This window comes from Grampus griseus (genome assembly GCF_964374135.1).
Source record: "Grampus griseus genome assembly, chromosome: 1".
Classification (NCBI taxonomy): domain Eukaryota; kingdom Metazoa; phylum Chordata; class Mammalia; order Artiodactyla; family Delphinidae; genus Grampus; species Grampus griseus.
Genome location: NC_139017.1, coordinates 144,680,811 through 144,745,097, shown reverse-complemented (window position 1 = coordinate 144,745,097; position 64,287 = coordinate 144,680,811). Strand labels below are relative to the sequence as shown.

The 64,287-nt window shown below is 49.9% G+C and overlaps 2 protein-coding genes across 3 annotated transcripts in view; one reads left to right on the top strand and one right to left on the bottom strand.

Moving 5' to 3' along the window:
- Positions 1 to 6,106: 6,106 nt before the first annotated feature.
- LOC309831367 (uncharacterized protein) lies at positions 6,107 to 32,051 on the top strand (the record flags this gene model as incomplete). The annotated part of the gene is given in 26 exon segments (XM_082668498.1): positions 6,107 to 6,319; positions 9,144 to 9,227; positions 9,229 to 9,286; positions 9,925 to 9,969; positions 10,445 to 10,572; positions 11,554 to 11,678; positions 12,019 to 12,052; positions 12,054 to 12,174; positions 12,611 to 12,717; positions 12,800 to 12,990; positions 13,085 to 13,218; positions 14,118 to 14,182; positions 14,325 to 14,398; positions 16,792 to 16,956; positions 20,856 to 21,141; positions 24,236 to 24,377; positions 25,016 to 25,060; positions 25,533 to 25,660; positions 26,630 to 26,754; positions 27,128 to 27,282; positions 27,720 to 27,826; positions 27,909 to 28,099; positions 28,185 to 28,318; positions 29,216 to 29,280; positions 29,416 to 29,492; positions 31,883 to 32,051. Coding segments are annotated over 26 exon segments (3,150 nt in total). The 5' UTR covers positions 6,107 to 6,124.
- Positions 32,052 to 59,515: 27,464 nt separating this feature from the next.
- PDZK1IP1 (PDZK1 interacting protein 1) overlaps positions 59,516 to 64,287 on the bottom strand; it is a 14,479-nt gene continuing 9,707 nt past the window's right edge. For both annotated transcript variants that reach the window (XM_082667211.1, XM_082667210.1), the window contains exons 3-5: positions 62,299 to 62,407; positions 60,478 to 60,573; positions 59,516 to 59,851 (exon numbers count right to left, since the gene is read on the bottom strand). In XM_082667211.1, the coding sequence (XP_082523337.1) occupies positions 59,779 to 59,851; positions 60,478 to 60,573; positions 62,299 to 62,407 (278 nt within the window). In that variant the 3' untranslated portion in view covers positions 59,516 to 59,778. The remainder of the gene's footprint in view (positions 59,852 to 60,477; positions 60,574 to 62,298; positions 62,408 to 64,287) is intronic.

Here is a 64,287-nt window from a genome sequence, read left to right as displayed (position 1 = left end):
GGTAGGAGTTAGCCAGGGGGAAAACATCAACTCCATTTGGCTAGACTTTGAGCTCTTCTTGCTGTTAGTGAAGCCCAGGTTATAGATTTGCCCCTCAGACATGATGTTTGCAAGGAAAACAGAGGTCCCTAATACAAGCAACGCTCTTCACCCTAGATAAATATTTCACATATCATTATTTTGCTGGTCAAAGAAGGATAGAAATGCTAACAACAACCCAGCCCAGTGACTAGGGGGAAAACACTATATTTCAAATGCAAAAGTCAGCTCGGTTAGAACATTTATAAAGGAAAATTTGAATTTATATAGGTATAGTAGATATCTCACTTTTTGTAATGAAATACTAGTCATTTCCTACCATAAATTAAAGGTCTAAACTGTATACCACAAGATGCAGTGTTGACTACTAAGTTTTTATTTATTCGTTGACTTAGAAACAAACACTGTATATTATCTCACAACATTAGATATTTTAACCTTGATTAGGGTAGATATATATACAACTCAAATATTGACCTTCTTATTCTTGTTTGATGTATGTGAAATGTGAAAATTATAAAGAAATCTTTGCAAGATGAGAAAACAAAGTCCAGAGGACCTATTAACTACCATTTATTTTAATGAGAGAAAAGTCAATAATATTATAGAGAATAAAATATGGCCTTATAATTACACTTTTTATATTTATCATTGTAATTTTTTTTTCATTGGAGTATAGTTGCTTTACAGCGTTGTGTTAGTTTCTGCTGTACAACGAGTGAATCAGCTGTATGTATACATGTATCCCCTCCCTCTTGGGGCTCTCTCCCACTCCCCCTGCATCCCATCCATCTAGATCATCAAAGAGCACTGAGCTGAGTTCCCTGTGCTATACAGCAGGTTCCCACTAGCTATCTATTTTACACATGGTAGTGTGTATATGTCAATCTTAATGTTCCAATTCATCCCAGCCCCCCTTCCCCTACCATGTCCACACGTCCGTCTTCTATGTCTGCGTCTCTATTCCTGCCTTGCAAATAGGTTCATCTGTACCAATTTTCTAGATTCCACATATATGCGTTAATATACGATATTTGTTTTTTTTCTTTCCGACTTACTTCATTCTGTATGACAGACTCTAACTCCATCCACGTCTCTACAAATGAACCAATTTCATTCCTTTTTAGAGGTGAATAATATTCCATTGTATATATGTGCCACATCTTCTTTATCCATTCATCTGTCTATGGACACTTAGGTTGCTTCCATGTCCTGACTATTGTAAATAGTGCTGCAATGAACATTGGGGTACATGTCTCTTTTTGAATTATGGTTTTCTCAGGGTATATGCCCAGTAGTAGGATTGCTGGGTCGTATGGTAGTTCTATTTTTAGTTTTTTAAGGAACTCCATATTGTTCTCCATAGTGACTGTATCAATTTACATTCCCACCAACAGTGCAAGAGAGTTCCCTTTTCTCCACATCCTCTTCAGCATTTGTTGTTCACAGATTTTTTTGATGACGGCCATTCTGACCGGTGTGAAGTGATACCTCATTGAAGTTTTGATCTGCATTTCTCTGTTAATTAGTGATGTTCAGCATCTTTTCATGTGCCTCTTGGCCATGTGTATACCTTCTTTGGAGAAATGTCTATTTAAGTCTTCTGCCCATTTTTGGATTAGGTTGGTTTTTTTATGATATTGAGCTTCATGAGTTATTTTGGAGATTAATCCTTTGTCAGTTGCTTCATTTGCAAATATTTTCTCCCATTCTGAGGGTTGTCTTTTCGTCTTGTTTATGGTTTCCTTTGCTATGTAAAAGCCTGTAAGTTTCATCAGGTCCCATTTGTTTATATTTCCATTTCTCTAGGAGTTGGGTCAAAAAAGATCTTGCTGTGATTTATGTCATAGAGTGTTCTACCTGTTTTCCTCTAAGAGTTTGATAGTGTCTGGCCTTACATTTAGCTCTTTAATCCATTTTGAGTTTATTTCTGTGTATGGTGTTAGGGAGTGTTCTAATTTCATTCTTTTACATGTAGCTGTCCAGTTTTCCCAGCACCATTTATTGAAGAGGCTGTCTTTTCTCCAGTGTATATTCTTGCCTCCTTTGACAAAGATAAGGTGACCATACGTGCGTGGGTTTATCTCTGGGGTTTCTATCCTGCTCCATTGATCTATATTCCTGTTTTTGTGCCAGTACCATACTGTGTTGATTACTGTAGCTTTGTAGTATAGTCTGAAGTCAGGGAGCCTGATTCCTCCAGCTCCATTTTTCTTTCTCAAGATTGCTTTGGCTATTTGGGGTCTTTTGTGTTTCCATACGAATTGTAAAATTTTTTTGTTCTAATTCTGTGAAAACTGCCATTGGTACTTTGATAGGGATTGCATTGAAACTGCAGATTGCTTTGGGTAGTATAGTCATTTTCACAATGTTGATTCTTCCAATCCAAGAACATGGTATATCTCTCCATCTGTTTATGTCATCTTTGATTTCTTTCATCAGTGTTTTATTGTTTTCTGAGTACAGGTCTTTCCTCCTTAGGTAGGTTTATTCCTAGATATTTTATTCTTTTTGTTGCAATGGTAAATGGGATTGTTTCCTTAATTTCTCTTTCTGATCTTTCATTGTTAGAGTATAGGAATGCAAGAGACTTCTGTGCATTACTTTTGTATCCTGCAACTTTACCATATTCATTGATGAGTTCTAGGAGTTTTCTGGTGGCATTTTTAGGATTCTCTTTGTTTAGTATCATGTCATCTGCAAACAGGGACAGTTTTACTTCTTTTCCACTTTGGATTCCTTTTATTTCTTTTTCTTCTCTGATTGCCGTGCCTAGGACTTCCAAAACTATGTTGAATAATAGTGGCAATAGTGGACATCATTGTCTTGTTCCTTGTCTTAAAGGAAATGCTTTCAGTTTTTCACCATTGAGAATGTTGTTTGCTGTGGGTTTGTCATATATGGCCTTTATTATGTTGAGGTAGGTTCCCTTTATGTCCACTTTCTGGAGAGTTTTTGCAATAAATAGGTGTTGAATTTTGTCAAAAGCTTTTTCTGTATCTATTGAGATGACCATATGTTTTTTATTCTTTAATTTGTTAATATGGTGTATCACATTGCTTGATTTGAGTGTATTGAAGAATTCTTGCATCCCTGCGATAAATCCCACTTGATCACGGCGTATGATCCTTTTAATGTGTTGCTGGATTCTGTTTGCTAGTATTTTGTTGAGGATTTTTGCATCTATAGTCATCAGTGATATTGGTCTGTAATTTTCTTTTTTTGTAGTATCTTTGTCTGGTTTTGGTATCAGGGTAACGGTGGCCTCATAGAATGAGTTTGAGAGTGTTCCTCCCTCTGCAATTTCTTGGAAGAGTTTGAGAAGGATAGGTGTGTTAGCTCTGTTCTAGCTGTTTGACAGAATTGGCCTGTGAAGCCATCTGGTCCTGGGCTTTTGTTTGTTGGAAGATTTTAATTATAGTTTCAATTTCATTACTTGTGATTGGTCTGTTTATATTTTCTATTTCTTCCTTGTTCAGTTTTGGAAGGTTGTACCTTTCTAAGAATTTTCTATTTCTTCCTTGTTCAGTTTTGGAAGGTTGTACCTTTCTAAGAATTTGTCCATTTCTTCCAAGTTGTCCATTTTATTGGCAGATAGTTGCTTGTAGTAGTCTCTTATGATTCTTTGTGTTTCTGCAGTGTCAGTTGTAATTTCTCCTTTTTCATTTCTAACTTTATTGATTTGAATCCTCTCTCTTTTTTCTTGATGAATTTGGCTAAAGGTTTATCAATTTTGTTTATCTTCTCAAAACAACCAAATTTTAGTTTTATTGATCTTTGCTATTGTCTTCTTCATTCCTATTTCATTTATTTATGCTCTGATCTTTATGATTTCTTTCCTTCTACTAACTTTGGGCTTTTTTGTTCTTCTTTCTCTAGTTGATTTAGGTGTAAGGTTAGATTGTTTATTTGAGATTTCTCTTGTTTCTTGAGGTAAGCTTGTATAGCTATAAACTTCCCGCTTAGAACTGCTTTTGCTGCATCCCATAGGTTTTGGATTGTCGTGTTTTCATTGTCATTTGTCTCTAGGTATTTTCTGATTTCCTCTTTGATTTCTTCAGTGATCTCTTGGTTATTTAGTAACGTATTGTTTAGCCTCCATGTGTTTGTATTTTTTACGTTTTTTTCCCTGTAATTGATTTCTAGTCTCATAGCATTGTGGTCAGAAAAGATGCTTGATATGATTTCATTTTTCTTAAATTTACTGCAGCTTGATTTGTGACCCAAGGTGTGATGTATCCTGGAGAATGTTCTGTGTGCACTTGAGACGAAAGTGTGATCCGCTGTTTATGGATGGAATGTCCTATAAATATCAATTAAATCTATCTAGTATATTGTGTTATTTAAAGCTTGTGTTTCCTTATTAATTTTCTGTTTGGGTAATCTGTCCATTGGTGTAAGTGAGGTGTTAAAGTCCCCCACTATTATTGTGTAACTGTCAATTTCCTCTTTTATAGCTGTTAGCAGTTGCCTTATGTATTGAGGTGCTCCTATGTTGGGTGCATATATATTTACAATTGTTATATCTTCTTCTTGGATTGATCCCTTGATCATTATGTAGTGTCCTTCCTTGTTTCTTGTAACATTCCTTATTTCCTTACTTTAAAATCTACTTTATCTGATATGAGGATTGCTACTCCAGCTTTCTTTTGATTTCCATTTTCATGGAATATCTTTTTCCTTACCTGCAATTTTAGTCTGTATGTTTCCCTAGGTCTGAAGTGGGTCTCCAGTAGAAAGCATATACGTGGGTCTTGTTTTCGTATCCATTCAACGAGCCTATATCTTTTGGTTGGAGTATTTAATCCATTCACATTTAAGGTAATTATCGATATGTATGTTCCTATTACCATTTTCTTAATTGTTTTGGGTTTGTTTTTTGTTTTCGCTGAGTGGTGCCTACTGCTGAGCCCTCTCTTTCTAGGCAGGTACAGTTATGTTGGAATATGCACTTGCTCCAAGAAAGATTTTAGTCATTGTTAACAGACGCACTGACACCAAATCTAAGTGCCTCTCCATGATGACCAAGTGGCAATCATGTTTCTCTTACACTGTCACTGCTGATTAAGATTGCCTTTCATGAAAATTTAATTTGTCCTCTTTTCTTCAGCATTTTTTTAATTTCTGAAAAAACACTGTATTCAGGAAAGACTTCATATACAGCAAAAGAAGCTGCACCTATAATATAGCTAACAGTATAAAGATTACAAGATTCTCAGCTACCTATTTTATCTAATTCAACAGAAAAATACAAATTAATTCAGTGACTAATAAACAGTAGAGTGAAAACAATGACTCTGAAAGGAATCTTGCTTTAAGTGTCTATCAGCCTCAAAAGGTGACTAAAGCAAGACATCTGAATAAAGATTTCTTTAAATATTAAGTACATTATCCCAAATCTTTTTCAAAAAATATCATATTTCAGTAGTAGCCATCTTTCACTACATTTCAAATTTGTATTCTCTCATTTCTTAAGAAGGAAGACAGGGGTATTCACACAGACATATCACTGCAAACTTAAGAAAATATTTAAGCATCCATACACTCTGTGTGCATTAACCTGCTGGTTAGTTGAAAAAAAGGGTGGGATGGAGTTTTCAGTTGCATTGGACAAATGAAAATGATTCGTGTGGTCATGCACGGTAGTCCACGGCTAGATGATACGACAGACTTAAATTCTGGTCTGTACAATATCACAGTGATAAACAAGATATCACAGAGATACATTATTCAAGGAAGTTTGAAAAAACATTTATTTCCCTGTTTTATTTCAATTTGGTTAAAGTGTTTAAAAATGTAAGCATGTGATAGTTTGCAGGATCCTGGTACAACACAAACTCCCACTTCTATTTATAAATATTATCTTCTCTTTATATTACTTACATTTTGTAACAAAAAAGAGATTGGTTTAAATTTTAAAAACAAAACAAAACATAAAAACCCAACCCTGGAGGCCCAGGTCTGAGCTCTGCCCTCACCTTCACCCTCCCCTAGGTGGGCGGGGCAAGCCTCCCTGACCAGGCTGGGTGCTCAGGGGAGGTCAGCCACCTTCAGGGACAGTCAGCAATCCAGAAGCCGCTGCACCATGAGTGTCTCTGTGCTGAGCACCCCCAGAGCCCTGGGCGGTGTCTCTGGGCTCCTGCAGGTGGCCTCCCTGCTCGGCCTGGTTCTGCTTCTGCTCAAGGCAGCACAGCTCTACCTGCGCAGACAGTGGCTGCTCAAAGCGCTCCAGCAGTTCCCGTCTCCTCCTTCCCACTGGCTCTATGGGCACATGCAGGAGGTAGGATGGAGTGGGACGGGGAAGTGGGAGGGCAGGGAGGGCCGGGGCTCTCAGACCATGGTCCTGGTGAGCAAGCCCATGGGACGAGGCCTTGTTGTGGGATGAGCACGTGGCCTCACAAAAGGACCCAGCTTACCTCTCAGGTCTTGGCTCCTCATCCCAGTCTGGGGAGCTCCCTCCCTCCCAGGATCCCGTGCTGGTGTCCTTGGGTCTGTCAGACACTCCTTCCTTAGGGAGATCTGCAGGCTGTCCTGGCAGCCCTGCACTTTGAGGACAGTGGCTCTTCCTTCCTGAGTCTCCCCCGTCTCCAGGCTGAGCAGCTTCAGCTGTTCTCATAGAACAGGCTTCTAGATGCTTCCCTGCCCCATCCCTCAATCGCATCCTCTCTGCCTGGCCCTGAGCTTGCCTGGGAGCACAGACATCAGTCTGCTGGATGCTGGCCTGTGGGCTCACTGTCCGTGGAGATGACAGACAGGAATCTAAGAAGGTGTCAGGTCACAGGAAAAGAGGCCCACCTGCTGGGTGGGGGTTTATGTCAACTGTAGGGACAAACTGGCTCGGTTTAAGACTGAGGAATTTTCCAGTCTCCTGATTTCGGTGCTTAAACCCTGACAAGTTGCTGGCACACATGAGCGAGGTTCCCAGGATGATGCCAGGTAAGGAGAACTGACATTTGAGTTGCACCATCCACAGGGTGAGGTCACCCGCCTGGTCTCCTCCCTCAGTGGACTATGTGCTCTCGGAACCGAGCGTGAAATCCCTCTCACCCCCAGCACCCTGCACGGAGCCTGCGCAGAGGGCTGCCCATCCAGCGTGTGGAGGGACAGGAAGGAGGGAAGGAGCGGCTTATAGGCTGGGGAGGGGCAGCGCCTACCCACACAGCACTGGCAGCACTAGCCTGGGCGGCGGGGGGCTCAGAGCCACGTCAGGGGCCACCTGGAGAGGGGCTCATCAAGGGTTTGTGGACTGAACAAATGCTTTCTCTGCAGCGTGATTAAAGTAGAGTGGAGCCAAAGACGGGAACCGGAAACAGCCCGAGCCCCATGTGGGCTGGCCCAGTACCTCTCTCCCCTCTCCTTCCTAATCTCCTGCACCCCAGCTTACTCAGCGTCCTCCCCGCCTGCCTGGGCATTCTGGCCTCTGGGACTCTGCTCCCATGTGCCCTCTACCTGGAATGATCTTGTCCCTCATATGTCTGTCTACAAAGGCCCAACTCCAAGCCACCTCCTCCAAGATGTCTTTCTGGATCTCCCAGGAGTGGAGGAGACAACCCTTTTTCCCTTGCCTGTCCTTCTCTTAAGGCAGTGCTAACCGGATTCAGCTAGTTTTGTCTGCAGTGTCATAGCTGTGAGCTCCTTCTGGGAGACCCTGCCTCTGGTTCATCTTTGTAACCTGAGAGCATCTAGGTAAATGATGACTGAACGAATAAATACATGCATGAAAAAGAGCTTTCTAACGTCCAGGTCCGAGTTAGGGCCCCTTCCCCAGAGCTTCCCCAGAGGCCTGGTCTTCCCTCCATCACACATTCATGAGCCCCTACGGTTGTCATGTCCTCAATCTCGCTGTCTCCTCCTGGAGGCTCCAAACAGACAAGCATCTACAGCCGCATCCTCATTCAGTGCCTTAAACCAGTGCCTGGCACATAGTAGATGCTCAGTAAATACGTGATCAGTGAAGGAACCCATCCCACAGTAGGCAAGTTGCCTCAGAGCTGGTGAGTCCTGATGGTAGAAGGATGCAGGCAGAGATTAGATACCAAAGTGGCAGGGGGATGCTTTGAGTTACACAGAAGCCATTGAATTAAAGACGAGGTGACTGCATGGAACATGCCTAGGACCAAATGTTGATGAGAAATCCAGAGGTGATAAAATGAAGCTGAATCTGCAAGGTTAAGGAGAGGCAGTTGCTCTGTGACTAAGAGGAGGGGCACACCAGGTAGAGGAAAGAACCTGGGCAGAGGCCTAGAAGTGTGAGCAGGTGGGGCCAGTGCAAGGCGCACTGACAGCAGCATCTTTGGGGGCAGAGCAATGGGTCCTGTGGACTCGCCAGCCCAGCAGGAGGCAAGAATAGAGAGGGTAAAGCCAGAAAGCAAGGGCCTTTGTGGTCCACACTGAGGAATTTCAAGAGATTCCTTTAGGTGGTGGAAAGTGTACACAAGTTTCTGGACACTGGTAAATGAAAATGGGATAAAACAATCCGCATATCAAAACCTTAGTTCAATACCATTTCCATATATACATCCAGAATCTGTACACACGCAATATGTAAAATATATGATACAAACACAATTTAGTATATAATTTTTCTCACTTATCCATATACATCCGACACTCTTTCAAATTAACAAACATTTATATGTATGCTGGGGTACTACTGAAAATATATAACAACCAGTATGGCAAAATGAAATTAATATATAAATTTAATTTTTATAATATATTTTATTCTCTAAATAAACAAAATTATATGACAAAACTACTTACCAAGTGATACGAATTATCATAAATTGCTCATGCAAATGTTGTACGAATCACTTCCCAAAGTTTTCTACGGCTGGGAGTGAATCCCTGATGTAAGTTTCTGTAGGCAGTTCGTACTGGTGGCCCAGGGCTCTACCCAGCAAGGGGACAGAATGTGGTCTTAGGACAAAGGTGGACAGCCAGCAGGTCTGGGGCAGAGCCCAGGTCAGAAGAAATAGTTCCAAACTCCTAGTTCTGCTGATCGATCCAGAACGATCTCCCTGTACACATCCTGCCCTTCACCCCCACTCCAGCACTGGAACTCAGAGAAGGGTTTTATTGATTTATCTTTCCCTTGGGGACAGTTCCAAGACGAGACCGAGCTGCGACCCCTACTGAAGAGGGTGGAGAAGTACCCAAGTGCCTGTGCTCGCTGGCTGTGGGGGACTGAAAGCCCTGGTGTTGATCTATGACCCTGACTACATGAAGGCGGTCCTGGGGAGATCAGGTGAGAGGGAAACCCACATCCCAGCAGGAGAAAATCTTCCCTCTCGGGTACATGGCCCTGGATCTGTGAAATTCCAGAAGAAACTGGCACTACAGCCATCAGTACCTGGCTCCCTACCAGCCGTCCTTGCAGCCCACAAGTCAGACTAAGGCCAGCATCACTCACGCACAGTGAGTGCTTCAACACCCGGGTGGGGCTGGCTTCTCTTTCCTGTCTTACTTTCTTTCTTGTTTTAACCCAACTGAGATGATCCCAGGTCTGGAAGACAATTCTCTGTCCACACTGATGTAGGTTTGGCACCTCTCACTGTTGCCTGTCCTGGGTCATGAAATGGCCAAACCACCACAAACTGGAGGAAAACCACAGGCTCCTTTTTACTCTGTGGTGCTGAGCAGAGCCTATCTTTCTTGCCGATTCACCGTCTTAGTCCTGTGGGTGTTCTGCTGCTGGGACACTGAGTCTGCCTTCCTGGGCCCACAGTGACCATCAGGACAGAGAGAGTCAGGGATGGGAGGCAAGAGGGAGGTGGCTAGAGACAGACTGCCAGCTGACCAGCATCAGGAATGGAAGGTGCCACAGCTGCTCTGGGGGCTGCCTGCCTTGTTCGGTGCCCTCCACTTCCCTTCCTTCCCTTTCAGACCCAAAGTCTCACGATGCCTACAGAATGCTGATCCCCTGGATTGGTAAGTACATTTAAATACAACTGCAGTCCACCCACCAGTTAGGTTTACCAAGAGCTGCCTCTTTGCTTAATGGAGAACAACGGGTACGAGGCATCCTGTCACCACTTCATCTCTCAGTCAAGCCTCATTTCTCTCCTTCCAGTGAAACTCTCACCCTTTGTAATGGTGCTGAGAGACCGCCTGAAGCTCAGCCTCTTCTTCATCACTTCTCAGTCCTCTGTGATATTCTCAGCCTGACTATTAATTCTTCTATCACCTGCCCCCCTACTCTTCTTCAACCTCTGTCTCACAGCTGTCATAATCACATCCTATGGACCAGCCATTCTGGAAATTCACATTCCTGAACTGTACTGGCCTTTCCTACCTTTGCCCATGATGTGCCTTCTCCTGACACCCTTGGTTCCTCCCAAGTTGTCCCTAGTCGTCCCTCTGATCCAGGCTCCCCGACCCACACACACACCCATCTGTGGCCCAGGGAATGGTTTGCTCGTGTTGGAGGGGCAGACGTGGTTCCAGCACCGGCGGATGCTGACCCCAGCCTTCCACTACGACATCCTGAAGCCCTACGTGGGTCTGATGGCCGACTCTGTCCGAGTAATGCTGGTGAGTCTATCCCTCGTCACCTGGACCCACTCTCATCCAACACAGCTGACAAAGTCCACTCTCAGACCCTTGTGTCCCTCAGGTGTCCATCAGACCCAGACCCCAGAATGATGCATTCAGAACGTACTCTGAGACAGAGCTCACCAAAACTGGATGGGACAGAGGGGTGCCCAGGCAGCAGCTTGGATCCACAATTTGCTCTGAGATAAGGGAAATCAGGGCCATGGTGTATTCAGGGTCCACTCTCCTCTCATCTCCACATCTTCAACACTGAAGATTAGAGCAAGAGTCATTCACCTGGACAGCGGTGCAAGCCGCCCCCGGATGCCCTGGACAATGGCAGCTTCAGTGGCAGAGTAGACATCCCAGGATGTCACTCAGGTAGGCTCTGGCCTGGGGCCCAGGGCTTCTGCATGGATTGAGCCACTCACGGGAGGAAATGAGGCCAGGTCTACATGCACAGAGCTGGGTCTTGACAAGCATCACCTCTGATCCAGACTGGGCACCACCTGGTCTCAGCTAACACTGGATGGATGAAAGGAATTGAAGCATATCATGTCCCCTCCTAAGAGCCCCAATAGAGCCCCTTACGCTTTTACTTTACTTGAAATATTTGCTTACTAGTGTTGAACATGGTCTGTCCAGTTCAGATCTCAGAACCCCTAAGTTTCCCCCTCTGTCCCATAAAAAAGTATGGTTTCTGGTCTGCCACAAGGTGGTCATCATCATACTCTATTCTTAAAATTCAAAACTAATTCAGAATATTATGAGAGAACATGATTAATTATATAATAAAAGATTCTGAGAAAATAGGCATCACATTACACATGTGTGATACAGCCTTAAATGGCTAAAACAAATCTGCTTAGAAACAGAGGAAATCTCATCCAAATATTTAGCGAGACAGAGAGAGAGCCTGGCCTTGTCAGCACAGGCCTTCTGGGGGAGCAGAGCAGGGTCAATGTCCCCCTCCCACTACAGGACAAGTGGGAGGAGCTCGTCAGCCTGGACTCGCATCTGGAGGTCCTTGGACACGTCTCCTTGATGACCCTGGACACCATCATGAAGTGCACCTTCAGCCACCAGGGCAGCATCCAGACAGACAGGTCAGTGACAACCTTTCAACGGCAGGGTCCTTGTTCTCACTAGCTGGGGAGGACTTACCTAAGAGGCAGTTAGGGCAGCGTGGACGCTTATGAGCTCTAAAAGCAATATTCTGCAGAGAGACATGGACCATGGTCAAATCCCTGATCCTGGGAAACGGAGAAGCCTGGCCACTCAGGCCACTTGTAAAGGACAGAGGGTCTCCTGGGCTGTAAGGCAGAAATGACAAAGCCTCAGTGCTGCCTGTCCCTGCTGACTGAGGAATCCCCACCCGGAGCCCCACTCCGTCTCCAGGTCAGAGGCTCCCTCCACTCCAGTCTCCTCTGCATCCTCTCCCTTCAGGAAAATCCAATCCAACATCCAGGCCATCAGGGAATCTCAACAATCTGATTTTTTCCCAAGTGAGGAATCTCTTCCACCAGAACGACATCATCTACAGGCTGAGTCCTGAAGGCCGCTGGAGCCACTGGGCCTGCCAATTGGCCCATCAACACACAGGTTCTGCTCCTCCTTCTGGGCGGCTCCTCCCCTGGCCTTGACCCCTCAGGCAGGGCCCAGACTCCTGCTTCCTCTTCAGGGGCTGGCACACACCCACACTGGGTACTTCCTGGTGCAGGGGTTGGGACCCGAGACGTCAGGGTGTCAGGTGAGGTGCAGGGAGACACATGTGTCACCACGTTGCTGACGGTGGAATGAGACCCCCTCCCAGCATCATCCAGGCAGAGCCTCCGTGGGCTGTGCTATTGAGGGGATTCCCCACCTGGATCAGACGATGCTGGAGCTCTCTGCCCTGACATGTGCGCCCATTCCCACCCTCGTCCTCATCCACCTGGTACCCAGATTGGGCCTGAGGGGCAGATAGGGCTACGGTGGGTGCTGCATCTGGGCCCCCAGGAGCCCTCAGCTCTGCCTGGGAACCACTGTTGTGGGACAGATGGAGTGATCAAGATGAGGAAGGCTCACCTGCAGAAGGAGGGAGAGCTGGAGAAGGTGAGGAGCAAGAGGCACCTGGATTTCCTGGACATCCTCCTCTTCGCCAGAGTGAGTGTGGGCAGGAGAGGCCTGAGGCTTTGCCCAGAAGCACAGAGGCAGGGCAGACCCTGCACTCTCCCTGCCTCCGCAGATGGAGAATGGGAGCAGCTTGTCTGACAGGGAGCTCCATGCCGAAGTGGATACGTTCATGTTTGAGGGTCACGACATCACAGCCAGTGGCATCTCCTGGACCCTCTATGCTCTGGTCTCCCACCCTGAGCATCAGCAGAGGTGCCGGGAAGAGATCCAGAGCCTCCTGGGGGATGATGCATCCATCACCTGGTGAGTGCCCAACAGGTGGGAGGACCTTGCCCCTCCGCGAGTGGAGGACCCCTGGTTGTCTGGCTCTGCCACTCTCAAATGGGCTGCCTTTCAGGGACCACCTGGACAAGATGCCCTACACCACCATGTGCATCAAGGAGGCACTGCGACTCTATCCACCAGTGCCATTCATTGGCAGATATCTGAGCAAGCCCATCACCTTCCCTGTTGGACCCTCCTTACCTGCAGGTATGAACTTCACCCACACCCACTAAACTAAGCACTCTGCAAAACCACACAGAAGATCAGAAATCCACATGGGCTTGCCAAGTTCCAGGATGACATGACTATTATCTCCGCCTCAAGATAATTAATATTTACTCTGTGGTTTGGACGACTTTTGAAAAATGCTTGACACAGAACTTGAACCAACAAAAGCTCAATAAGCAAATGTCAGTTCCTGAATGTGGTTATAATGGAGGGCTAAAATTCTAATTCCTGAGACGTGAAGGCTTAAGAGAGAAGCAGACAGAAACAGGTGGACATGTGGTTCTTTCCATGTGGGGTCTATGTAAACAAGGGAGCTCAGGGAATGCACTGTCATGGGTCAGTTGGTCCAGTCTCTGAGGAGCCCTCAGGTGGATGGCCGAGAGCAGCTGATGATCAGGTCTGAGAGCCCTGCCGTGGTTGGAAGCTACCCAATGGCTCACCTCCCAGTGGGTCTGAATCCCAACCCAGCCACCTCTTCTCTGTGGGATCACAGACACATCCCTCAACCTCTTGGAGGCTCAGGTGCCTCATCTGCACATGCGGATAGGAGTGCCTTCCTTGAGGGCTGCTGTGAGGATTAGATGAGTTAATGCACAACCCCGAGGGCTCATGATGACACCTGATAACTGTGAGTTTTCATGTGAGGCGATCCTGATACTAAGCCTCCAATTCTTTTCCTTCTCAGTCCTGGCCATGGTTACCTGCTCCTAATCTGTGCTCATGTGCTTGGTCACCTCCAGCCCACCTGTCTTGCAAGAGCACCACTTCATTCAGAGGGATGGAGGGTAGCTCTCATGGTGGCTCCTGGGCCTTTTGTGCACATTGCCCCTGTTGCCATGGGTACCATCGGTCTTCTCTCTCTCCCACCTGCCCCACAGGAGTCCCGCTCTCCCTCTCCTTTTATGGGCTTCACCACAACCTGAAGGTGTGGCCGAAACCAGAGGTATGATGGCCATGGGAGGAGGGAATGGGATGCTCCCTCCAGACCAGCACCACCCCTGCTCCCCTCGGGGATTCTTGTCCCCTGGTGGATTGGTGCAAGGAATTTGATCCCACCTGTCCTGGCCCCAGTGCTCTCTCTGCAGGTGTTTGACCCATCCCGGTTTGCACCGGGTTCTGTTCGACACAGGGCTTTCCTGCTCTTCTCAGGAGGATCCAGGTGAGGCCTTCTGTACCTGGGGCAGCCAGGTGTCACTGGGTGCTACCTGATGTGTGTGACTGTCTACATTCATATGTGGTATATGCAGTTATGTCCCTGTGTGTTGGTGTGTTGAGAAGGCAGCATGTGTCCCCATGTACAAGAAGGCCTTCAGAACAGGCCACGGAGACCTTGACCTCCTGACTTCCGCAACGACCAGCCACATTGCCATGGCCGTGGCCGCTCCAAAGTATTCCAGGGTTTTCCTCACTTTAGGTGTGTGACTTTCAGCTTTAGAATTTTCCATGAAACTTAAACTTCAGATGTTTGCTTTTCCCGATTATCAGTCATCTTAGAAGGTGGTTTTCTCTCTCGGCACATTTCTAGTCCAGCTCACTGCATTTTTTACTTAATTCACCAATCCACCTCTCACTGTATCAGCCGTCGTGTTTGCATGGGTTTCGATTTCCAGCTGCCTTCCTTGTCCTGAGGTTTCAAGCCATGTATGTGATCACTTACAGTTTCTGTTGTTTGAAGAAAGTTACACAGCCGTGTGTATTCTCTATCTCTGCAGTTGAAGCCAACAAAATCATGACTGCTTATTAATATAAACAAGACACCTTTTCTAGTTGCCGTAATTCTTTATATGTAGCGGGTATTATACACCATAGTCCAAGAATCTACAGAGTCTAACATTGGCAGAAAGGCATAAAATTAAAGGCAATCAAGTGCTTTTGAAAGAAAACTCACTATTTTGTAATTGACACCTGCATTTGAGAAGTTTGTGGCATATAAAATATAAAGAACACTTGAAATAGCTGTTAAGCTGGACGATTCACTCCAAAATGACTCCTGTGAAAATCTTCAACAGTATAGGTCCCCTGCCGAAATAGTAACTTCCAAAACTTAGTAACGACTTAGTAAAACAAGTTTTTATGAATCTAAAATTCTGTGAAATTTTCAGTTGGTGAATCAACCTTCACAGAACGGGCTTGAAGCAAACATGCTTGCAGAATTGGCTCTGGGATTTGGTTTCTGCCAGGGTCCTTCTCCGCTGTAGACACAGGCTGCACATCATGTCGCTGCCACTAGAGGACAGCAGGTACCTGGCAACTCAATTCCTAGGTCAGAATAAACATTTAATTTTATTCCAATTTTTTTTTTCAATTCAATTAACTTTGTTCAAATAGAAAGCTATTTATTAAGCTTGCCTCTGTGTGCCAAGTCATGTATTAGGAGATGGGAACCCAGAAACATAAGGCACTTTCCCTGCTTCCAAGAGTTCACAGTCAAGAAACCACTACCGCTATTCAAGACAGACATGCGACGTTTCCATAGTGTAGTGGTCAGTACGTTGGCCTTACAAGACAGACATCATGCATTCATCCACTCTTTCACTCATTCATTCATTCACTGAGCAGATTGTGGAATGTTCCATGTTTCTGGCACTGTCTGGTCACGGGATGGTGATGTGTCCTTGAGTTAACAGTAAAGCTGCTTGGGGATGTGGGAGAAAGAGGTGCAGGCGGCAGAGGCGGGAGGCCAGACGGTCACTAGACTGAGTCTTGAGCATGTGGCCGGCAGAGGCGGGGGGAGGGGACCTCAACAGCAGCGGAATGAGGAAGAGGGTCTGCACAGGTGCGAGGTGAGTGAGGAGCAGGCCAGAGAGCGCTGTGACGCCAGCTGAGGCCCCGCGACGTGTCCTCCCTGTGATGGAGGGCGCAGCAGGCCCCGAGCCACCGTGGCTGCAGTAGAGGGACGGGAGGCAAGGAGACTGGAAAGGCCAGTGAGGAGCCCACGGGATGGGAGGAGGGGCCTTGCTGGAGTAGAATGGGAAGGCTCCAGGGGCGGGTTGACTGAGGGGCTACGGGGAGACAGGAGGCCGGAGCATTAACTGGGAGGCAAGTGGTCCAGCAGGTCGAGGGGCGCTAACCCGTGGCCCCTCCAAGAAGCCTGGTTGCCATCCTGACTTCCTTACACAACTCCGTCCTGTCCTGTCTGGGGACTGGGGCCCCTGCTTGTCTGCCATGGGTGGTGAGGGCCTGAGAGTTGCCCACACCCCCCTACAGTGCCCTGGCCTGGACAGAAACCAGAAACGGCCTGTGGACGAGTGAACAAAGTACTAATTCACATTTACTGATTCACGTGACTTGACACTGTAGCTTAGAGCGCCGTCGCTCCCCAACAGGACTTGCTACTGCTGAGAGCAGAAGTAGGAGTTAGGAGCTAGTCCTGGAGAGAGGTGGCCTTTGTAAAGGTCAGGGAGAGAGGGTGGACCGAGGCTTGGGCGGCACGTTCAGTGTGACCCGTAAGGAAGGGATCGGGGCTGGGCCACGTGGAGGAGAGCCCTGAATGCCCTGTGCCCGGCAGGGGTTAGAAGCCTCTGCTCACTTCCTTTTCCCTGCCTGACCCAGGAACTGCATCGGGAAGCAGTTTGCCATGAATGAGATGAAGGTGGCCGTGGCCCTGACCTTGCTTCGCTTTGAACTGGCACCCGATCCCTCCAGGGTCCCTGTTCCCATTCCAAGGGTTGTGCTGAAGCCCAAGAATGGGATCCACTTGCAGCTCAGGAAGCTCCTGTAATGCTTGTTGGAGACAAGGACGAGCTCTGAGGGCCCCTGCCTGCCAACCTGTCTCGTTGTCACTCTCTCCCATCCTTGCCTCTGTGCCCACTTCCTGCTTCTATCTGCCCACCTGCCGGCCTACCTCATCTCCTGCCTCCTGCCTGTCAGATGTTCTGCCCTCCTCCTCTCACCTTTCTCCAGGCTCCCTATCTGCTTATCTCTCCATCTGTCTCTGACCCACCTGTGCCTCTGACTGTCCACCTAAACCCTGATCGCCTGCCCTCCTCCAGTCTGTCTACTCTCTCCTTGTCTTTCGCCCCTTCTGCCTGCCTGTCTGTCCCTGAATTCACTTCCTTTTGCTGCTAAAACAATTGACCACAGCCTTAAGGACTTCGAACAACACAGAGTTATTCTCTGACAGCTCTGGAATCAGAAGCCGGAAGTGGGTTTCCCTGGACACAGACAAGGTGTTGGCAGGGCCCACCGGTGCAGGGATGTAGGAGAGGATCCCTCCCTTTGCCTTTTCCCACATCTAGAGCTGCAATCCTTGCATTCCTTGGCTCCTGGGCCCTCCTCCATATTCAAATCCATCAGCTTCTTCAAATGTCCCCCTGCTTCTGTCTTCACATCGCCTTCTCTTTCATAAGGCCCTCTGTGATTACACAGGCCCACTCAGATAAAACAGGCTTGGGCTTCCCTGGTGGCGCAGTGGTTGAGAGTCCGCCTGCTGATGCAGGGGACATGGATTCGTGCCCTGGTCTGGGAAGATCCCACATGCCGCGGAGCGGCTGGGCCCGTGAGCCATGGCCGCTGAGCCTGCGCCTCCGGAGCCTGTGCTCCGCAACGGGAGAGGCCACAGCGGTGAGAAGCCCGCGTACTGCAAAAAAACAAAACAAACAAACAAACAAAAACAAACAAAAAAAAAAACAGGCTTGTTCTCTGGCTCTGGGTATTAGCACACGGACACCCTGGGCAGCCGTTACTGTAGCTGCTGAGTCCTGCGTGACTCCCATCGCCTTGGGCCCCAGATCACTCCCGTGTGTTACGGGTCTGCCCATTTGTCACTCACCTGGCTTCCCCTCTTTCCCACTCCCTGGATAAATTCACAATGTCATATGGAGCGTGTGTGTCTTCCCTTGCAAGGAGCTGGATCGAATGAAAGAGAGAGAGAAGGGGAGGGAAGGCAGAGGAGACGAGGAGGGGACATGACCCCTGGTCTGTGGGCCCAGAACCCCAGCAGAACAAGCGTGTCCCAGCGCCCCTGCAGCCTCACACTCTGGGGTCCCTCACGCCCTACAACCCGCCTGTCACCTGAGGCTCCCACGGCAGCTGAGTCAGGAGAAAGGGCTCGTCTCCAAAGGCTCAGAGGGAAGAAGCTCACCCTGGGCACCCGTCAGGGAAGGAGCCTCCCTGCTGTTGTGTGGTAGCTTCCTCGCTACATCCTTAGAGGGGCCCAGCCAGAGCCCATCCTGCCCTGAGCAAAGAAGCCTTACAGACTTGGCTCAGCAGGAGGGCCTCAGGAACCAATCCTTCACCCCAAATGAGATTTGAGAAGAGCCCAGCCCAGATTCGAGAAGCGCTGGCCATGTCACCAGCCCCCGGCAGCCCTTCCTCACACGCAAGGCCTGCAGGCTTCTCAGAGGTCCGAGTGGGCAGCTGTGCAGGAGGGTCTGGGAGGACCAGCTGGGCACGAGGCTTGGCTGCTTGGAGAGGATGTCAGACCCGAAGCAGAGGACCAGCCGGTGCACCTACCCCACAGGACAGCCCCTTGCAGTCCCCGGCGTGTCTGCCCAGCCCCTGAGCAAGGACGGGCTTCTTCAACCCTGGTGCTCCTGGAGACCTCAGGGGGACTGGTCCTCCTGACCCTGACCAGCGCCAGGCCCCTCGCACTCCTCCACCAGCCTCTCTGCACCAGCCCTGCTCTCTTGCTGCTTCTGCACACAGGTCCTCCTCCCGTCCCACCCCTGCCCTTCCTAACCCAGGGCCCCGGATGCCAGAGGAGATCCCCCTGCAGTCCTGTGCTGTGCTGTGATGCCGCCATGTGCCTCCTGAAGGGGACATCTCTCCCAGCCTCTGCCTGCTGCTGGAACCTTCTGTCCAGTCCCCTCCCCGTTCCTAGGTCACAGGGCTAGTTCACTCAGCTCCAAGGAAGGGCCAGGTGGACATATATGCACTACCAAATGTCAAATAGATGGCTAGTGGGAAGCAGCCGCATAGCACAGGGAGATCAGCTCGGTGCTTTTTGACCACCTAGAGGGGTGGGATAGGGAGGGTGGGAGTAAGATGCAAGAGGGAGGGGATACAGGGATATATGTATACATATAGCTGATTCACTTTGTAGTACAGCAGAAACTAACACAACATTGTAAAGCAATTATACTCCAATAAAGATGTTTAAAAAAAAAGTTGGGGTCATGAGTACACTCTGTGCCTGACCGGGTGTGGGGCAGGAGAGTTAGCTGGGACTGTCCTGGGCAGGAAGCTTGGCAGGTCCCCTGGCGTCAGGGGGTGCAGAAGGGCTCGGGCTGGTCACTCTGACAGCATGGGCCGATGGGCACTCACTCACTTTACTGTTCCTAGTGCTGGACCTAGTTGCTGAACCAACAAAGGAAAGTCTAGTTGCTCACAATCTCGGGGGAAGCAGAGGCAGAGACCTGAGAGGAACCTGAGAGGGGGTGAAAGGTTGTGCTGCAAGGGGGTATGTGTAGGTTGTTAGTCACCTCTGACCTTCAGTTAGGAGAACAGCCCAGAATGTGGCCCTATAGGTTATATGTGAAGCACCTGTCATGAGGACAGGCAAAGGAAGAGGCTCTTGGGACAGAAGTTAAACTTGGTGGGGGAGCAGGTCAGGAGGAAACTCAAGGCTCCTAAGAGAGCTTGCTTCCAAGTAATTCTTCATGGAAATCTTTGGTGTTTTACTTTCTGAATTATGGACACTGGATTAGATCTTGGGAAAGAGAATCATGAAACAGGGATGTAAGAGACAGAAAATGAAGGTTTCCCCATCCCTTGCTCTTTCACATATGACCTGCATGACTTTTTCAGTGCCCATCCCTCTAGAAGCACACTCTACCTGGTGAACTCCTATTCACCCTTCAAAGCCCCATTCTTTTTTTTTAGTTTTCTCCATTCCTGATTGGTCTGGACACTATTCATTCTTCCAGCACAAGCCTACAATTTTTCTTAACTAATATAGTTTTATACCTTTACCTATAGCCTGTGAGCTCAAGAAATATTTGCTGAGTGAATGAATGACTGAATGAACATTCATTGGATGTAAATAGGAAATGAATTATTATCCCACCTTTCAAAGGAGAAGCTGAGGCTCAGAGAGGACAAGTCTCTAGCTTCATATGTAGTGAAACTGCCCTGGGGCTGCACCTCCTGAATCCAAGGCCAGTGCTCTGTCCACTGGCACAGTCACCCAGGACACACTGCATAGTGGATGGGTACAAGCCCCGGGGAACATTTCAGAGGCAGCTGAGGCAGGCAGCTTTGAAGTCCAACAGAGAAGGATTTCAGTTTCAACTGGGACAAGCAGAGGCTGTTTTCCTCTGGCCACATCACTTTTCTTCTCTGAAATCAGTTTTCCCCTCTGAAATGGGATGATAATAAAACCAACCAAATCTACTGAACATTGGTAAACTAGACTGTGACTGTCTTGAAGTCAGCAAGATTCATGTCTGCTTTGCTTGCAGCTGTGTCCCAGCTAATAGCAGACTGCCTGACATGTTGTAGGTGCTCATTAAATATTTGGTAGGTAATATGGAGAAGGAAAGTGGGTTTGCACTTGGCCATTGTCACTGTCAGCTGAGGAAGTTTTTCTCACACTGTTTCCAGAAGTGCATCCTCCACAGTTAATCAACCCTGGAGGCCCAGGTCTGAGCTCTGCCCTCACCTTCACCCTCCCCTAGGTGGGCGGGGCAAGCCTCCCTGACCAGGCTGGGTGCTCAGGGGAGGTCAGCCACCTTCAGGGACAGTCAGCAATCCAGAAGCCACTGCACCATGAATGTCTCTGCACTGAGCGCCCCCAGAGCCCTGGGCGGTGTCTCTGGGCTCCTGCAGGTGGCCTCCCTGCTCGGCCTGGTTCTGCTTCTGCTCAAGGCAGCACAGCTCTACCTGCGCAGACAGTGGCTGCTCAAAGCCCTCCAGCAGTTCCCGTCTCCTCCTTCCCACTGGCTCTATGGGCACATGCAGGAGGTAGGATGGAGTGGGATGGGGAAGTGGGAGGGCAGGGAGGGCCGGGGCTCTCAGACCATGGTCCTGGTGAGCAAGCCCATGGGACGAGGCCTTGTTGTGGGGTGAGCACGTGGCCTCACAAAAGGACCCAGCTTACCTCTCAGGTCTTGGCTCCTCATCCCAGTCTGGGGAGCTCCCTCCCTCCCAGGATCCCGTGCTGGTGTCCTTGGGTCTGTCAGACACTCCTTCCTTAGGGAGATCTGCAGGCTGTCCTGGCAGCCCTGCACTTTGAGGACAGTGGCTCTTCCTTCCTGAGTCTCCCCCGTCTCCAGGCTGAGCAGCTTCAGCTGTTCTCATAGAACAGGCTTCTAGATGCTTCCCTGCCCCATCCCTCAATCGCATCCTCTCTGCCTGGCCCTGAGCTTGCCTGGGAGCACAGACATCAGTCTGCTGGATGCTGGCCTGTGGGCTCACTGTCCGTGGAGATGACAGACAGGAATCTAAGAAGGTGTCAGGTCACAGGAAAAGAGGCCCACCTGCTGGGTGGGGGTTTATGTCAACTGTAGGGACAAACTGGCTCGGTTTAAGACTGAGGAATTTTCCAGTCTCCTGATTTCGGTGCTTAAACCCTGACAAGTCGCTGGCACACATGAGCGAGGTTCCCAGGATGATGCCAGGTAAGAAGAACTGACATTTGAGTTGCACCATCCACAGGGTGAGGTCGCCCGCCTGGTGTCCTCCCTCAGTGGACTATGTGCTCTCGGAACCGAGCGTGAAATCCCCCTCACCCCCAGCACCCTGCACGGAGCCTGCGCAGAGGGCTGCCCATCCAGCGTGTGGAGGGACAGGAAGGAGGGAAGGAGCGGCTTACAGGCTGGGGAGGGGCAGCGCCTACCCACCCAGCACTGGCAGCACTAGCCTGGTCGGTGGGGGGCTCAGAGCCACGTCAGGGGCCACCTGGAGAGGGGCTCATCAAGGGTTTGTGGACTGAACAAATGCTGGGAGAAAATCAGGGGTTGCAGAGAGCTGAGGCCTCCCTTTCTCTGCAGCGTGATTAAAGTAGAGTGGAGCCAAAGACGGGAACCGGAAACAGCCCGAGCCCCATGTGGGCTGGCCCAGTACCTCTCTCCCCTCTCCTTCCTAATCTCCGGCACCCCAGCTTACTCAGCGTCCTCCCCGCCTGCCTGGGCATTCTGGCCTCTGGGACTCTGCTCCCATGTGCCCTCTACCTGGAATGATCTTGTCCCTCATATGTCTGTCTACAAAGGCCCAACTCCAAGCCACCTCCTCCAAGATGTCTTTCTGGGTCTCCCAGGAGCGGAGGAGACAACCCTTTTTCCCTTGCCTGTCCTTCTCTTAAGGCAGTGCTAACCGGATTCAGCTAGTTTTGTCTGCAGTGTCATAGCTGTGAGCTCCTTCTGGGAGACCCTGCCTCTGGTTCATCTTTGTAACCTGAGAGCATCTAGGTAAATGATGACTCGATGAATGAGCAAGTGCATGACGAAGAGCTTTCAAACGTCCCGATCTGAGTTAGGGCCCCTTCCCCAAAGCTTCCCCAGAGGCCTGGTCTTCCCTCCATCACACATTCATGAGCCCCTACGGTTGTCATGTCCTCAATCTCGCTGTCTCCTCCTGGAGGCTCCAAACAGACAAGCATCTACAGCCGCATCCTCATTCAGTGCCTTAAACCAGTGCCTGGCACATAGTAGATGCTCAGTAAATACGTGATCAGTGAAGGAACCCATCCCACAGTAGGCAAGTTGCCTCAGAGCTGGTGAGTCCTGATGGTAGAAGGATGCAGGCAGAGATTAGATACCAAAGTGGCAGATGGTTGCTTTGAGTTACACAGAAGCCATTGAATTAAAGACGAGGTGACTGCATGGAACATGCCTAGGACCAAATGTTGATGAGAAATCCAGAGGTGATAAAATGAAGCTGAATCTGCAAGGTTAAGGAGAGGCAGTTGCTCTGTGGCAAAGAGGAGGGGCAACCAGGTAGAGGAAAGAACCTGGGCAGAGGCCTAGAAGTGTGAGCAGGTGGGGCCAGTGCAAGGCGCACAGGCAGCAGCATCTTTGCGGGCAGAGCAATAGGTCCTGTGGACTCACCAGCCCAGCAGGAGGCAAGAATAGAGAGGGTAAAGCCAGAAAGCAAGGGCCTTTGTGGTCCAACGTGAGGAGTTTCAAGAGATTCCTCTGGGCGGTGGGAAGTGCATAAAAGTTTCTGGTTATTGGTAAGTGAAAATAAGATTTAAAATACACATATAAGAACCTTAGTTCAATACCATTTTCATGTATACATCCAGAATCTATCCTATCACTGTGTATATGCTCAATATGTAAAACAATATATACACGGGCTTCCCTGGTGGCGCAGTGGTTGAGAGTCCGCCTGCCGATGCAGGGGACACGGGTTCGTGCCCGGGTCCGGGAAGATCCCACATGCCGCGGAGCGGCTGGGCCTGTGAGCCAGGGCCACTGAGCCTGAGCGTCCGGAGCCTGTGCTCTGCAACGGGAGAGGCCACAACAGTGAGAGGCCCGCGTACCACAAAAATAATAAAAAAATAATAATATATACACATACAATTTAGTACTTAGTTTTTTTCACTTAGCCATATACATCCGACACTTTCATATTAGCAAACATTTACATGTATGCTGGGAAAATAATGATGATATATAGCAATCAGTAAGCAAAAGGAAATTAATATATAAATTTATTTTTTTAATGTAATCTATTTTATTCTCTAACTAAAATTCTATGACAAAACTGCTTATCAAGTGATACGAATTATCATAAATTTCTCATGCAAATGTTGTACGAATCACCTCCCAAAGTTCTCTACACCAGGGAGTGAATCCCTGATGTAAGTTTCTGTAGGCAGTTCGTACTGGTGGCCCAGGGCTCTACCCAGCAAGGGGACAGAATGTGGTCTTAGGACAAAGGTGGACAGCCAGCAGGTCTGGGGCAGAGCCCAGGTCAGAAGAAATAGTTCCAAACTCCTAGTTCTGCTGATCGATCCAGAACGATCTCCCTGTACCCATCCTGCCCTTCACCCCCACTCCAGCACTGGAACTCAGAGAAGGGTTTTATTGATTTATCTTTCCCTTGGGGACAGTTCCAAGACGAGACCGAGCTGCGACCCCTACTGAAGAGGGTGGAGAAGTACCCAAGTGCCTGTGCTCGCTGGCTGTGGGGGACGAAAGCCCTGGTGTTGATCTATGACCCTGACTACATGAAGGCGGTCCTGGGGAGATCAGGTGAGAGGGAAACCCACATCCCAGCAGGAGAAAATCTTCCCTCTCGGGTACATGGCCCTGGATCTGTGAAATTCCAGAAGAAACTGGCACTACAGCCATCAGTACCTGGCTCCCTACCAGCCGTCCTTGCAGCCCACAAGCCAGACTAAGGCCAGCATCACTCACGCACAGTGAGTGCTTCAGCACCTGGGTGGGGCTGGCTTCTCTTTCCTGTCTTACTTTCTTTCTTGTTTTAACCCAACTGAGATGATCCCAGGTCTGGAAGACAATTCTCTGTCCACACTGATGTAGGTTTGGCACCTCTCACTGTTGCCTGTCCTGGGTCATGAAATGGCCAAACCACCACAAACTGTAGAAACCCACAGGCTCCTTTCTTACTCTGTGGCGCTGAGCAGAGCCTATCTTTCTTGCCGATTCACCGTCTTAGTCCTGTGGATGTTCTGCTGCTGGGACACTGAGTCTGCCTTCCTGGGCCCACAGTGACCATCAGGACAGAGAGAGTCAGGGATGGGAGGCAAGAGGGAGGTGGCTAGAGACAGACTGCCAGCTGACCAGCATCAGGAATGGAAGGTGCCACAGCTGCTCTGGGGGCTGCCTGCCTTGTTCGGTGCCCTCCACTTCCCTTCCTTCCCTTTCAGACCCAAAGTCTCACGATGCCTACAGAATGCTGATCCCCTGGATTGGTAAGTACATTTAAATACAACTGCAGTCCACCCACCAGTTAGGTTTACCAAGAGCTGCCTCTTTGCTTAATGGAGAACAACGGGTACGAGGCACCCTGTCACCACCTCATCTCTCAGTCAAGCCTCATTTCTCTCCTTCCAGTGAAACTCTCACCCTTTGTAATGGTGCTGAGAGCCCGCCTGAAGCTCAGCCTCTTCATCACTTCTCAGTCCTCTGTGATATTCTCGGCCTGACTATTAATTCTTCTATCACCTGCCCCCCTACTCTTCTTCAACCTCTGTCTCACAGCTGTCATAATCACATCCTATGGACCAGCCTTTCTGGAAATTCACATTCCTGAACTGTACTAGCCTTTCCTACCTTTGCCCATGATGTACCTTCTCCTGACACCCTTGGTTCCTCCCAAGTTGTCCCTAGTCGTCCCTCTGATCCAGGCTCCCCGACCCACACACACACCCATCTGTGGCCCAGGGAAAGGTTTGCTTTTGTTGGAGGGGCAGACGTGGTTCCAGCACCGGCGGATGCTGACCCCAGCCTTCCACTACGACATCCTGAAGCCCTACGTGGGTCTGATGGCCGACTCTGTCCGAGTAATGCTGGTGAGTCTATCCCTCGTCACCTGGACCCACTCTCATCCAACAAGGCTGACAAAGTCCACTCTCAGACCCTTGTGTCCCTCAGGTGTCCATCAGACCCAGCCCCCAGAATGATGCAATCAGAACGTACTCTGAGACAGAGCTCACCAAAACTGGATGGGACAAAGGGGTGCCCAGGCAGCAGCTTGTATCCACAATTTGCTCTGAGGCAAGGGAAAGCAGGAACATAGTGTATTCAGGGTCCACTCTCCTCTCATCTCCACATCTTCAACACAGAGGATTAGAGCAAGGGTCATTCCCCTGGACAGCGGTGCAAGCTGCCCCCGGATGCCCTGGACAATGGCAGCTTCAGTGGCAGAGTGGACATCCCAGGATGTCACTCAACTAGTCTCTGGCCTGGGGCCCAAGGCCTCTGCATGGAATTGAGCCACTCATGGGAGGAAATGAGGCCACGTCTACACTCACAGAGCCAGGTCTTGACAAACATCACCTCTGATCCAGACTGAGCACCTACTGGTCTCAGTTAACAATGGATAAATGAAAGGAATCGCCCCTTCATACGAGCCCAAATAGAGTCCCTTAACCTTTTCCTTGCCTTGAATATTTGCTTATAAGAGTTGGCCATCTCCTGTCCAGTTCCGATCTCAGGACACAAAAGATTACCCGTTTGTCCCTTGAGAAACAATGTTTTCTGGTCTGCCACAGGGTGATTATCATCATAAATTGTTCCTAGAATTCAGAATTGATTCAGAATATTATGAGAGAGTATAATTAATTACATAATAAATGATCCCGAGAAAATAGACATCACATTACACACATGTGTTACAGCTTCAAACTGCTAAAACACATCTGCTTTGACAGTGAGAAAAACTCATCAGAAGATTTAGAGAGACAGAGAGAGAGCCTGGCTTTGTCAGCACAGGCCTTCTGGGGGAGCAGAGCAGGGTCAATGTCCCCCTCCCACCACAGGACAAGTGGGAGGAGCTCGTCAGCCTGGACTCACATCTGGAGGTCCTTGGACACGTCTCCTTGATGACCCTGGACACCATCATGAAGTGCGCCTTCAGCCACCAAGGCAGCATCCAGACAGACAGGTCAGTGACAACCTTTCAACGGCAGGGTCCTTGTTCTCACCAGCTGGGGAGGACTTACCTGAGAGGCAGTTAGGGCAGCATGGACGCTTATCAGCACAGAAAGCAACATTCTGCACAGAGCCATGGACCACAGTCAAATTCCACCCAGACCAACCTTGACTCAGTCACAGGTCCCTGATTCCTGCACAGGGAGAAGCCTGGCTGCTCAGGCCACTTGTAAAGGACTAAGTGCCTCCAGGGCTGTGAGGCAGAAATAACAAAGCCTCAGTGCTGCCTGTCCCCGCTGACTGAGGAATCCCCACCCGGAGCCCTACCACGTCTCCAGGTCAGAGGCTCCCTCCACTCCAGTCTCCTCTGCATCCTCTCCCTTCAGGAACATCCAGTCCTACATCCAGGCCATCAGAGACCTTGGCAATCTGACTTTTTCCCGATTAAGAAATGCTTTCCACCAGAACGACATCATCTACAGGCTGAGCCCTGAAGGCCGCTGGAGCCACCGCGCCTGCCAGCTGGCCCATCAACACACAGGTTCTGCTCCTCCTTCTGGGTGGCTCCTCCCCTGACCTTGACCCCGCAGGCAGAGCCCAGACTCCTGCTTCCTCTTCAGGGGCTGGCACACACCCACACTGTGTACTTCCCTGGTGCAGGGGTTGGGACCCGAGACGTCAGGGTGTCAGGTGAGGTGCAGGGAGACACATGTGTCACCACGTTGCTGACGGTGGAATGAGACCCCCTCCCAGCATCATCCAGGCAGAGCCTCCGTGGGCTGTGCTATTGAGGGGATTCCCAACCTGGATGAGACGATGCTGGAGCTCTCTGCCCTGACATGTGCGCCCATTCCCACCCTCGTCCTCATCCACCTGGTACCCAGATTGGGCCTGAGGGGCAGATAGGGCTACGGTGGGTGCTGCATCTGGGCCCCCAGGAGCCCTCAGCTCTGCCTGGGAACCACTGTTGTGGGACAGATGGAGTGATCAAGATGAGGAAGGCTCACCTGCAGAAGGAGGGAGAGCTGGAGAAGGTGAGGAGCAAGAGGCACCTGGATTTCCTGGACATCCTCCTCTTTGCCAGAGTGAGTGTGGGCAGGAGAGGCCTGAGGCTTTGCCCAGAAGCACAGAGGAAGGGCAGACCCTGCACTCCCCCTGCCTCCGCAGATGGAGAATGGGAGCAGCTTGTCTGACAGGGAGCTCCGTGCCGAAGTGGATACGTTCATGTTTGAGGGTCACGACACCACAGCCAGTGGCATCTCCTGGACCCTCTATGCTCTGGCCTCCCACCCCGAGCATCAGCAGAGGTGCCGGGAAGAGATCCAGAGCCTCCTGGGGGATGGCGCATCCATCACCTGGTGAGTGCCCAACAGGTGGGAGGACCTCGCCCCTCCGCGAGTGGAGGACCCCTGGTTGCCTGCCCTTAGATGGGCTGTCTTTCAGGGACCACCTGGACAAGATGCCCTACACCACCATGTGCATCAAGGAGGCACTGCGACTCTATCCACCAGTGCCGTTCATTGGCAGATATCTGAGCAAGCCCATCACCTTCCCTGATGGACGCTCCTTACCTGCAGGTATGAACGTCACCCACACCCACTTAACTAAGCACTCTGCAAGACCACGTGGGAGATCAGAAATCCACATGTGCTTTCCAGCCCCGGGATGCTCTGTCTGATGTTTCCGCCTCAAGATAATTAATATTTCCTCTGCAGTTTGGAGGTTTTGTAAAACGCCTGACACAGAACTTGAACCAATGAGAGCTCAATACGCAAATGCTAGCCCTTGAATGTGGGCTTGTAATGGAGCCCTATAATTCTAATTCCTTGAGACGTGAAGGCTTAAGAGAAAAGCAGAAGTAAGCAAGGGGATGTGGTTCTTTCCATATGGGGTCTAAGTAAACGAGGGAGTTCAGGGAGTCCATTGTCATGGGTCAGATGGTCCAGTCTCTGAGGAGCCCTCAGGTGGATGGCCGAGAGCAGCTGATGATCAGGTCTGAGAGCCCTGCCGTGGTTGGAAGCTACCCAATGGCTCACCTCCCAGTGGGTCTGAATCCCAACCCAGCCACCTCTTCTCTGTGGGATCACAGACACATCCCTCAACCTCTTGGAGGCTCAGGTGCCTCATCTGCACATGCGGATAGGAGTGCCTTCCTTGAGGGCTGCTGTGAGGATTAGATGAGTTAATGCACAACCCCGAGGGCTCATGATGACACCTGATAACTGTGAGTTTTCATGTGAGGCGATCCTGATACTAAGCCTCCAATTCTTTTTCTTCTCAGTCCTGGCCATGGTTACCTGCTCCTAATCTGTGCTCATGTGCTTTGTCACCTCCAGCCCACCTGTCTTGCAAGAGCACCACTTCATTCAGAGGGATGGAGGGTAGCTCTCATGGTGGCTCCTGGGCCTTTTGTGCACATTGCCCCTGTTACCATGGGTACCATCAGTCTTCTCTCTCTCCTCCCTGCCCCACAGGAGTCCCGCTCTCCCTCTTCTTTTATGGGCTTCACCACAACCCGAAGGTGTGGCCGAACCCAGAGGTATGATGGAGGAGGGGATGGGATGCTCTCTCCAGACCAGCACCTCTCCTGCTCTGCTCGGGGATTCTTGTCCCCTGGTGGATTGGTGCAAGTAGTTTGACCCCGCCTGCCCTGGCCCCGGTGCTCTCTCTGCAGGTGTTTGACCCATCCCGGTTTGCACCAGGTTCTGATCGACACAGCCATGCTTTCCTGCCCTTCTCAGGAGGATCCAGGTGAGGCCTTCTGTACCTGGGGCATCTGGGTGTCACTGGGTGCTACCTGATGTGTGTGACTGTCTACATTCATATGTGGTGTATGCAGTTATGTCCCTGTGTGTTGACGTTTTGAGAAGGAGGTGTGTGTCCCCATGTACAAGAAGGCCTTCAGGGCACACCACGGAGACCTTGACCTCCTGACTTCCGCAACGACCAGCCACATTGCCATGGCCGTGGCCGCTCCAAAGTATTCCAGGGTTTTCCTCACTTTAGGAGTATGACTTTTCAGCTTTAGAATTTTTCATGAAAGGTAAACTTCAGATGTTTGCTTCTCCCAAGTATCAGTCATCTTAGAAGGTGGTTTTCTCTCTTGGCACATTTCTAGTCCAGCCCACTGTCTTTTTTACTTAATTCACCAATCCACCTCTCACTGTATCAGCCGTCGTGTTTGCATGGGTTTCGATTTCCAGCTGCCTTCCTTGTCCTGAGGCTTCAAGCTATGTATGTGATCAGTTACAGTTGCCATTTGAAGAAAGCCTTGTGTGTCTTCTCTCTTTCTGTAGTCGAGCCCAACAAACTTATAACAGCATATTAATATACACATGACAGCTTTTCTAGTTGCCAATAATCTATACATGTAGCAGGGATTACATACCATAGTCCAAACATCTACAGAGTCTAATTTTGGCAAAAAAGGATGAAATTGAAGGCAATCAAGTGCTTTTGAGAGAAAACTCACTATTTTGTGTTGGACGCATGCATTTCAGAGGTTCTTGCCGTGTAAAATATAAAACACACATGAAATAGCTGTTAACCTGGATGATACACTCGAAAATGACTCCTGTGAAAATCTTCAACGGCTACAGATCCCCTCCGAAATAGTAACTTCCATAACTTTGGAACTACTTAGTAATCCAAGTTTTTTCTGAGCCTGTAATTCTGTGAAATTTTCAGTTGGTGAATCAACCTTCACAGAACAGGCTTGACGCAACACGTTCCCGGAATTTGCTCTAGTATTTGGTCAGTGCCAAGGTCCTGTTCTTCCTTGTAGACATTGGCTGCAGGTCATGCGGCTGCCACCAGAGGACCGGGGGTACCTGGCAACTCAATTCCTAGGTCAGAATTAATGTTTAATTTTACTCCAGTCCTTTCTTTTTCAATTCAATTAACTTTGTTCAAATAGAAAGCTATTTATTAACCTGTCTCTGAGTGCCAAACCATATATTACAAGATGGGAACACAGAGACGAAAGGAACTTTCCTTGCTCTGAGAGTTCACAGTCAAGAGGCAACTACCGCTCTTCAAGACAGACATGCGACGTTTCCATAGTGTAGTGGTCAGTACGTTTGCCTTACAAGACAGACATCATGCATTCATCCACTCTTTCACTCGTTCATTCATTCACTGAGCAGATTGTGGAATGTTCCATGTTTCTGGCACTGTCCTGGTCACTGGACGGTGATGTGTCCTTGAGTTAACACTAAAGCTGCTTGGGGATGTGGGAGAAAGAGGTGCAGGTGGCAGAGGCGGGAGGCCTGACGGTCACTAGACTGAGTCTTGAGCATGTGGCCGGCAGAGGCGGGGGGAGGGGACCTCAACAGCAGCGGAATGAGGAAGAGGGGCTGGACAGGTGCAAGGTGAGTGAGGAGCAGCCCAGAGAGTGCTGTGACGCCAGCTGAGGCCCCGCGACGTGTCCTCCCTGTGATGGAGGGCGCAGCAGGCCCCGAGCCACCGTGGCTGCAGTAGAGGGACGGGAGGCAAGGAGACTGGAAAGGCCAGTGAGGAGCCCACGGGATGGGAGGAGGGGCCTTGCTGGAGTAGAATGGGAAGGCTCCAGGGGCGGGTTGACTGAGGGGCTGCGGGGAGACAGGAGGCCGGAGCATTAACTGGAAGCAAGTGGTCCAGCAGGTCGAGGGGCGCTAACCCGTGGCCCCTCCAAGAAGCCTCCCGGTTGCCATCCTGACTTCCTTACACAAGTCTGTCCTGTCCTGTCTGGGGACTGGGGCCCCTGCTTGTCTGCCATGGGTGGTGAGGGCCTGAGAGTTGCCCACACCCCCCTACAGTGCCCTGGCCTGGCCTGAAAGCAGAAACGGCCTGTGGACGAGTGAACAAAGTACTAATTCACATTTACTGATTCACGTGACTTGACCCTGTGGCTTAGAAGGCAGACCTTGCCCAATGGGACTTGCTACTGCTGAGAGCAGAAGTAGGAGTTAGGAGCTAGTCCTGGAGAGAGGTGGCCTTTGCAAAGGTCAGGGGGAGAGGGTGGACCGAGGCTTGGGCGGCACGTTCAGTGTGACCCGTAAGGAAGGGATTGGGGCTGGGCCACGTGGAGGAGAGCCCTGAATGCCCTGTGCCCGGCAGGGGTTAGAAGCCTCTGCTCACTTCCTTTTCCCTCCCTGACCCAGGAACTGCATCGGGAAGCAGTTTGCCATGAATGAGATGAAGGTGGCCGTGGCCCTGACCTTGCTTCGCTTTGAGCTGGCACCCGATCCCTCCAGGGTCCCTGTTCCCATTCCAAGAGTTGTGCTGAAGCCCAAGAATGGGATCCACTTGCAGCTCAGGAAGCTCCTGTAACGCTTATTGGAGACAAGGACGAGCTCTGAGGGCCCCTGCCTGCCATCCTGTCTCGTTGTCACTCTCTCCCGTCCTTGCCTCTGTGCCCACTTCCTGCTTCTATCTGCCCACCTGCCGGCCTACGTCATCTCCTGCCTCCTGCCCGTCAGACGTTCTGCCCTCCTCCTCTCACCTTTCTCCAGGCTCCCTATCTGCTTATCTCTCCATCTGTCTCTGACCCACCTGTGCCTCTGACTGTCCACCTAAACCCTGATCGCCTGCCCTCCTCCAGTCTGTCAACTCTCTCCTTGTCTTTCTCCCCTTCTGCCTGCCTGTCTGTCCCTGAATTCACTTCCTTTTGCTGATAAAATAACTGACCACAGCCTTAGGGACTTCGAACAACACTGAGTTATTCTCTGACAGCTCTGGAGTCAGAAGCCGGAAGTGGATTTCCCTGGACACAGCCAAGGTGTTGGCAGGGCCCCCGGTGCAGGGATGTAGGAGAGCATCCCTCTCTTTGCCTTTTCCCACATCTAGAGCTGCAATCCTTGTGTTCCTTGGCTCCTGGGCCCTCCTCCATATTCAAATCCATCAGCTTCTTCAAATGTTCCCCTGCTTCTGTCTTCACATCGCCTTCTCTTTCATCAGACCTTTGTGATTACACAGGCCCACTCAGAAAAAACAGCCTTGCTCTGAGTTCCAGGGATTAGGACACGGACACCCTGGGCAGTCGTTACTGTAGCTGCTAAGTCCTGCGTGACTACCATCGCCTTGGGCCCCCGATCACTCCCATGTGTTACGGGTCTGCCCATTTGTCACTCACCTGGCTTCCCCTCTTTCCCACTCCCTGGATAAATTCACAATGTCATATGGAGCACGTGTGTCTTCCCTTGCAAGGAGCTGGATCGAATGAAAGAGAGAGAGAAGGGGAGGGAAGGCAGAGGAGACGAGGAGGGGACATGACCCCTGGTCTGTGGGCCCAGAACCCCAGCAGAACCAACGTGTCCCAGCGCCCCTGCAGCCTCACACTCTGCGGTCCCTCACGCCCCACAACCCGCCTGTCACCTGAGGCTCCCACGGCAGCTGAGTCAGGAGAAAGGGCTTGTCTCCAAAGGCTCAGAGGGAAGAAGCTCACCCCGGGCACCTGTCAGGGAAGGAGCCTCCCTGCTGTTGTGTGGTAGCTTCCTCACTACATCCTTAGAGGGGCCCAACTGAGACAGGCTGGGCCTGGGACCCTTTGCTGTAGCGCTGCAATTCTTGCACCTGGTCACACCTCTCTTCGAGCAACAAAATACAAAGAAAGTGTATGGAACTAAAAATAACTATGTCCATGCACAGTTGGGGCAAATTCTGAGCAAAATATACCAAGAGACCAAAAAACCCAACTGTCACTTTTTTTTCTTTTTTCATCTTTATTGGAGTATAATTGCTTCACAATGTTGTGTTAGTTTCTGCTGTACAACAAAGTGAATCAGTTATATGTATACATATATCCCCATATCCCCTCCCTCTTGAGCCTCCCTCCCACTGTCCCTATCCCATCCCTCTAGGTCGTCACAAAGCATCAAGTTGATCTCCTTGTGCTATGCAGCAGCTTCCCACTAGCCATTCATTTTACATTTGGTAGTGTATACTCTCTCACTTCATCCCAGCTTCCCCTTACCCCCCACCCGTGCCCTCAAGTCCGTTCTTTTATGTCTGTGTCTTTATTCCTGCCCTGCCACTAGGTTCATCAGTACTGCTTTTTTAAATTCCATATATATGCGTTAGCATGCTGTATTTGTTTTTCTCTTTCTGACTTACTTCACTGTATGACAGATTCTAGGTCCATCCACCTCACTACAAATAACTCAATTGCATTCCTTTTTATGGCTGAGTAATATTCCATTGTATATATGTGCCACATCTTCTTTATCCATTCATCTGATGATGGACACTTAGGTTGCTTCCATGTCCTGGCTATTGTAAATAGTGCTGCAATGAACATTGTGGTACATGACTCTTTTTGAATTATGGTTTTCTCAGGGTATATGCCCAGTAGTGGGATTGCTGGTCATATGGTAGTTCTATTTTTAGTTTTTTAAGGAACCTCCATACTGTTTTCCACAGTGGCTGTATCAATTTACATTCCCACCAACAGTGCAGGAGGGTTCCCTTTCCACCACACCCTTTCCAACATTTATTGTTTCTAGATTTTTTGATAATGGCCATTCTGACCAGTGTGAGGTGATACCTCATTGTAGTTTTGATTTGCATTTCTCTAATAATTAGTGATTTAAGCATCTTTTCAGGTGTCTCCTGGCCATCCGTATGTCTTCCTTGGTGAAATGTCTATTTAGGTCTTCCACCTATTTTTTAACTGGATTGTTTGTTTTTTTGATATTGAGCTCCGTGAGCTGTTTGTATATTTTGGAGATTAATCATTTGTCTGTTGTTTCATTTGCAAATATTATCTCCCATTCTGAGGGTTGTCTTTTTGTCTTGTTTATGATTTCCTTTGCTGTGCAAAAGTTTTTAAGTTTAATTAAGTCCCATTTGTTTATTTTTGGTTTTATTTCCGTTACTCTAGGAAGTGGGTCAAAAAGATCTTGCTGTGGTTTATGTCAAAGAGTGTTTTTCCTATGTTTTCTTCTAAGAGTTTGATAGTGTCTGGCCTTACATTTAGGTCTCTAATCCATTTGGAGTTTATTTTTGTGTATGGTGTTAGGGAGTGTGCTAATTTCATTCTTTTACATGTAGCTGTCCAGTTATCCCAGCACCACTTATTGCCCACCCCTTAGGTGGTGTTGTGTGCAGGGGGCATGGGCAGCACCCTGCTTTTGCTTCTGACCCCCAACTGCCACTTTTGAAGAGCCTAGATTAAAAACAGGGTGTCAGGAGGAAAAGCAGGGTGCTGTGCATTCCCCCTGCACACGACACCACCTAAGCGGTGGGCAGACCACCTAAGCCACCCTCTGGCCCAACCCCTGGACACACCCCTACCCTCACCCCATGTAAGAAACAAGCTTGACCCCCTTTGGGGAGTGAGCAAGCAAGGGAACCTGTTGTTTGTTCTCGCTCCCCCACTGCAGCAGAGGCCCCAATAAAGCCTTGCCTGCATGTCTTGTCTGGCCTCTGATCAACTTCTATTGATTAAGGAGGCCAAGAGCCCTGGTCAGTTACATATTTTGTGGCGCCCAACGTTGGGCCCTTCCTTGTGCCTGTCTGGGAAGAGGATCTGGGCACCTCTGGGACCACCGAACGCAGCTTCACAGCAGGTGACAAGCGGCCACCTGAACCTCTTGTTTCAGTGTCACCACGTTTGGTAAGTCTGCCTTCCTGGCCCCTGGGGGCTTCAGTATCCTCATTCAGACAACACTTTCCGCTTCCCTTCGTCCTTTTGCCCTCACCATTTTCCCTTTCCCCTTAGTGCCTTTCCCTCTCCTGAAATCTCTCTACTTCTCTTTCTGTCCTCTCCTCTCTCCGTCCTCTCCTCCTTCTGTCCTGTCCTTCCGAGAGAGTGGACGTCAGGCAGCTACAGCATCACTCCTCTCAGCTTGTGAGACCTCCTCCCTCTGGCCGGCAACGGCTCACCTTGACGGGTGACAGGCAGAGGTGGGGGAGGCTTGCCTCACGCCGTGCAGACCGTGGTCCAGAGGGCTCTCCCTGACCAGAGATTATGAGAGTGATAGATGTTCAAACCTCATATCGTGGAATGGCTGGAAGCCCTATCATCCCAATATTCTCACCTTTATTTTCCTGCTGCCAAGGAAAGTCCCACTGGGAACAGGCTGAAGGGGCAGATTTCTATATACTGGTGAACGTGTGGGTGAGAGTCCCACAGACAACATACAACTGGCTGGTTTCCGGGCTTAATCACCCCCATGGGCTCCCTCCGTCACTGGCCCTTTCTGGAAGAGCGCTGTTTGGTGCCTGAATGGACACCCGCGGGGGCAGGTTGAAAGGGCAATCTCTCTCTTTCTGTCTCTATCTCTTTTTCTGACATTCTTTTCTGTCCCTCCTCCCTTTACCTCTCCTTTGGTCTTCACCCCTACACTCCGTCCACTTTATCCTGAAACTTCTTGTTTGTGTCTTTAAGTTTTGTGATCGGCATAACTATTCTTTCCTTGGATCGAGGGGCTTGCATCTCCTCCTCTGCCTTTGCAATGTAACTATGCTGCCTGGGCTCTCAGGAAGCCCCTGATCCATCTGTAGTCCCCCACACCGAGGGAAAAAAGAAAAAGAGGGCCATTTTAAATTCAAGCAGGAAAACTACGAAATCTCTGGTTCTGTAGAAATTAACTTGTCTAACTTAAGCTTGTGGGTTTAATTAATACAGACCTGTCTTCAGAGTCATCAACTTTCATTGTACCTAAGGTTCCTGGAAGTCAATAAGTGCATATTGTTTCTGTTATAAAATGTGTCAACAGGGGAAGTAACCTGATATCATTAAATTTTTAAGTGAAAGTACTGGGATAAGTTTTTGGTAACCTCTATAGGAATAATTACGTCTTGGAAACATCCATCTAAAAGAAGTCTCTCAAAATTTTGGTAAATTTGAAACTAAATTAAGTTAAATTGAATATTCAGGCCATTTCAAATAAGGTAAAATATTGGAACATTAATTGCTAAACAGGTCTAAACTTACCTACTTTTGTCTTCTTGTGAGAGAAAAATTAAGCTATTTGATACTGCCTTGAAATGTTCTCTACCAATATACGGAATGCTTATGTAAAAGTTCATGGGGGACTTCCCTGGTGGCGCAGTGGATGAGAGTCCACCTGCCGATGTAGGGGACACGGGTTCGTGCCCCGGTCCCGGAAGATCCCACATGCCGCGGAGCGGCTGGGCCTGTGAGCCATGGCTGCTGAGTCTGCGCGTCCGGAGCCTGTGCTCCGCAACGGGAGAGGCCACAACAGTGAGAGACCCGCGTACCGCAAAAAAAAAAAAGAATCCTCCTGCCAATGGGATTTAGGGGACACAGGTTCAAGCCCTGGTCCAGGAAGATCCCACATGCCGTGGAGTAACTAAGCCCGTGAGCCACAGCTACATAAGCTCGTGCACCTAGAGCCCGTGCTCCGCAACAAGAGAGGCAACAGCAATGAGAAGCCCGCACACCGCAATGAAGAGTAACCCACGTTCATCACAACTAGAGAAAGCCACGCACAGTAATGAAGACCCAACGCAGCCATAAATAAATAAATAGGACAGTTCATGGTTGCTTAAGGAAAGTAGGATGCGTGTTTTCAGAAAAGAAGGTATGAGGAGTGGAAATATATTTTGTCGAAAGGAAAAAGGGTGATCGTGTGGTAGAGCTGGATATTTCTCCATGGGGAAAGGATGAGGGACAAATTATGGCTACAGAAATTTGCAGAAGGTTTGCGGACGAAGAACACCGCACCGAGGAAACAATTTTGTATGTGGTCAGGATTTTCTAAGGTTGGATTAAATTTAATTAGGTAAATGGATTTTATTAAGAGTAGGCTGATGCAAGACTGGATTTGGTTTCTCTCTCATAAAAGAACAGAGTTGTCCTGGAACGCTGCTTTTGATAACAGCTTGTGTGAGTTTCTGTGCCTTTAAGTGATCTCTCACCTGGCAGGCCATCATGGTTATTCTGGCCCACTGTTGCACCCCAGATGACAAGGAGCATATACTGAGAAAGGCCAGGGAACGCGCAGGTGGCTTACTGGCCACCAGTCCATGCCACCAAATTTATCAGGTGGGTGGGGACGCAATCCCAGATCATGACCCACACTGGGGCTGTGAAGATCGTGTAGGCCAGGCTAGGATGAGACATTATATTACTTGTCTATCAGAAGGAATGAAAAGTGTATGGTGAAGCCTGTAAATGATGATAAGGTCCAAGAGGTTACACGGGAAGAAGATGAGAACCCAGCAGTCTTCCTGAGCCGGGTGACGGAAGCATCCATGAAGTCCACCAATACAGACCCTGAGTCTGCAGAAGGGAGGACACCATTGGCCATGCATTTTATCACCCAGCCTACTCCTAATATCTGGAGAAAATTACAAAAGCTTGAGGCTGGGCCCCAAACCCCGCTGTCAAACTTGGTAGAGGAAGCCTTCAAGGTCTATAACAACGGAGACTTAATGGAGAAGGCCAATGAGGATGAGAGGCTAATAAACAAAAGGCAGTTTTTGGCTGCTCTGATCCACCCACCACGTCGAGGAGACTCTGGAGGGCCAAGAAGCCTGGACAGACCACTAAGAAGCCGCCTGGGCCCAAACCGGTGTGCCTTTGTCGGAAAGGGGGGTACTGGAAGAGGGAACGTCCTGAGCACTGTCCTGTGGGACGCCCGAGGGGCGACCCCGACCGGCCCCATTTCCTTGCAAATCTCTTGGATGATAGATTCCTGCACACCGACTGACAGGACCCAAGCGCCTGCTGGGCTCCAGGTCCCACTCAGTCCATCCTCATCACTCCAGCGGAGTCTCGGGTCACCCTTGACATGGCAGGCAGGGGAACTGAATTTCTTGTAGACACTGGAGCCACCTACTCTGTTCTGACTTGGCCAGCCGGCCCCCTCTCCAGGCGTGACTGTACAGTGACGGGAGTTGATGGACAGCCAAAGGTAAGGCGATTTATGTTTCCCCTTGCCTGCGGAATTGGGTCCATTATTATTGCTCACTCATTTTTGTATATGCCAGAATGCCCTGGCCCTCTCCTCAGGAGAGACGTGCTAAATAAGTTAGGAGCTAGTATATTCTTAGGACACGGTGAAGTCCAAGGAGGTAAAGAATTCAAACAGAGAATGCATCTATTAGTAGCCCCAAATGACCTACCTCTTGGGCATCAAAATATTCCCCAAGACATCCACCAAGAAATTAGAGTGGCATGGACATATATACAGTACCAAATGTAAAAAAGATAGCTAGTGGGAAGCAGTCGCATAGCACAGGGAGATCAGCTCGGTGCTTTGTGACCACCTAGAGGGGTGGGATAGGGAGGGTGGGAGGGAGATGCAAGAGGGAGGGGATATGGGGATATATGTATATGTATAGCTGGTTCACTTTGTTATAAAGCAGAAACTAACACACCATTGTAAAGCAATTATACTCCAATAAAGATGTTAAAAAAAAAGGAAAAGAAATTAGAGAATAAGTAGATCCTGCAGTTTGGGATACCTCGGGCAAAATGTGTTCCCCCAATAAAAATAAGGTTAAGGCCCGGGAAAAAATACCCCTGGAAGAGACAATATCCTTTAAAGCCTGAGGCCCTGAGGAATCCACCCGCTGCTCAGCAAATTCCTAAAACACAGACTCATTAGGCCCTGCCAATCCCCTTGCCACACCCCTATCCTCCCTGTTCAGAAGCCTAACGAGGAGTATCAGTTTGTGCAAGACTTACGAGCAGTGAATGAGGCAGTCATCCCTATTCACCCATTGGTGCCAAATCCATAGACCCGTCTCACTCAAGTGCCGGGGAGCGCTCAGTATTTTTCTGTTTTAAACCTCAAGGATGCGTTTTTCTATATTCCCCTACATCCAGACTCTCAATATGTTTTTGCCTTTGAATGGAGAGTCCCTGACACCCTGCGGGCTAACCAATATACATGGACAGTGCTTCCGCAGGGTTTTCAGGGCAGCCCCCATCGTTTTGAAAATGCATTAGCAAGGGAACTGAGCCTTGAGAAGGGTGTTGATGATTTATTGATAAATAGTGAGACCAAACAAGATTCAGATCAAAATACTATTAAGGTCCTAAATTTTCTGGCAAGAAAGGTATATAAAGTCTCTCCAACCAAGGCTCAGATCTCACAGCAACGGGTTCAATATTTAGGATTTGTTTTGACCCCAGGGGCATGAGCCCTAGGCATAGATCAAAAAACAGCAATTAGTGCATTACCATCTCCAACCGCAAAGAGGCAACTCCAAGGCTTTCTCGGGATGGCTGGGTTCTGTCGTATCTGGATTCCAAGTTATGGCCTTATAGCAAGACCCCTATATGAGGCTCTGAAAGGAGGAGAAAGGGAACTCCTTCAATGGAATAAGGACCCCCAGCGGGCCTTTGAGACTCTAAAGACTGAGTTGAGTAACACTGGGGCTTCCAAGTTTGGACAAGCCCTTTACCCTATTTGTTCACAAGAGGTCAGAGATAGCACTAGGAGTCCTGACCCAAAAGCTGGGACCGGATCAGAGACCAGTAGCTTAATTTTCAAAACAACTGGACTCAGTGGCCCTGGGATGGCCAAGCTGCCTGCGGGCAGTAGCAGCCACAGCCCTGTTGGTTAATGAGGCTTCCAAGCTCACCTGGGACAACACTTTGATGTGTCAGCCCCTCATCAGGTACAGTCTGTGCTGGAAGTCAAAGGACATCATTGGTTGACTGGAGGAAGGTTAACAAGATATCAGGCCCTCCTAATGGACACCCCTGACATTACCTTAAAGGTGTGCCTAACTCTGAACCCAGCAACTCTGCTTCCAGAGGCCGAGAGTGGAGACTTACTGCATCAGTGTATAGAGACCAGAGAATGAACTTACTCCAGCAGGTCTGATCTTCTAGGTGAGCCTCTTGAAAGCCCTGAGGTCGAATGGTTTACTGATGGGAGCAGTTTTGAAATGGGAACCCGAAAGGCAGGGTATGCCATAGTTAGTCCAGATGACGTCATAGAAACCAAGACCCTGCCACACCGGACATCAGCCAAGAAGCCTGAACTAATTGCATTAGTGAGAGCTTTGCAATTAGGGAAGGAAAAGAAATATTTTTACTGACTCTAAATATGGGTTCCACATGCTATGTGCTCATGCTGCCATTCAGAAATAAAGAAGAACATTAACCGCTAGAAATTCCCCCATAAAACAAAATAAAGGACTCCCCTGGTGACACAGTGGTAAAGCATTCAACTGCCACTGCAGGGGACAAGGGTTCGATCCCTGGTCAGGGAAGATCCCACATGCTGCAGAGCAACTAAACCCGTGCACAACAACTACTGAGCCTGCGCTCTAGAGTCCGCAAGTCACAACTACTGAGCCCACGTGCCACAACTACTGAAGCCCATGCGCCTAGAGCCCGTGCTCCGTAACAAGAGAAGCCATCGCAATGAGAAGCCCGCCCACCACAACAAAGAGTAGCCCCTGCTCGCCATAACTAGAGAAAGCCCGCACACAGCATCGAAGACCCAACGTAGCCAAAAAAACAACAACAAAACAAACAAAAACAAACAAACAGACTAACAAAAAAACATAATAAAGAGTTGATCCTGGCTCTTTTAGAAGCAGTGCAGCTTCCCACCCAGGTGGCAGTAATCCACTGTAGGGGCCAAGGAAAGAGCAAAGCTGATCAAATTGCAAATTGCAAAACAGGCAGCTGGACTGCAGGAACCTGAGCAAGTTATGGCTCTAGTGATTGGCTCCTCCGAACTCCCTAGCCTTCCCCAGTATTCTCCACAGGAACAAGAAAATGCTGAGAAATGGGGCTATGAGAAGGGAAGCACAGGCTGGTATATAAAGGTGGATAGGGTTCTAATCCCTGAAGCCCAACAATGGAAACTCACCAAGAGCTTACATGACGCCACCCACCATGGGAGGGATGCGCTATGGGACTTGATGCAAAAGGCTTTTTCAGGGAAGGGGCTTAAAAGAACAATAAAACAAGTAACACTTGCCTGTGATTTATGTGCCCGTAATAACCCACAGGCCCATCCAATCCCCCCTTCATTACTCAGGCCAGTTCAACACCGAGGGACATATCCAGGGGAAGACTGGCAGTTAGATTTCACCCAAATGCCCCCACGATCAGGATATAAATACCTTCTGGTATTTGTTGATACTTTCACAGGATGGGTTGAAGCCTTCCCCACCCTATCTGAAAAGGCTATGGAAGTCTGTAAGTCCCTTTTAAAAGAAATAATTCCTCGGTTTGGACTTCCAAAGTCCCTCCAGAGCAATTAACGTGTCCTCTTTTATAGCCAAAATCACACAGGGGTTCACAACGGCCCTAGGGATAGACTGCAAGCTACACACCTCTTGGCACCCCCAGCCTTCAGGGAAGGTAGAGAAAATGAACCATCCTTTAAAGAAAACCTTAGCAAAGCTCTGCCAAGACACTCATGACCTTGGACCAACTTGCTCCCTATTGCACTCCTCAGGGTCCGTGTAGCCCCCAGGGGTGGTCTGAGACTTAGTCCATTTGAAATGACCTACGGGAGGCCTTTTCTTACTACTGACATTCTACTGGATGTGGAAGTGAACCAGGCCCTGAGATATATTATTAAACTAGGACAGGTTCAGAAAGCAATCCAGGACTAGGCCCACAAGACACAGCCAACTCCCACTAAAACTGCAGAGGAAGGAGCAGTTCCTTTACAAATAAACCCTGGGGACCAAGATCTTCTTAAAACCTGGAAAGAGGGGATCCTGCCAAGACCAACTATTGCCAAAATGGACGGGCCCCAATAAAGTAATTTTAGCCACCCCTACTGCTGTCAAACGGCAAGGGATATCTAGTTGGGTACATCTGTCCAGACTAAAGCTTTTACCTCCAGAAACCCCGCAGATCACAACAGACGAACAGGTCACTGGCTTTAGAATCAGAATCATGTTTGATTTCAAATCCTGGCTCCCTTTCCTAATAGCTGAGTGAATTCCTCCATCAGCTTCAGTTTTTTCCTGTCGAACTGAGCATAACAAAACTTCCTTCAGAAGGTTGTTGAGAAGAAGAAATGACAGAATGCAGGCAAAGACATATCACAGTGCCAGCCATAGAGTGGGCAATTAATTGTTTCATTTCCTATGGGAGCCTGAGACGTTTACTGGCTTTATTTTCAGAATTTGTGGTTGCCTGTGATTTTTTTCTCCTTGAAAATAGCATTTTTATTGCTGCATCGCCTATCCTGACCTCTTTTGGAAACAGGGAAGAAAGTACCTTTCTGCCTGTGCAGTAGGAATAGTTGACAATTGTACCCTTTCTCCATTCATGGGAACAAGATGGTATCCCTTGCCAGAAGGCTTTCCCCTTAATGTACTCTTTTTCTCTATTTTTCCAATTCCGGAAAGGAGTTTTTTAAGCCTCTAGATTAGCATGTATTTTTATGCTTAGTATAATGTCATAAAACTATTTTCTATGAAAATGCTTCAATAGGGAAAGAAAGTCATTCTGGAAAGAGTGCGTCAGTCAGTGGGAAAGCAATATTTAATTTGCAAAGATTCCATTTGTGTGCATTTCAGAAGTTCAGGGCTGAATGCGGGAAGGAAATAGGGAGAGCTGCTTGTGATTATTAGAAACATGTGGTTTAATGTATTTTTTAAAAAGAGAAAATGAATTTTCTTTTATTTACATGATGCACACAGTAGCGTCTCATCAGTTGTGCATTTAGCTTACAAGAATGAAACTGTAACATTTAAGGACCAGTCAGTATAAGAGAAATCACACTAGGTATTTCAGATAGAAAAAAGAAATACAGGTAATAGTTAATATAGGTTTTGCAAGACTGAAAGAGGGAAAAAAAGAGTACAGTGAGGTAACCCAGGGGAAGCACTTACCACCCTTAGGGCTGAGGTAACAAAGGGCAGAGATGGGATTTCAGAAAGTAAGAGCTCAGGGAAGGGGCCCGCAGGGCTGGTGCTCAGACCTCCAGCAGGGAAGCTCTGTGCAGCTGTGTTCAGATGTCTCAGGAGACGACATTGCATGGCTGGTGCAAGGAGTGCTCAAAGAAGCTGGAGGCTGGGGTGATGCTGAGAGAACCTGAAAAACAGATAGGAAGTCTCTTCTCTCTTCCTCCTTATTGTCAGGACCCATCAGGAAGCCAGCCGGAAAAGGAGTATTAAAACATGGTAGGCAGAGACCCAGCCCCAGCATTAGAGAGCAGGATATATACAAGAGTGAAATTGGAGATCAAAGGCCAAAGATTAAGAACCAGCCATGCATTTGCTTAGGCCTGAGATAGTATCGTCTTTGATTCCCCCCTCTCCTTTACCTTATTATATGAATCCATTGACTTTTCTCCATCCTATTGCAACCACCTAAGTAAGTTCAAGCCTCTTCCTTCCTGGTCTCTTCCTAACTGGTCTTCTGCATCCACTCTCACCATGATCCAATCTGTGCTTTGCTTGACCACCAAAACATCTTCCCCTAGGTTCCCCTGAAAGCAGAGACTGAGGCAAGCCACATGTGCTGCTGTTTCATTTAGAGAGCAAAATCCAAGGTAGCAGGAATAAGGGGGAAAGGCATTGGGACAGCGTACGAAGGAAAACCGATCAAGAGTGTGTGACTGATCTGACCAGTGCGTAGCATCAAGGTTGACTGATTGTGTGATGTTCTGGGACCATCTTTGGAGAGGACTTATAAGTTGTAAAGCTTCTTAGGGCAACCTATGTAGGCAAGGAAGGGATGAATTTATTTACCAGCTCTCAGTTCTGATTGCTCAAGGGTTTGTGTCTTAATGAGTTAATTCCCTCGTACCCGGTTATACCTGCATGGACACTGAACAGGTCTCAAGCATCTCACACCCCGGCATCAACAACAACACAGCTCACCAGTAGCGTGGGCACCAGCAGAGGGCTGTGACGTTGTGCCCAAGTGAAACTGGCCCACACGGAGTTGATACCACAGCAGTGGCCGGAGCTAAAGGGGCAAAGAAGGGGAAACTGTACAGTGATCTTTTAAAAGTGCAACTCTCGTAAGTTTTGTTTTAATCATGACTATTTCAATCATAAGTGAGAAAAACACAACTTAAACTAGGCAAAAAGATGATTTATTGGCTTCTTATGGAATCTACGGAACAGTCAGACCGTGGGAAGGGAAAGGTGGCGCACGAGCCTCAGGAGCCACTGTCACTTGCTGCAATAAAATCAGGTTGTTCAAAGAACAAGGGTCTAGGGCTTCCCTGGTGGCGCAGTGGTTGAGCGTCCGCCTGCCGATGCAGCAGACACGGGTTTGTGCCCCAGTCCAGGAAGATCCCACATGCCGCGGAGCAGCTGGGCCCGTGAGCCATGGCCGCTGAGCCTGCGCATCCGGAGCCTGTGCTCCGCAACGGGAGAGGCCACAACAGTGAGAGGCCCACGTACCGCAAAAAAAAAAAAAAAAAAAAAAAAGAACAAGGGTCTGAAGAGAGGCGCCACTGTTCCAGGCACCACGGTGCATTTAGAGAAGGAGATGCCACCCTGGTTTTGAGCAGCAGCTCAGAGTCAAGCTGAATAAAATGACTAAGATGTGAAATTACTAGTTAATTGAACATGGTTTGGACCTAACTCCCAAAATGTAAGGTCTACTCACCCTCATTCACTCTTTCGAGCTCTGTTCACTCTGACTTCTCCCCTCCAGGGCCATAGACAGAGGATTGTTGCCTGGGCACCAGTCTCTCCTCATTTCCCTGGGCTGCAATCTGAGTATTTGCCCTTCTCATTTCATAAGGTCGAGGACTGGTGACCCTGCATAGTTCTAAGTGGCTACAGTACCGCCAGATTGTAAGACCTGGCTTCAACATCACATTCTGAAAATTTTCATCACCATGATATCTGAGAAAATACAGACGAAGCTGGTAAGAGGAGGAGAGAGCATTTCTACCAGGCCTCTGGACTGAGGTGCTACCAAGCACATGGTACCACAGACTCTGGGCTCCCTCAGAGCTATGCTCACAGCTGTTTGTATGGGGCTATATGATTCTTGGGCCATGAGCATCCCAGAGGCAAGGCCCTCGTCTTACCATGTTTATATACCCAGCACCTATTCCAGGGATGCGTTTGGGGTAGGTGCTCAGTGAGAGTTACGTGAATGAAGGAGTGACGGAGTCCAGCAGACTCACCACATTGGGAGAAAACAAGGCAGAAGAGCAAAGCATCACATCTATGGCTCAGACAAAACAGGAGTAGGGATGCCCACATGGCGGGGAGTCCTTGCTCAGGAGCAATCAGGAAAGACTCCATAAGCAGCTGGAGCTAGGGCTTGGAGAATGGAAAGGATTTATAGATACGGCACGTCAGACAGAGGACAGCCCTGTGGTTGGGCGAAAGGGGAGCTTTGGCTTCAGCTGAGGCAGGAGACGATTCACAGGCTTTCAAGAGGACCCACAGAGAAGACAGTTTTGAGTCTCCAAGCCCCTCCTCTCGGAGTTTCGATCTGTTTAGCCGTCCTGAATGAGGTGACTGTGAGAACTTAAAGCCTAAGTGATTTACCAATTGTTAATGTCTCAGGTAGCCCAGAGAAGCAACAAAACTCATTCACTCCCAGGAAAGATCTTGTGATTTCAGAAGGCTGAATTCTGTGTACTGTAGGCTGGGTCCGGTGAAACGCTGAAGGAGACAGAAACTTCCAAGCTTTCATGCGGTTTGCCACCAACTTACAGGGTTCAGACACTGAGGAAACAACAATAGTTGTTGGTCCTTACTGGTCACCCACTAGATGCCAGGCACTGGGTGAGGTAATTCCACACACAGGACTTCAGCTGTAGTCGCAAAGACGTATTAATGGGGCAGGGAGTCAGAGGCATGAGATCACCTAAATATGTCTCATTTCAGTATATGACAAATCTTGGATTTAAGCCAGTTCTGACTGGCCCCGTGCTTTCCAGTGCACCACAGCGCCATCATTTCTGACACTTGTCACCATGCCCACCTCCTATTCTAAAATTAAAATCAAAGCAAAATACAGATACACATACAGATACAGTGATTGCAAATACTTCTAAGCACTTACTACATGTCAGGCTCATTTTATCCTTTCATACTTGGGTTGGCCAAAAAGTGCCTTTGGTTTTTTAAGTAAATATAAAAGCCACATTTTTCATTTTCACCAAGAACTTTATTGAACAATGTATTCACCCTTTTGTTCCACTGCCTTCTGCCATTTTTCAGGCAACTTCATAATTCCATCTTCCCAAAACTTTTTGTCTTTGTGAGCAAAGAGCTGTTCTAGGTGCCTTTTACAGTCTTCCAGGGAATTGAAATTTTTTCCACTAAGAGAATTTTTTGTAAAGACCGAAATAAAAGGAAATCCGAAGGTGCAATGTCTGGTGAATACAGCAGATGAATCAGAACTTCCCAGCCAAGCGGTAACAGTTTTTGCCTGGTCACCAAAGAAACATGCGGTCTTGCGTTATCCTGATGGAAGATTATGCGTTTTCTGTTGACTAACTCTGGAGGCTTTTCGTCAAGTGCTGCTTTCAGTGGGTCTAATTGGGAGCAGTACTTGGTGGAATTAACCGTTTGGTTTTCCGGAAGGAGCTCATAATAGAGGACTCCCTTCCAAGCCCACCATATACACAGCATCAGCTTGTTTGGATGAAGACCGGCCTTTGGTGTGGTTGGTGGTGGTTCATTTCACTTGCGCCATGATCTCTTCTGTTCCGCATTGTTGTACAGTATCCACTTTTCATCGCCTGTCACAATTTGTTTTAAAAATGGAACTTTTTCATTACGTTTCTGTAGAGAATCACATGCGGAAATATGGTCAAGAAGGTTTTTCTTGCTTAACTTAGGTGGAACCCAAACATCAAAGCGATGAACATAACCAAGCTGGTGCAAATGACTTTCAACGCTTGATTTGGATATTTTGAGTATGTCGGCTATCTCCCGCGTGATATAACATTGATTGTTCTCAATTATTGTTTCGATTTGATCGCTATCGACTTCAACTGGTCTACCCGAACATGGAGCGTCGTCCAGCGAGAAAACTCCAGCATGAAACTTCGCAAACCACTTTTGACACATTTGATCAGTCACAGCACCCTCTCCATACACTGCACAAATCTTTTTGCATTTTTACCTTTCTTGAAATAATAAAGCATAACATGCCGAAAATGTTGCTTTTTTTTTTCCACTTTCAGTATTAAAATGGCTACACAAAAATTCACCGATTTTGATAAGTCTTTTTTAAAATGCACGCTGAAAAGACAGCTGTCACATACAATCTAACAAAATGGTTTCGAATGAAGTTAAAGACGACTAAGTGCTACTAGAGCCGTCTTACGCAAAAAAACGAATGAACATTTTGGCCCACCCAATACTACAGTCTTATGACTTTGGTATTATTATCCCCATTTTACTGGTAAGGACATTGAGATTAAGAGATTAAGCAGTTTGTTTATGATTATAAGGCAGATTAGAAGCAGAGCTGGGTTCAAACTCAAACCTCCATAACTTGGAAGAGCACATCCTGAACCAAGGGACACAAAAGAACTTAGAAATTAGGAGCAGAGGGGCTTGTGTATAATCATGATCTTCATCTCCAGCCCCAGGACAAATGGGAGGGATCATTGCCCAAGACCCACACCTGGAGATCTTTGAACAAGTCTCCCTGAAGGCCCTGGACACCATTGTGAAGTGTACCTTCAGCCAGCAGGGCAACATACAGACTGACAAGTCAGTGGCCAAAGGAAAGTACTTGTCACCCACTAACATGTTGTCCCATCTTGCCTCTTCCAGGACCCTCCAATTCTACCTGGAAGCAGTGTTCAACCTTACCAAACTCACCCACCAACACATGTACAGTCTTTTGTATCACAACGACCTGATTTTCAAATTCAGCTCTCAAGCCACATCTTTTCTAAATCTAGCCAAGTGGTCCATCAGTACACAGGTTAGTCCTGGGCTTTGCATCGCCTGAGTCCTCTGTGAGACATTCCATTGTCTGAGACACAGACTCTGTGTCTGCCATGGACATATGGCATGGTCATCATTCAGAAAGGCTTATTTGTACCCTTTGAATGAACATGCTACATAAATTGTAGGTAGAGAGATTGTATTATTGAGTATGTATCTGCATTGTAATATTTAGAGTTAGAACTAATAAGCAAACATCCCTATATTTTGCTTCATTTGTTATGCAGCAGCTTCAGCTGTGAAGAACTACTGATGTGAAGGGAAGCAAATTTCTGTAGGAAGACAAAGCAGGACCTCTGGATAAGTCCTGGGCATGCATGTGTGGTTCATCATTTATTATTTGTAGACTTTTTAATGATGGCCATCCTTCATCAAAAAATCTACAAACAATAAATGCTGGAGAGGGTGTGGAGAAAAGGGAACCCTTTTGCACTGTTGGTGGGAATGTAAATTGATACAGCCACTATGGAGAACAGTATGGAGGTTCCTTAAAAAACTAAAAGTAGAACTACCATATGACCCAGCAATCCCACTACTGGGCATATACCCTGAGAAAACCATAATTCAAAAAGAGTCATGTACCACAATGTTCATTGCAGCTCTATTTATAATAGCCAGGACATGGAATCAACCTAAGTGTCCATCGACAGGTGAATGGATAAAGAAGATGTGGCACATGTATACAATGGAATATTACTTAGCGATAAAAAGGAATGAAATTGAGTTATTTGTAGTGAGGTGGATGGACCTAGAGTCTGTCATACAGAGTGAAGTAAGTCAGAAAGAGAAAAACAAATACCGTATGCAGACATATAAAGGAATAGGCCAAAATTTATCTTTGACTCTGTTGGGTGTTTTTCTACAGCTTCCTCTAATCTTAACCCTCTTTCAAGTGCTGGCTTTGATTTGGGCAGCTGTAGTAGTCCAATTAAACTGTAGCAGTATTTTATTGCAGCTGTGCTACTATAGCTGCCCAACAGCAATTAATTGTTTCCTACAAAATCAGCTCTACTTCTGTAATAAAAAAGCAAACAGTTATATAGCACTTTTTAGGTGGTAAGCATTGTTCTATATGTTTTTCATGTATTAACTCATTTAATCCTCTCAACAGTTCTGCCATGAAGGTCATATTATTATGTACATTTTAGAGAAACTGAGGCACAAAGAGGTGAAATTTTACCACCGGTAAATGTTGGAGCCAGGATTTGAACCCAAGTAGTTAAACTCCAGGGTCTGTGCTCTTAACCACTATATTGAAACAATAACTCCAGTTTTCTCTGAGATCTCTCCCATTACTTGTTCATGAGGATCTGCGCTATTACCTAGTATATAGAAGTTTCCTCTTTTTAATTCAGCGCAATGGTATTTTCACACACTATTCATTGTAATGTTTATTACCTACATAATATCCCACGTGCCTAGTTGCTCAAACTAGACAACTCAGAGTCAACTTTTACTCTCTTTTTCCCTATCTTTCTATTTCAATTATACCTACATCTGGTCAGTGTTTTAGCTTTTCCAGCATCATAAAATGATTTATTGCTGCCTTCCAACTGGAGAAAATTCTTTTCTCTACCTCTATTCAAGATCCCCTACGGCCCATAATCCATGCAATTTTACTATCCCTTTGCTCACACAAAAGCTACATGTACAAAATATGGGAATCAACATGTCTTTTAATTTTTCCCATCCAGGCGCTTTCTGTTTCATTTTCCTTTTACTTTCTCGTCACTTTCTTTTTACTACTGTGGGTAACTTTCTTCGCTCAGGTCAATCTGTTCAGCTCCTGTTGGATTGGGGCTGAAGAACTGCCCTTACACACAACGCCCTGACTTCCAGCCAGGGATCTCTCCATTTGGGCCATCTCCACATCTCCCCAGGGATCCTATCAACGGCCACTACACTCAGACCCCCAGGCTGGGCACACTCCCCTATACACACAGGAAAAGGGGGTTGCTGGTACAGGAGGGAGCATCCCAGGAACTGTGTGAGCTCTGCCATCTGGTGGCTGTTCAGGATATTGCAAGGAATAGGGAGAAAGGATAAAAGGACAGAAGAGACATCCGGCAAAAAAAAAAAGTGCTGTACTTCATGAACAGCCCTTTAGAAAGTGTTTGGCCTCAAAGCAAACTGAAATCTTCCCCTACCCCCACCCCCACTGTCTACAATGAACTGATTAAATGTAAACTGGATTCAGCTCTTAAGGAAACCACTAGTGAGCACGTACCTTACAAGAGCCTCAGAAATGCTCATATTCTTTGATGGAGACATCCCACTCCTGGGAGTTTGTCCTAAGGAAGGGCCATTGCTTCAGTGGTTTGATGGGAGAGGCACAATGACTAGGGTCATCCAGACAGAGGTAGTATAAGAGTGCAGAGATCCAGGAACCAGACCTTCTGCCGAACGCCAGCCAGTGTTGGGACATCAAGAACTGGGGTGAAGAAAAGGAGGCCCAGGAGGGCCTCATTCAGGAGGACAGTGGGGCTTTCAGGGGCAGGGAGGCTAAGCCTGTGCTTTCCAGGCAAATGAGAGCCCACTGGGCTCTGCTGAACCATCAACTAAGCCTAGGCCCACCAAACCCAGCCAGCTTGCAGATTAATTCCAGACCATACTTGGTAAAGAAGCACCTTTGGGAAGAGGTAGAACCATTTTTTAAATTTATTTATTTATTTGGCTGTGTCGGGTCTTAGTTGCAACACACAGGATCTTTGTTGCAGCACGCGGGATCTTTCATTGCGGCGTGTGGTCCTCTAGAGCACGCCAGCTCAGTAGTTGTGGCGCACAGGCTTAGCTGCCCTGCGGCATGTAGGATCTTAGTTCCCCGACCAGGGATCGAACCCGTGTCCCCTGCACTGGAAGGTGGATTCTTAACCACTGGACCACCAGGAAAGTCCCGGTAAAACCAATTTTAATACCCTCAACTGGGACAGGGAAAGGTGTAAGCACAAGTGGGCAATAGCCGGTGGGCGATGAGAATGAGCCATGGTTGGTAGGTGTCTGTGCATGCCGGCCCTGGGGCTACAGCATGCTAGATCTTATGCTAGGGCTTTACACCGGACTCTCCACAAATACGACATAAAGTCTCTTTTTGATGTCCATTTAAGGAAAAGAAAACTGAGAGCTTAAGCGATTTTCCCAAGATCATGCAAATTATTTAAGTCGTTGAGCTGGGACTGGCTGACACATATTCGTTCATCCGACAAACACTGAGCACTTGTTCTATGCAGGGACTCTGCCAGGTGTCCTGGAGATGTCCTGCCCTCCAGGAGCTCTCAGACATAGAACATAGCCCATTTGGTGAGCATGGAGTGGGAAAGATGTATCAGAAAGCTGTCTTGAAGGAGGTGAGGCTGGCAAAAGGGAAAACATGAGCCCGGAACATGAACAAATAGGCACTGAGATGTGAAACGTTGTGGGAGGGGAGGAAGGAGAGCTTGGTGTGGGAAATCACAGAGAGCCTGCAGTGTGGCCATCTAGTGGCTGCTTAAGACATTGCAGGCAAAACAGGAAGGAAAATTCAGATGTCTGTTGCTAACACTTATTGAGCATTTATTTACTCTATGCTTCCTGTACATGCATTAACTCATTTACTCTTCACTGCAGCCCAATAATATGCACATCATTTTACCCCTAACTTTCGGATTCAGGAGCTGAGGCGCATTTATTACTAACTTGCCCAATGTCACACTAATATAAAATTGGCAGGGCACGATTTGCCCAGGGAGGTCTGGCTTCAAGCCCAGGCCTGCGGCCACTAAGCTACACCTGCCTGGAGGAGGGAGGCTCACCTCCCAGGTGTGAAGGGATGGGTCCTGGTGGACTCTGTGTTTGGGAAAGGTCTCTCTAGTGACCATGTGGAGGACAGTTTGAGCATGCAACGAGAGTGAAAACAAGAAGTAGAGCGGAGGGTAGCTGCAAACATCCAGGCAAGCCGCAGACCCGAAGCAGGGGAGGTGGGATGGCGTGAGGGAGGGGAATTCAGGGTGCGTCCCGCCTCTGGCCTGGGTGGATGAGTGGTGGTGCCACTAACAGCACAGGGGACTCAAGTGGGTCAGAGATCAGGAACTCCACCTTGGCCTGAGGTGCCCGTGGAGTTGTGCAGGAGGCAACTGGGTCCTGGAGGGCACGGGGCTGAAGGTGCTGATTCGGAAGCTGATACTTCATGGGAAGTGATGTAAATGAATGGAGTGGATTAGGTCCCTGTGTCATTCATTCAACCACCATTGACCGGGGACCGCCTGTATTCTGGACCTGTGCTGGATACTCGGACATCACGACAAACAAGACAGTTGTGGTCTCTGCCTCATGGAGATCAGTGTTCACAACCTTGTTCAGAGAGCAACGCCCTGACCAACTTGAGGCTGTGAGTCCAGGGGCCTCTGGGAGCCTGGTGAGCTGAGGGCGGTTGGTCCGGAAGAGCTCCCCAGAGAAAACGGCCACCATCCTATTATGCTGAGGGCAGAAGGACCAGACAGGCCACCGTATCTTGCAACAAGAAGACGGGACTCTGGTGCTCCTGGTGAGAGCAGTCTCGGCAGCATGTTGTGGGTGGAAGACTTGGATGAGCTAGTGGAAAGGATGGAGGCAGAAGAAGACGATGCAGACCACTCCACTTAGATGCTGCAAGGACCGCTCTCAGACACTTTCCCAGATGCTTCTTTCCAAAGGGACTGTGAGTGCTGCAGTGGCAAACACTCTATTTTCCTCTTCAGCTCTCTGTTTCTCTCTCTCTCTGTCTCTCTCTGTCTCTCTTTCTCTCTCTCCCTCTCATAAACACACACACACAGAACCCTATGCTGGGGTAGAATTAGACCAGGTCCAGTGTCACTACCGGGCTGTGTGACCTTGGGCAAGTCACCTCCCTTTCTGAATCTGCATTTTTTCCTCAAGAAAATAGGGTCAGAATAAGTCTCCAAACAGAAGACATCCTACACACCATATAGTGGCCGTCAGTTTCAACGTGCAAACCACCACCACCATTACCACAACCATGCTGCATTTGGTTTGAGGGAAGGCCCTTCCCGGTCTCTTGTTCCAACTTCTTAGCTCTTGGCACCTGGAAGTTTCTTCCATTGGCTTCTTCCCATCCCTCTCTCTCCCTTTCCCCTCTGCTCCCCGGAGCTCCCTCTCCTCCCTCACCACTCCCCCACTTTGCCCACACCCATCCTCACCACCACCCCCATCCCATACCCCCAGCTCACAGCCAGAACCAGTCAAGAGGCCGGTTATTCATTGGCAAAGTCCATGTACAGAACTGTACCAGCCTCAGCAATGCAGAACGAACTAACCCCATTACGTTGGTGCCTCCAGAGGTCCAGGGGAGCAGCTGTGCTCAGCATGTTCTGTACCCACCAGCCATGAAGAGCCTCCAGCCTGCCTCTCACCCGGACTTGTTACATGACCTTGGGCAGGTGCCATCCCTTCCTTGGGCTTCAGATTCCACAGTGCAATATTAGTAAACTGGGCTAAATGATTCTAAGGTTTTTGCTAGCTCTGACACAGTAGTCTTGAATCCAACCGACTTCATCCTGTAATAATAACGATAGTAATAAAAAACAAAAGCTAACATTTACTGTGTGTACTAACTGTATATCTGGCACTATTCTATATGTTTTGTGTGCACCATTTATTTGAATCTTCACAACACCTCTTATTAAATAGACACCATGAATAAGGACTTACCATATAGCACAGGGAACTCTACTCAATTCTCTGTAATGGCCTATATGGGAAAAGAATCTAAAAAGAGAGTGGGTAGGGGACTTCCCTGGTGGTCCAGTGGTTAAGACTCCATGCTACCAATGCAGGGGGCGTGGGTTCAATCCCTGGTCAGGGAACTAAGATCCCACATGCCACGCGGTATGACCAAAAAATAAAAATATATAAAATAACAATAAGAATAATAAACTAATTTTAAAATAAAAAATTAAAAAGAGTGGATATATGTATAACAGATTCCTTTTGTTGTACATCTGAAACTAACACAACATTGTAAATCAACTATACCCCAATAAGAATTATAAAATTAAAAAAAAGAAAACAGTGGATAACACTGTGCTGACACGTTAGAACTGCAAAATGAATACATAAATAAAATTATGAGTGCATTTTCTCATTAAAATAAATAAATAAATAGGCCCCACGTACCGCCCCCAATTTACAGATGAGTAACCTGGAGCTTGGTTGAGTTGATTTATCCAAGGTCACATGGCATTAGTGTCAGAGCGGTGCTGTGTCCAGGCTGCCTGGCCCAGACCTGGCCTCTTAGCCTCGTAGTGGGCATCCAACTAGAAGGTAAAATCTCTGGCTCAACTACAAACTGCTCAACTGTGCTTCAGACATGCCCTGTGCATCCAACTGCGCCGCCCCCGGTCCACGCCCTGTAGACGTCCCACCAGCTCCTAAACTCCATGTGTCCAAATGCATCCTCACCCCACATGCTCCTGCCTGTCCCCTGGCACCTGCCATGCTCAGGCCATCCGCTAGCCTGCGCAGTACCTTTGCGAGAAGCAGAAATAGGCACCCCTCCCTGCAGGCGGATGGAGGCCCACCAGGTTGCAGGTAGAGGTGCAGTCCACACAACCCAGTGCGGTGTCCCCCCAGCTCCAGCATCTTCCAGCTTGCTCAGGAAAGTACTGAGACTCGTCCTTGAACTTTCTCGCACTCTCTCTCATCAAACTCTCTCTATTCTGCTTCTCCAGGGGGCCAGGGTCTCTAGGGAACAGGGCACCACAAACACTGTCATTCCTTACTCTCTGGAATAGTGACTCAGGACAGATGCCATTGGGCTCTCAGACCATTTCTGAGAGAAAGGGAGGTGTGTCATCAGGACCGGAGGCTAAGTGCCCCAGAGCCTGGCCCCACCAGTAGTGCACGGAACCTGAGGTTTTCACGGAGTTGGCCTCTAGCCACACAAGGAGGGGACACTGGAGGCCTGGCTGCCTTTGAAGCCTGCAGGGCAAGGTGCTGGCACAACCTATGGGGGTCCCCGGGGCCGTGCCATGGGAAGGCCTTTGGTCCCGGTGCTTAAGGGGGAAGAGCCCCCTGAAGGTCAAGTTCAAAGGTTCTGCTGAATCTGCCTGTCCCATTGAGTGTACAGCCACCAGGTGGCAGCCGAGGCTACAGGCAGATGGGGGAGAGCAGCCCTTCCCCGCCAGCCGCAGACCAGATGGAGTAACAGTATTCGCTGACCCCAGGACCTTCAGCCAGAGAGAGCTTGAGAGAGCACGTGCAGGTGTGTGTCTGTGCCTGTGTGAGGCTGAGGGGCACGGACAGACGTACAGCTGGACAGACGACTGGGGTTTAGTCCACCTTCTGGGTCTCTTCACCATCCCTTGGGCTTCCTTCCCTGGGCCCAGCCCTGTCCTGGGTGCTGGTGACTCAGAGAGGAAAGTCACCCCCTGCCTGCCGTTGAGGAGCTCCCAGAACTGGGGCTGGAGCTGGACACAGACAAGGAAACAGACAACACGGGGCAGTGAGCGTAGAGATGGCTGGTGTGGCTCAGAGGAAGCCCCTAACCCAGGGGTTGGGGACAAGCTTCCCAGAAGAAGTAACTTCTAAGCCGAGCCTAGGCAGACTTCTGGCGAGTCTCAGGTGCGATGATATCACCTACATTATCTCTGTGTCCTCCCAGCAGCCCCGCAGGGAAGCCGTGACAGAACCAATCTTACTGGCAAGTGAAAGGAGCATCTGAAAGGCCAGGTGGTCCCACAGGCAGTGAGGAGAAGAGCTGGAATTCGAACCAGAGTCTCTTCATGATTCTTAAGCTCAAGCTCCTGGCCACTGTGTGTACTGCTAGGGAGGGAGGAGAGCTGAGCTGGGGGCTCCGGGCCCCGGGCCAGATCTGGAGGGGAGGCAGATGCCTCCCACCGGCATCCCAGAGCGAGTTCTGCCGGCTCCAGCCATCTGACTCATCTGTGAGGCTGGTCCAAGGGGTTCCGGTAGGATAAGGAGAAAGTCACACCCACTCCGCGCCTCTCCCCACACCCACTCCTTTACCCTGCACTGGGGGAGGAGACTCTGGCCAGCAGTAGTTCCCATCTGATGGGTCCCTGAAACGCAATAAGCAAGCAGTATTCCTGCTCATGTCACGCTGAGCATAAGGGAAGTCATCTTGAAAATCAGCCCAACGCCCTGCTAACTCTCTTAACAACAGGTGACACTCAAGCTAGAACTCTGCAGTCTTTTTTCAAAACCATCTCCAGGCTGGAGTTTCCTCTTCAAGTCTAACTGAAGTAAGCCGTGTTGCAATCTATCTTCATTTCCTGCATGGAGCTTTTAGTGCATGAGTTTGTGTGTAACCTATAATGTAACCCTGTGAAATCCACATGTTTTAGGTAGGAGAATAAGAAAGGTGCAAGCCCTGTTCCAGGAAGCTGGAAGAGCCAGAACACCCTGTGTGGGTAAGAGAACCTCGGGTTCCTACAGCCAGGGCCTGGGCAGCCCGTGCTTTCTGCCCAGAGAGCAGGTGGCGGGCTCAGCTGGAGGTCATGCGACATCACACAGGGCACAAAGAGTGAGACCAGTGAGGGCACCGGAGTCCGCCCGCCAAGAGGAGGCATCAGGGAAGCGCCGGCACGTCGGGGAGAGCTAGGGAGGGGCCCACAGGGAGAGCCAGCTGGAAAGAGAGGACGGATGCGAGGGGAGAGAGAGGCCGGTGAGCACTGAGTTCAGGTGCAGGGAGGAGAACGGAGAGACGCGACAGATACAAGAAGATGGAGGTAAAAACAGAACGAGAGATACTCTCAGAAAAAGACAGAAGCACAAAGACGGAGATGAGTAAAGGCTGGGAGAGCCGAAGAGGAGACCGGGCCCTGGTGGGGGAGGTCCTGCTTGGGGAGAAGGGGTGGGGAGGGAGCAGGAAGGCGTTGAAGGAGCATCCTCCCCCTTGTCTGCCAATCAAGGAGCCCAGAATCCGCTTCCCCCAGGGCGGGGGGCGGAGAGCTTCCCCCACCTCCCCTGCCGCCCCGCCCGAGCCCAGAGGCTCCCCCTCCCAGCGCCGCCCCCTAGGGACTGGCTGTGCAGCCCCGATAGATGGTGGGGGGCCCAGCTGGTGTGTTATCAGCCTTCTCCAGGAGCCAGCCCGAGCCACTCCGCGGCTGCCAGTCTGCGATTAGGCCCCCGGAGGGTCATTAAGCACCGCCCTGGCCCGGGCCCAGCCACCTTTCCCTCCCTCCTCTGGCCAGGCTGGCAGGTGGGAACTGGCGATAAGGACTGGGGGCTCGGGCAGCTCTGGAGTCGGCAGCTCCATGCCCCCTGCCCCCTGTCAGGGCAGGAACATGGGGCTGGAGGGAAGGTCAGTGCTAGCCCGGCACGGCAAGGCCCCCAGGATGGAGTTCCCACCATCCTGGTCCTGCCCGTGGGGAGGGGCTGAGGAGGGTCCTGGAGAGGCCCAGGCAGCCTGCTGGGGATTCTGCCTCCCCGACCCGACCCCAGCTCCCCGCTCCCCCACCCCCAGCGCCAGGGCAGGACAGCAGCTGCCACAGCTCCTGCTGGTGAAACCTCACGAGTGTCAGGGGCTGGAGGGAAAACAGAGGGATGGTATCTCTGTCTTCAGGCCCTGGCAGTCCAGTGAGGGGTCAGACTGGAACCCCCTGGGACAGCAGGGGGCAGAGGTGGGAGGGGATGTAGCTTCCTTCCAGGAGGATCAGATCCAAGGCAGCCAAAGGCTGGTCAGCTGACTCCGCCCTCTGGTCTAACCAAGGAAGACTTCCTAGAGGAAGAGGAACCCACGCAGGGCCAAGGAAAAGGAATATGCAGTTTCAACTGGCAGAGATGGGTGAAAAGGCATCCAGCCATGTGCACACAAGCCTAGAGTGGGAATCACAAGAGCTCCAGCCACAATTCACTGAGCTTAAGCCCAGAGAGGGGAAGCAAGTCACACAGCAGGGCAAAGACCCAGCCAGCCCTCTGCTCGGGGATCTTCCCTCTGCTGCAGGCTGCAAACTAGACCCCAGTGAGGTGAGAAGGATAATTTGGATTTCAGATGGGTCTCCCCAGGGATATTTGGGTGAAACCCTGGAACAGCAGAGGAGCAGCTCTAACGGAGAAACGAGGGGCTGTGACAGGTTGGAACAGGCGACAGAGGGAGACCGTTGGGACAAGGTGGGCTGCCTCCTGCCTTCCAGCCCCTCTCCTCTGGATCTGGGAGTGCTCCTGGGGAAGCCAGCCTCCAGTTGTCACCCCAGACAGAGAGACAGAGGCTGTTCCCATAAGAATGACAGTCACAGAGGTGAGGGTCCTCCACGGTCAGCCAGCCCGGCTGAGTCAAGCCTCCCGTGTCCTCTCCCTCCTGCTTCATTCCCCCGGGGGCCCAGTTACTTGGCCCCGGCCCCCCCAGGACTGGGAGTCAGTGGCATTAAGGAGGATGATTCTACTCGAGCTCTGTGGTGGGACTGGCCAAATCCTCCACAGAGGGTTAGCAGAGCTCAGAGGGGACAGTGACTCTCCAAAGTCACACAGCAAGTCAGCAGAGGACCGCAGACTGCAATCTGGGCTTCCTGAGTCCTAGCCCAAGACTCTTTCCTGGGGCTTCCTATGCCCAAAGCCCAGCCCAGAAGGGCTACGGGCAGGAGGACAGAGCTGGATGGACGGGAGATGAGCGAGCCCACTTCAGTGCCCGGCAGCATGGAGACAGGAGGTCAGGATGTTGGTGCTGCATGAAGACCCCAGAATCGCCCAGAATTGTGGTTGTGAAAGGCAGGTCAAGAGAGGGGGCACTTGTAGGAGGGTCTCTGCCTGGAGTAAGGGGTGTGCTCCCTGGCCCCAGGTGTTCTCCCAGAGAGGGCTTCCTGGGAAATCCTCCAGAATCACCATGACAGAGGCTTTGGAAGATGATTCCAGAAAGCAAGATCAGGCCTCACTGGTAGCCTGAAGAGCTATTTCTGAGCCCTGGGAGCCTCAGACACAGAAGTACAAAACGTCTTTATTTCACAGAAATGAGAGCCATTTCCACGGTTGGAGGGAGGGAGACGTGAGGCAGGATGGGAGGTGCTGAGTTGATTGTCCTTTTCAGAAGGGTCTTCTGAACTGAATTGAGTGGGAGGCCCCCGAGGACCCCAAAGCCACGGCTGAGCCCCAACCTGGACATAGTCTGAGCTCCGAGCTTGGCTGGAGGGTGGGGCAGGTGTGAGAGCTGGAGGAGTCAGCCCCTTACTGCAGATTCCTGTACAGAGAAGGAGGGGCCTGGACATCGGGCACAAGGAAGCAGGGGTCACATTGGGGTGCTGCGGACCTTGCCCTCCTCCTCCAGGTTGTTCTCATAGGCATTCTCGTGCTCACTGGACCTGAAAGAGGATGACAGGGGTCATTGCTCCTCCTGTCCCATCCCCTTCTCCCTGACCCATCCTGCATTTGTGAGGGCAGTGTCTTCCAGAATAAATGTCTGAGCCCCAGAAGGGGGTTCCCCTGACCACATCTGGTCTTCTGCACCTGAGACCTGAGGCCTCTCACCACCACCCCTGAACCCCTTCTCTCTCTTCCACCTAGCCCTTCCCCCACTGGGCCCCCATTGAACCCACCTCCCCACTGAGCTCCCTCCCCTACAGATCCTTCCCCCACACACTGAGTACCCCAACTCATCGCTTCAGAGTCCCCTTCCCGCGCTGAGCCTCTTTTCCCCACTGCACCCCTATGAGTCCCAATCCACCCCCTGAGGCCCTCCCCCCACCAAGTCCCCATCTCCTTACTGAACCCTCTTCCCAAACTGAGGCTGCATGTCCCCATGGAGCCCTGCATGCTCTCAAAGCCCCCATCGCTCACCATCTCCCCACACGGAACCCCCTCTCTTCACTGAGCCCTTCCCCATATGAGCCCCCATCCTCTGAGCCCTCTCCCTTTCAGAAGCCCCTGGTCCTGAGGTCCCCAGGGGACCCTGGAGCACAGGGTGGCCAGCCCTATACCAGCACCTCACCTGAAACTGGCCTCGATCGAGGAGTACTTGCCGTCCGTTCCTACCAGGATCCCATCTGCTTTGTTTCCGACGGTCATGACCATGTTCACAGGCTCCCTGGGGAAAGAGCTCACCATCAGGGCTCTCTGGGTCCCCTCTCCCTCGGTCCCCCCTCCTCCCTCTAGTCCAGTCAGGCCCTGTTCTATAGGCCCTAAGGCAGAAGCTCCTCTCTCCAGCAGGGCCCTGTCAACAGCCTGATTCTGGCCGTGGGGCCGCACGCCTTTCTCCCTGCTCCACCGTGGGGCCCTCAGGTCCCAGCCTGAGATCTACCAAAGATGCACCCCAGGCCTTGCACCGGCCACCTCCTGGCCTCCCTCTGCTGTTCTCCTCTGGCCTCAGCTCAGCTCCAGGGCAGACCCAGCAGGACTCAGTGTCTGCCCTAGATTTCCGGAAGGTTCTCCTAGGCGGTAGGAGCGGTCACTGACGGCAGAGCTGGGGCCAGTGGAGAAAAGCAATATTTCCGACAAAAATCTCCTCGCCTCTTACTCGAGTGTGTCCTCTGTCCCCAGCTCCCCAGACACCACTCTTATGAGGGTCACAGGGACCCTAACCACTGCTCATCTTTCCTCGGACATCCCATGGGCACCTCAGACTTAATATGTCCCAACCTGCCCCAGATCTGCCTCTTGTGCTCTGTGTCTCAGTGGGTGGTCCCATCAGAAGCCTGGACATAATCCCTGTCCTTCCTCCCTCCTGTTCTCAGTGTCCCCACCCCCTCCTAGAAAGCTCTTAGACCTGTACTCTCTCTCCATCTGCTCTGCCGCCTCCACAGCTCAGACTCTCCCCTGACCTCACCCTTGTTGCTCACCTCGCCTGCAGACTGGCCCAAAGCATCCGCCACGGGGCAGCCAGTGATTCCATTCCGGCCACATCTCATCCCAAGACTGGCTTACAAACTTGCACTGGATTCCTACTGCACTAAGGATAGAGCCCAAAGTTCGGGGCTTTGGTGCCCAAGGGTCTGCTTGGCCTGGGCCCTGCCGACCTCAGCAGTCTATCTCGGGCCTCTCCATCCATGAGCTCCTTCTGTTCCCTCAGCGGGTCCTACACTGCTGCTGGTACCCAGGCACCAGGTTGCCGGTGTGAGAGCTGGGGGCAGATGCAGCCTCGCCCCAGAGTCAGCAGGTGCGGAGTGAGCTGGATTTCAGCCCAACCCCTTCTACCTTTGTGCTCTGCTCCGAACTCAGGACCCCCAGTGACTCTTCCCTCAATGGCAGTGCTCTCCCACCCCATTCAGCTCCTGCCTGGGCTTCAGGATAAACACACAGTAGGAAGACGTCTCTGACCCCCCGGCTCAGGCCCACACTGCATTCTGCCTGCTCCTTTAGCGTCAGCACTCACACTGCGATCACCCCTTCCATGTTTGCCTTCCCTTCTGGTCTGGGAGTCTGTGAGCACAAGAGTAGTGTCCATCCCATTGCCCCCCTGTAGCCCCTGCATGTGACACAGCAGCAGACCCTGAAGAAGGACAGAACATTCCTGTCCAGGGGTTTTCACAGCGTCCATCACAGATGGGCCACTGTCCCAACTATACAGATAGAAACACTGAGACCCCAAGAAGAGAAGACGGCTCCCCGAAGCGCAGCAAGTGCGCTCGCAGGGCTCCAGCAGGCCTCAGCTCTGGTCCCTGAGACCTGGGGCCTCAGTGCCCCTTCCACACAGTGAGAGGAATGGGCTCAGGGTTTCTGCGGCCCTTCTCACTGCTACCAGAGCAGTGGCCGTGGTCCTGGGACCTCCCGGCTCGCGCCGGTGCAGCTCCCAGGGCTCCCGCACAGCACTCACTGTTCTTCCTGGCACCAGAAGTGGTTGATGGCAAAGGCGATTGCAACGAGGACCAGGAACACAGCCACGGCAATCAGGCCCTGCATCCAGGGCTGCAGGTTCCCCAGGCCTGGAAAGGGAGGAGTGGGGGGCGGGTGCTGCAGCGGGCTGGGCACAGGGGGGCTGCCAGTGCAGGTGGGGCCTCACGCCCCCCACGGCTGCTTAGAGGCTACCAGCCTGCTGCCGGGACCAGTGGAGACCTTCTGGGGAACGAGGACCCCTCTGACCCCTGGGCTTATAAAAGGGACCGTGGTTTGGAAGAAGACAGGATTGGGAAGAAGGAAAGGAGCTGAGGAGGGAACAAGCCTGAGAGAGCAGCATCTGAGGTCCAGGCAGCCCAGAGCGTCCCCTCCCCCCCCACCCCTCCCCCGCTGCAGTGGGTCAGTGCAGGGCCCCCGGGGGAGTGCCTAGGCCCCAGGGACCAAAGGGCAGCCCCCTGAACAGACAGCCTTGGCCTTTCCAGTGAGGGTGGCTCCCCTCCTCCCCGGCTCCCAGGCTGAGGCAGCCCAGAGCTAATAGGACTAGGCTGGCATCTGGAAGATCCTGTTTTGTAACAGAGGTTTCTGTGGGGTTGGGTAGGCGTGGGAGTGCAGGCGGACGGGGCTGGGGTGCCAGGAGTGCCCAGAGAAAGGGGTGGGACAGAACGTCTTTGGAAAGTCAAGACAGAGGGGCAAGCTCTCCTCTGGGTCTTGGGGGCCGGGAGGGGAGCTTCAAGCCTGAGCCCCTTTTGTCTTCTCTGGCTCGGCACCCCAGGGACTGACTGGGCCAGAGACCAATTTGAGACCCCTTCCAGGTACCTTCTCTGCCTTTTGCCCCTTGCCCCTTGCCACCACCTCTAACCCTCAGGTTTCCCAGAAGTCTCTGCCCTCAGCCACTGGCAGCCCCAAAGGGCTCTCCTCTCCCCGGACATCACTGTGCTCTGTGAGCCCGAGGGGGCCCGGCCCCGCAGAGGACAGACACACAGTAGCAGTTAGAGGTCTCAGGAGGGGAGAGAGGCCAACAGGAGACTTTTGAAGAATCCTGCCTCCAGGCCAAAACACCTGCCTCCCTAGTGCCATCCTGTGTCTTGAGGGGCCCAGGCTGAACATCAAAAATCTCCTTCTGCCTCACTCCTGCTCAGAAGTCCTTCCTTGAGTCTACCCGAAAGCTCTCCTGCTGCAGGGAGGCCCTGCCTCTTCTCCAAGCGCTCTCTGAGCCTGGCAGGTGTTGGGAAGGAGGGAGGGCTCTAGGAACTCTGTCCTGCGGCCAGGTCAGCCCTTGCTTATCTCCTTGGATAACAAAAGATACGCAGTATGCTTACTGTAAGTTCCATACTTGCCCAAAAGCTGTATTTTGGACTCATTGTTTCCCCAAAAAACAATAGTTCAGACCCATTGTCTCCTCAGGTCGGTGGTTACTCAAGGACTGGGAGTTAGGGCTTAAGCCCTGGAAGGCTTGTCCTTGCTTCTTCCAGACCCTGCAGCCAATTCCTTCCAGACACACCAGGGACACTGCTCCTCCTTCCAGGTGGCTCTGGGATGAGCATATAGCATAAGGGGCAGAGCCTGGGGCAGGAGAGAGGTGAACTGAGCCCTGTCCCTTCTCGCTCTGCTGTGTGACCCACACAAGTTACTCCACCCCTCTGATCTTCGATTCCCACAGAGGGCTTCTAAGACCTGAGAGACAGAGTTGAAGCAGACATGCGTGAGAGCTCAGGGCATCTGCAAAGGAGGGGGGCATTGGGAGCATCTCTGCCAACCCGCCCTGGACCCAAATCCCACCGGCAGACTCCCCACAGCTCAGGGCTGACACCGGCTGGTGGGTGTGGTGCTTTACCAATGTGAAGCCCTTCCCCACCCCTGAGTGGAAGCTGCCCTGGGAGGTGGGTGGGGCAGGTTTATTGTCCTCATTTTATGGATGAGAAAACTGAGTCTCAGAGAGGGACAGTGATTTGCTCAAGGCCACACAGCA